The following is a 72,089-nucleotide window of genomic DNA, read 5'->3' as shown; positions in this document are numbered from 1 at the left end:
AGTAAAGCGGGTGGAATGGCGAACCCGGGCACAAGGAGATGAGAAATGAGGTGCGTTTTAGAAACCTTTCCCCATCACACGGTGTACCATCTTCTGGGTTTCTCATGCATGTTTTCGATGTAGGAAGATGCCCTTGAACCTGGAGATTTGGGACCCATGGGACGGGTACCACGCAGTATTACTTTAAAGGGTCTGCGTTTGCTCACCCAACCTCACCAAACCTCTCAGCCCCAAGAGTGTCCACCCTTATGTCTCATCCAGCTGTGGGTCTAGATATGGTCCATTTAGGTTGCATCACAGCCCCTGAACGCATTGTGTAAGAATTTCGCTCTCTTTCACTGTCTTTGTTTCATGGGTTTTTCAAAGTAATTTATTTTTATAATGGGGTTTAGCTGCTTTTCACTGCTGTGTTTATGCCGCTTTACACCCACTTGACACACTAACAGAGAGATATCAATACATAGGTTTTAAGATTATTCCTAGTCAGATATATTCTTGTGCGGTGAATAGGGAGTGTTGAGTCCAGTTCTCTGAGCAAGGAGTAGGTCTTGTCTATTACATATTGGGTTTATGGAACGGTATCTGAGCTAATTTGAAACCCTTGTTTTATGTATCACCCCACCTCACCTTTCCCGTTAAGCGGCCATAGTGTGTTTTCTGCATGTGAGACTCTGTTCTGTTTTGTAATTCAGTTCAAGTGTAACGGTTTTTACATTCCCTCTATAAGTGATACCTTATGAGAAGTGTCCTTTTCTGTGTGACTTATTTCACTTAGAATCGTCGTACCTAAATCCACTCATCATGCTGCTACTAGCCTTATGACATTGATTTCATGGCTGAGTGATATTCCATTGTACATAAGGACCACAACTTCTTTATCCATTTTTCTCTTTCCTGGGATATTTAAGGTGGAATGAAGTGGAGGTCCTTGTCAACAGAGCAGCCCTAAACTTTGGGGTGCTTGTGTCTTGCTGATTTTTCATTTTCCCAATTTATACCCCCATGAGTGGAAGTGCCCTATGCTGTCTAAGCTGTGTTTTTTAGATGTTTCAGGACTCACCGTACACTTCTCCAGAGTGACTGTTGGCAATTTACATCCCGCCCATCAGTGTAGCAAGGCTCCCATTTCTCCATGGCCTGTCCTGCATTTCTGGTTTTGACACGTTTTTCAGCATGGCCCTTTTGACCGATGGGTAGCGAGTCTTCTTTGTAGCCCTGATTTGCCTTTCCAGGTTGCTTGGTTGGCCAAAAAGGGCGTAAGCGTTTTTTCCTGAATATATTCAGGAAAAAACGCTTACGCCCTTTTTGGCCAAGGGCATCATTGTCAACGTTTTGCCGCTTTTCATGTGCTTTAAAGGCGATTCGAATCTACCTCCTGAAATCTGTTTCCTGCAATTCTGCCTTGATTTCAAATCCTCTTCTTTGCCTTCCCTCAATATATTTGTGGACGAGAGTTATCATTTGTAACTCTGCAGGTTTGTGAATTGCAGTGACCTGAAGCTCCATTTTACAACTTGCTTTTTTGGGAGCTGGCCGCAAAAGCGCTTGATGGTTTCACACCCTGTTCTGGTTCCGGGGGGCAGGCTGAGCCTGTGGTTAATTCTTCTTCCTGATGGGAAAAAAAAGTGACCTGTGCCTGTGTCCACACCAAGAGCTAGTCTCTCATTGGTTCCCCGTCTTCCCGTTCATCCTCAGGACAAATTGCAATCTGTACGGAACAGGAGGTTAAAGGTGCTGATGCTCCAAGTAGGGAGATTGCTAGTAAAGCGGGTGGAATGGCGAACCCGGGCACAAGGAGATGAGAAATGAGGTGCGTTTTAGAAACCTTTCCCCATCACACGGTGTACCATCTTCTGGGTTTCTCATGCATGTTTTCGATGTAGGAAGATGCCCTTGAACCTGGAGATTTGGGACCCATGGGACGGGTACCACGCAGTATTACTTTAAAGGGTCTGCGTTTGCTCACCCAACCTCACCAAACCTCTCAGCCCCAAGAGTGTCCACCCTTATGTCTCATCCAGCTGTGGGTCTAGATATGGTCCATTTAGGTTGCATCACAGCCCCTGAACGCATTGTGTAAGAATTTCGCTCTCTTTCACTGTCTTTGTTTCATGGGTTTTTCAAAGTAATTTATTTTTATAATGGGGTTTAGCTGCTTTTCACTGCTGTGTTTATGCCGCTTTACACCCACTTGACACACTAACAGAGAGATATCAATACATAGGTTTTAAGATTATTACAAGTCAGATATATTCTTGTGCGGTGAATAGGGCGTGTTGAGTCCAGTTCTCTGAGCAAGGGGTAGGTCTTGTCTATTACATATTGGGTTTATGGAACGGTATCTGAGCTAATTTGAAACCCTTGTTTTATGTATCACCCCACCTCACCTTTCCCGTTAAGCAGCCATACTGTGTTTTCTGCATGTGAGACTCTGTTCTGTTTTGTAATTCAGTTCAAGTGTAACGGTTTTTACATTCCCTGTATAAGTGAAACCTTATGAGAAGTGTCCTTTTCTGTGTGACTTATTTCACTTAGAATCATCGTACCTAAATCCACTCATCATGCTGCTACTAGCCTTATGACACTGATTTCATGGCTGAGTGATATTCCATTGTACATAAGGACCACAACTTCTTTATCCATTTTTCTCTTTCCTGGGATATTTAAGGTGGAATGAAGTGGAGGTCCTTGTCAACAGAGCAGCCCTAAACTTTGGGGTGCTTGTGTCTTGCTGATTTTTCATTTTCCCTATTTATACCCCCATGAGTGGAAGTGCCCTATGCTGTCTAAGCTGTGTATTTTAGATGTTACAGGACTCACCGTACACTTCTCCAGAGTGACTGTTGGCAATTTACATCCCGCCCATCAGTGTAGCAAGGCTCCCATTTCTCCATGGCCTGTCCTGCATTTCTGGTTTTGAGACTTTTTTCAGCATGGCCCTTTTGACCGATGGGTAGCGAGTCTTCTTTGTAGCCCTGATTTGCATTTCCAGGTTCCTTGGTTGTCCAAAAAGGGCGTATGCATTTTTTCCTGAATATATTCAGGAAAAAACGCATACGCCCTTTTTGGCCAAGGGCATCATTGTCAACGTTTTGCCGCTTTTCATGTGCTTTAAAGGCGATTCGAATCTACCTCCTGAAATCTGTTTCCTGCAATTCTGCCTTGATTTCAAATCCTCTTCTTTGCCTTCCCTCAATATATTTGTGGACGAGAGTTATCATTTATATCTCTGCAGGTTTGTGAATTGCAGTGACCTGAAGCTCCATTTTACAACTTGCTTTTTTGGGAGCTGGACGCAAAAGCGCTTGATGGTTTCACACCCTGTTCTGGTTCCGGGGGGAAGGCTGAACCTGTGGTTAATTCTTCTTCCTGATGGGAAAATAGAGTGACCTGTTCCTGTGTCCACACCAAGAGCTAGTCTCTCATTGGTTCCCCGTCTTCCCGTTCATCCTCAGGACAAATTGCAACCTGTACCGAACAGGAGGTTAAAGGTGCTGATGCTCCAAGTAGGGAGATTGCTAGTAAAGCGCCTGGAATGGCGAACCCAGGCACAAGGAGATGAGAAATGAGGTGCGTTTTAGAAACCTTTCCCCATCACACGGTGTACCATCTTCTGTGTTTCTCATGCATGTTTTCGATGTAGGAAGATGCCCTTGAACCTGGAGATTTGGGACCCATTGGACGGGTACCACGCAGTATTAATTTAAAGGGTCTGCGTTTGCTCACCCAACCTCACCAAACCTCTCAGCCCCTAGAGTGTCCACCCTTATGTCTCATCCAGCTGTGGGTCTAGATATGGTCAATCCAGGTTGCATCACAGCCCCTGAACGCATTGTGTAAGAATTTCGCTCTCTTTCACTGTCTTTGTTTCATGGGTTTTTCAAAGTAATTTATTTTTATAATGGGGTTTAGCTGCTTTTCACTGCTGTGTTTATGCCGCTTTACACCCACTTGACACACTAACAGAGAGATATCAATACATAGGTTTTAAGATTATTCCTAGTCAGATATATTCTTGTGCGGTGAATAGGGAGTGTTGAGTCCAGTTCTCTGAGCAAGGAGTAGGTCTTGTCTATTACATATTGGGTTTATGGAATGGTATCTGAGCTAATTTGAAACCCTTGTTTTATGTATCACCCCACCTCACCTTTCCCGTTAAGCGGCCATAGTGTGTTTTCTGCATGTGAGACTCTGTTCTGTTTTGTAATTCAGTTCAAGTGTAACGGTTTTTACATTCCCTCTATAAGTGATACCTTATGAGAAGTGTCCTTTTCTGTGTGACTTATTTCACTTAGAATCGTCGTACCTAAATCCACTCATCATGCTGCTACTAGCCTTATGACATTGATTTCATGGCTGAGTGATATTCCATTGTACATAAGGACCACAACTTCTTTATCCATTTTTCTCTTTCCTGGGATATTGAAGGTGGAATGAAGTGGAGGTCCTTGTCAACAGAGCAGCCCTCAACTTTGGGGTGCTTGTGTCTTGCTGATTTTTCATTTTCCCAATTTATAACCTCATGAGTGGAAGTGCCCTATGCTGTCTAAGCTGTGTTTTTTAGATGTTTCAGGACTCACCGTACACTTCTCCAGAGTGACTTTTGGCAATTTACATCCCGCCCATCAGTGTAGCAAGGCTCCCATTTCTCCATGGCCTGTCCTGCATTTCTGGTTTTGAGACTTTTTTCAGCATGGCCCTTTTGACCGATGGGTAGCGAGTCTTCTTTGTAGCCCTGATTTGCCTTTCCAGGTTGCTTGGTTGGCCAAAAAGGGCGTATGCGTTTTTTCCTGAATATATTCAGGAAAAAACGCATACGCCCTTTTTGGCCAAGGGCATCATTGTCAACGTTTTGCCGCTTTTCATGTGCTTTAAAGGCGATTCGAATCTACCTCCTGAAATCTGTTTCCTGCAATTCTGCCTTGATTTCAAATCCTCTTCTTTGCCTTCCCTCAATATATTTGTGGACGAGAGTTATCATTTATATCTCTGCAGGTTTGTGAATTGCAGTGACCTGAAGCTCCATTTTACAACTTGCTTTTTTGGGAGCTGGCCGCAAAAGCGCTTGATGGTTTCACACCCTGTTCTGGTTCCGGGGGGCAGGCTGAGCCTGTGGTTAATTCTTCTTCCTGATGGGAAAAAAAAGTGACCTGTGCCTGTGTCCACACCAAGAGCTAGTCTCTCATTGGTTCCCCGTCTTCCCGTTCATCCTCAGGACAAATTGCAATCTGTACGGAACAGGAGGTTAAAGGTGCTGATGCTCCAAGTAGGGAGATTGCTAGTAAAGCGGGTGGAATGGCGAACCCGGACACAAGGAGATGAGAAATGAGGTGCGTTTTAGAAACCTTTCCCCATCACACGCTGTACCATCCTCTGGGTTTCTCATGCATGTTTTCGATGTAGGAAGATGCCCTTGAACCTGGAGATTCGGATCCCATGGGACGGGTACTACGCAGTATTACTTTAAAGGGTCTGCGTTTGCTCACCCAACCTCACCAAACCTCTCAGCCCCAAGAGTGTCCACCCTTATGTCTCATCCAGCTGTGGGTCTAGATATGGTCAATCCAGGTTGCATCACAGCCCCTGAACGCATTGTGTAACAATTTCTCTCTCTTTCACTGTCTTTGTTTCTTGGGTTTTTCAAAGTAATTTATTTTTATAATGGGGTTTAGCTGCTTTTCACTGCTGTGTTTATGCCGCTTTACACCCACTTGACACACTAACAGAGAGATATCAATACATAGGTTTTAAGATTATTACTAGTCAGATATATTCTTGTGCGGTGAATAGGGCGTGTTGAGTCCAGTTCTCTGAGCAAGGAGTAGGTCTTGTCTATTACATATTGGGTTTATGGAACGGTATCTGAGCTAATTTGAAACCCTTGTTTTATGCATCACCCCACCTCACCTTTCCCGTTAAGCAGCCATAGTGTGTTTTCTGCATGTGTGACTCTGTTCTGTTTTGTAATTCACTTCAAGTGTAACGGTTTTTACATTCCCTCTATAAGTGATACCTTATGAGAAGTGTCCTTTTCTGTGTGACTTTTTTCACTTAGAATCGTCGTACCTAAATCCACTCATCATGCTGCTACTAGCCTTATGACATTGATTTCATGGCTGAGTGATATTCCATTGTACATAAGGACCACAACTTCTTTATCCTTTTTTCTCTTTCCTGGGATATTGAAGGTGGAATGAAGTGGATGTCCTTGTCAACAGAGCAGCCCTAAATTTGGGGTGCTTGTGTCTTGCTGATTTTTCATTTTCCCAATTTATACCCCCCTGAGTGGAAGTGCCCTATGCTCTCTAAGCTGTGTTTTTTAGATGTTTCAGGACTCACCGTACACTTCTCCAGAGTGGCTGTTGGCAATTTACATCCCGCCCATCAGTGTAGCAAGGCTCCCATTTCTCCATGGCCTGTCCTGCATTTCTGGTTTTGACAAGTTTTTCAGCATGGCCCTTTTGACCGATGGGTAGCGAGTCTTCTTTGTAGCCCTGATTTGCCTTTCCAGGTTGCTTGGTTGGGCAAAAAGGGCGTATGCGTTTTTTCCTGAATATATTCCGGATAAAACGCATACGCCCTTTTTGGCCAAGGGCATCATTGTCAACGTTTTGCCGCTTTTCATGTGCTTTAAAGGCGATTCGAATCTACCTCCTGAAATCTGTTTCCTGCAATTCTGCCTTGATTTCAAATCCTCTTCTTTGCCTTCCCTCAATATATTTGTGGACGAGAGTTATCATTTGTAACTCTGCAGGTTTGTGAATTGCAGTGACCTGAAGCTCCATTTTACAACTTGCTTTTTTGGGAGCTGGCCGCAAAAGCGCTTGATGGTTTCACACCCTGTTCTGGTTCCGGGGGGAAGGCTGAGCCTGTGGTTAATTCTTCTTCCTGATGGGAAAAAAAAGTGACCTGTGCCTGTGTCCACACCAAGAGCTAGTCTCTCATTGGTTCCCCGTCTTCCCGTTCATCCTCAGGACAAATTGCAAACTGTACGGAACAGGAGGTTAAAGGTGCTGATGCTCCAAGTAGGGAGATTGCTAGTAAAGCGGGTGGAATGGCGAACCCGGGCACAAGGAGATGAGAAATGAGGTGCGTTTTAGAAACCTTTCCCCATCACACGGTGTACCATCTTCTGGGTTTCTCATGCATGTTTTCGATGTAGGAAGATGCCCTTGAACCTGGAGATTTGGGACCCATGGGACGGGTACCACGCAGTATTACTTTAAAGGGTCTGCGTTTGCTCACCCAACCTCACCAAACCTCTCAGCCCCAAGAGTGTCCACCCTTATGTCTCATCCAGCTGTGGGTCTAGATATGGTCCATCTAGGTTGCATCACAGCCCCTGAACGCATTGTGTAAGAATATCTCTCTCTTTCACTGTCTTTGTTTCATGGGTTTTTCAAAGTAATTTATTTTTATAATGGGGTTTAGCTGCTTTTCACTGCTGTGTTTATGCCGCTTTACACCCACTTGACACACTAACAGAGAGATATCAATACATAGGTTTTAAGATTATTACTAGTCAGATATATTCTTGTGCGGTGAATAGGGCGTGTTGAGTCCAGTTCTCTGAGCAAGGAGTAGGTCTTGTCTATTACATATTGGGTTTATGGAACGGTATCTGAGCTAATTTGAAACCCTTGTTTTATGTATCACCCCACCTCACCTTTCCCGTTAAGCAGCCATACTGTGTTTTCTGCATGTGAGACTCTGTTCTGTTTTGTAATTCAGTTCAAGTGTAACGGTTTTTACATTTCCTCTATAAGTGAAACCTTATGAGAAGTGTCCTTTTCTGTGTGACTTATTTCACTTAGAATCATCGTACCTAAATCCACTCATCATGCTGCTACTAGCCTTATGACATTGATTTCATGGCTGAGTGATAGTCCATTGTACATAAGGACCACAACTTCTTTATCCATTTTTCTCTTTCCTGGGATATTGAAGGTGGAATGAAGTGGAGGTCCTTGTCAACAGAGCAGCCCTAAACTTTGGGGTGCTTGTGTCTTGCTGATTTTTCATTTTCCCAATTTATACCCCCATGAGTGGAAGTGCCCTATGCTGTCTAAGCTGTGTTTTTTAGATGTTTCAGGACTCACCGTACACTTCTCCAGAGTGGCTGTTGGCAATTTACATCCCGCCCATCAGTGTAGCAAGGCTCCCATTTCTCCATGGCCTGTCCTGCATTTCTGGTTTTGACACGTTTTTCAGCATGCCCCTTTTGACCGATGGGTAGCGAGTCTTCTTTGCAGCCCTGATTTGCCTTTCCAGGTTGCTTGGTTGGCCAAAAAGGGCGTATGCGTTTTTTCCTGAATATATTCAGGAAAAAACGCATACGCACTTTTTGGCCAAGTGCATCATTGTCAACGTTTTGCCGCTTTTCATGTGCTTTAAATGCGATTCGAATCTACCTCCTGAAATCTGTTTCCTGCAATTCTGCCTTGATTTCAAATCCTCTTCTTTGCCTTCCCTCAATATATTTGTGGAAAAGAGTTAACATTTATAACTCTGCAGGTTTGTGAATTGCAGTGACCTGAAGCTCCATTTTACAACTTGCTTTTTTGGGAGCTGGCCGCAAAAGCGCATGATGGTTTCACGCCCTGTTCTGGTTCCGGGGGGAAGGCTGAGAATGTGCTTAATTCTTCTTCCTGATGGGAAAATAGAGTGACCTGGGCCTGTATCTACAGCAAGAGCTAGTGTCTCATTGGTTCCCCATCTTCCCGTTCATCCTCAGGACAAATTGCAACCTGTACGGAACAGGAGGTTAAAGGTGCTGATGCTCCAAGTATGGAGATTGCTAGTAAAGCGGCTGGAATGGCGAACCCGGGCACAAGGAGATGAGAAATGAGGTGCGTTTTAGAAACCTTTCCCCATCACACGGTGTACCATATTCTGGGTTTCTCATGCATGTTTTCGATGTAGGAAGATGCCCTTGAACCTGGAGATTTGGGACCCATGGGATGGATACCACGCAGTATTACTTTAAAGGGTCTGTGTTTGCTCACCCTACCTCACCAAACCTCTCAGCCCCAAGAGTGTCCACCCTTATGTCTCATCCAGCTGTGGGTCTAGATATGGTCAATCCAGGTTGCATCACAGCCCCTGAACGCATTGTGTAAGAATTTCTCTCTCTTTCACTGTGTTTGTTTCATGGGTTTTTCAAAGTCATTTATTTTTATAATGGGGTTTAGCTGCTTTTCACTGCTGTGTTTATGCCGCTTTACACCCACTTGACACACTAACAGAGAGATATCAATACATAGATTTTAAGATTATTACTAGTCAGATATATTCTTGTGCGGTGAATAGGGCGTGTTGAGTCCAGTTCTCTGAGCAAGGAGTAGGTCTTGTCTATTACATATTGGGTTTATGGAACGGTATCTGAGCTAATTTGAAACCCTTGTTTTATGTATCACCCCACCTCACCTTTCCCGTTAAGCAGCCATAGTCTTTTTTCTGCATGTGTGACTCTGTTCTGTTTTGTAATTCAGTTTAAGTGTAACGATTTTTACATTCCCTCTATCAGTGATACCTTATGAGAAGTGTCCTTTTCTGTGTGACTTATTTCACTTAGAATCGTCGTACATAAATCCACTCATCATGCTGCTACTAACCTTATGACATTGATTTCATGGCTGAGTGATATTCCATTGTACATAAGGACCACAACTTCTTTATCCATTTTTCTCTTTCCTGGGATATTTAAGGTGGAATGAAGTGGAGGCCCTTGTCAACAGAGCAGCCCTCAACTTTGGGGTGCTTGTGTCTTGCTGATTTTTCATTTTCCCAATTTATACCCCCATGAGTGGAAGTGCCCTATGCTCTCTAAGCTGTGTTTTTTAGATGTTTCAGGACTCACCGTACACTCCTCCAGAGTGGCTGTTGGCAATTTACATCCCGCCCATCAGTGTAGCAAGGCTCCCATTTCTCCATGGCCTCTCCTGCATTTCTGGTTTTGACAAGTTTTTCAGCATGGCCCTTTTGACCAATGGGTAGCGAGTCTTCTTTGTAGCCCTGATTTGTCTTTCCAGGTTGCTTGGTTGGCCAAAAAGGGCGTGTGCGTTTTTTCCTGAATATATTCAGGAAAAAACGCATACGCCCTTTTTGGCCAAGGGCATCATTGTCAACCTTTTGCCGCTTTTCATGTGCTTTAAAGGCGATTCGAATCTACCTCCTGAAATCTGTTTCCTGCAATTCTGCCTTGATTTCAAATCCTCTTCTTTGCCTTCCCTCAATATATTTGTGGACGAGAGTTATCATTTATAACTCTGCAGGTTTGTGAATTGCAGTGACCTGAAGCTCCATTTTACAACTTGCTTTTTTGGGAGCTGGCCGCAAAAGCGCTTGATGGTTTTACACCCTGTTCTGGTTCCGGGGGGAAGGCTGAGCCTGTGTTTAATTCTTCTTCCTGATGGGAAAAAAAAGTGACCTGTGCCTGTGTCCACACCAAGAGCTAGTCTCTCATTGGTTCCCCGTCTTCCCGTTCATCCTCAGGACAAATTGCAAACTGTATGGAACAGGAGGTTAAAGGTGCTGATGCTCCAAGTAGGGAGATTGCTAGTAAAGCGGCTGGAATGGCGAACCCGGGCACAAGGAGATGAGAAATGAGGTGCGTTTTAGAAACCTTTCCCCATCACACGGTGTACCATCTTCTGGGTTTCTCATGCATGTTTTCGATGTAGGAAGATGCCCTTGAACCTGGAGATTTGGGACCCATGGGACGGGTACCACGCAGTATTACTTTAAAGGGTCTGCGTTTGCTCACCCAACCTCACCAAACCTCTCAGCCCCAAGAGTGTCCACCCTTATGTCTCATCCAGCTGTGGGTCTAGATATGGTCCATCTAGGTTGCATCACAGCCCCTGAACGCATTGTGTAAGAATATCTCTCTCTTTCACTGTCTTTGTTTCATGGGTTTTTTGAAGTAATTTATTTTTATAATGGGGTGTAGCTGCTTTTCACTGCTGTGTTTATGCCGCTTTACACCCACTTGACACACTAACAGAGAGATATCAATACATAGGTTTTAAGATTATTACTAGTCAGATATATTCTTGTGCGGTGAATAGGGCGTGTTGAGTCCAGTTCTCTGAGCAAGGAGTAGGTCTTGTCTATTACATATTGGGTTTATGGAACGGTATCTGAGCTAATTTGAAACCCTTGTTTTATGTATCACCCCACCTCACCTTTCCCGTTAAGCAGCCATACTGTGTTTTCTGCATGTGAGACTCTGTTCTGTTTTGTAATTCAGTTCAAGTGTAACGGTTTTTACATTTCCTCTATAAGTGAAACCTTATGAGAAGTGTCCTTTTCTGTGTGACTTATTTCACTTAGAATCATCGTACCTAAATCCACTCATCATGCTGCTACTAGCCTTATGACATTGATTTCATGGCTGAGTGATATTCCATTGTACATAAGGACCACAACTTCTTTATCCATTTTTCTCTTTCCTGGGATATTTAAGGTGGAATGAAGTGGAGGTCCTTGTCAACAGAGCAGCCCTAAACTTTGGGGTGCTTGTGTCTTGCTGATTTTTCATTTTCCCTATTTATACCCCCATGAGTGGAAGTGCCCTATGCTCTCTAAGCTGTGTTTTTTAGATGTTTCAGGACTCACCGTACACTTCTCAAGAGTGACTGTTGGCAATTTACATCCCGCCCATCAGTGTAGCAAGGCTCCCATTTCTCCATGGCCTGTCCTGCATTTCTGGTTTTGAGACTTTTTTCAGCATGGCCCTTTTGACCGATGGGTAGCGAGTCTTCTTTGTAGCCCTGATTTGCCTTTCCAGGTTCCTTGGTTGGCCAAAAAGGGCGTATGCATTTTTTCCTGAATATATTCAGGAAAAAACGCATACGCCCTTTTTGGCCAAGGGCATCATTGTCAACGTTTTGCCGCTTTTCATGTGCTTTAAAGGCGATTCGAATCTACCTCCTGAAATCTGTTTCCTGCAATTCTGCCTTGATTTCAAATCCTCTTCTTTGCCTTCCCTCAATATATTTGTGGACGAGAGTTATCATTTATATCTCTGCAGGTTTGTGAATTGCAGTGACCTGAAGCTCCATTTTACAACTTGCTTTTTTGGGAGCTGGCCGCAAAAGCGCTTGATGGTTTCACACCCTGTTCTGGTTCCGGGGGGAAGGCTGAGCCTGTGGTTAATTCTTCTTCCTGATGGGAAAATAGAGTGACCTGTGCCTGTGTCCACACCAAGAGCTAGTCTCTCATTGGTTCCCCGTCTTCCCGTTCATCCTCAGGAGAAATTGCAACCTGTACCGAACAGGAGGTTAAAGGTGCTGATGCTCCAAGTAGGGAGATTGCTAGTAAAGCGCCTGGAATGGCGAACCCAGGCACAAGGAGATGAGAAATGAGGTGCGTTTTAGAAACCTTTCCCCATCACACGGTGTACCATCTTCTGGGTTTCTCATGCATGTTTTCGATGTAGGAAGATGCCCTTGAACCTGGAGATTTGGGACCCATTGGACGGGTACCACGCAGTATTAATTTAAAGGGTCTGCGTTTGCTCACCCAACCTCACCAAACCTCTCAGCCCCAAGAGTGTCCACCCTTATGTCTCATCCAGCTGTGGGCCTAGATATGGTCAATCCAGGTTGCATCACAGCCCCTGAACGCATTGTGTAAGAATTTCTCTCTCTTTCACTGTCTTTGTTTCATGGGTTTTTTGAAGTAATTTATTTTTATAATGGGGTGTAGCTGCTTTTCACTGCTGTGTTTATGCCGCTTTACACCCACTTGACACACTAACAGAGAGATATCAATACAGAGGTTTTAAGATTATTACTAGTCAGATATATTCTTGTGCGGTGAATAGGGCGTGTTGAGTCCAGTTCTCTGAGCAAGGAGTAGGTCTTGTCTATTACATATTGGGTTTATGGAACGGTATCTGAGCTAATTTGAAACCCTTGTTTTATGTATCACCCCACCTCACCTTTCCCGTTAAGCAGCCATAGTCTTTTTTCTGCATGTGTGACTCTGTTCTGTTTTGTAATTCAGTTTAAGTGTAACGATTTTTACATTCCCTCTATCAGTGATACCTTATGAGAAGTGTCCTTTTCTGTGTGACTTATTTCACTTAGAATCGTCGTACATAAATCCACTCATCATGCTGCTACTAACCTTATGACATTGATTTCATGGCTGAGTGATATTCCATTGTACATAAGGACCACAACTTCTTTATCCATTTTTCTCTTTCCTGGGATATTGAAGGTGGAATGAAGTGGAGGCCCTTGTCAACAGAGCAGCCCTCAACTTTGGGGTGCTTGTGTCTTGCTGATTTTTCATTTTCCCAATTTATACCCCCATGAGTGGAAGTGCCCTATGCTGTCTAAGCTGTGTTTTTTAGATGATTCAGGACTCACCGTACACTTCTCCAGAGTGGCTGTTGGCAATTTACATCCAGCCCATCAGTGTAGCAAGGCTCCCATTTCTCCATGGCCTGTCCTGCATTTCTGGTTTTGACACGTTTTTCAGCATGGCCCTTTTGACCGATGGGTAGCGAGTCTTCTTTGCAGCCCTGATTTGCCTTTCCAGGTTGCTTGGTTGGCCAAAAAGGGCGTATGCGTTTTTTCCTGAATATATTCAGGAAAAAACGCATACGCACTTTTTGGCCAAGTGCATCATTGTCAACGTTTTGCCGCTTTTCATGTGCTTTAAATGCGATTCGAATCTACCTCCTGAAATCTGTTTCCTGCAATTCTGCCTTGATTTCAAATCCTCTTCTTTGCCTTCCCTCAATATATTTGTGGAAAAGAGTTAACATTTATAACTCTGCAGGTTTGTGAATTGCAGTGACCTGAAGCTCCATTTTACAACTTGCTTTTTTGGGAGCTGGCCGCAAAAGCGCATGATGGTTTCACGCCCTGTTCTGGTTCCGGGGGGAAGGCTGAGAATGTGCTTAATTCTTCTTCCTGATGGGAAAATAGAGTGACCTGGGCCTGTATCCACAACAAGAGCTAGTGTCTCATTGTTTCCCCATCTTCCCGTTCATCCTCAGGACAAATTGCAACCTGTACGGAACAGGAGGTTAAAGGTGCTGATGCTCCAAGTATGGAGATTGCTAGTAAAGCGGCTGGAATGGCGAACCCGGGCACAAGGAGATGAGAAATGAGGTGCGTTTTAGAAACCTTTCCCCATCACACGGTGTACCATATTCTGGGTTTCTCATGCATGTTTTCGATGTAGGAAGATGCCCTTGAACCTGGAGATTTGGGACCCATGGGATGGATACCACGCAGTATTACTTTAAAGGGTCTGTGTTTGCTCACCCTACCTCACCAAACCTCTCAGCCCCAAGAGTGTCCACCCTTATGTCTCATCCAGCTGTGGGTCTAGATATGGTCAATCCAGGTTGCATCACAGCCCCTGAACGCATTGTGTAAGAATTTCTCTCTCTTTCACTGTGTTTGTTTCATGGGTTTTTCAAAGTCATTTATTGTTATAATGGGGTTTAGCTGCTTTTCACTGCTGTGTTTATGCCGCTTTACACCCACTTGACACACTAACAGAGAGATATCAATACATAGATTTTAAGATTATTACTAGTCAGATATATTCTTGTGCGGTGAATAGGGCGTGTTGAGTCCAGTTCTCTGAGCAAGGAGTAGGTCTTGTCTATTACATATTGGGTTTATGGAACGGTATCTGAGCTAATTTGAAACCCTTGTTTTATGTATCACCCCACCTCACCTTTCCCGTTAAGCAGCCATAGTCTTTTTTCTGCATGTGTGACTCTGTTCTGTTTTGTAATTCAGTTTAAGTGTAACGATTTTTACATTCCCTCTATCAGTGATACCTTATGAGAAGTGTCCTTTTCTGTGTGACTTATTTCACTTAGAATCGTCGTACATAAATCCACTCATCATGCTGCTACTAACCTTATGACATTGATTTCATGGCTGAGTGATATTCCATTGTACATAAGGACCACAACTTCTTTATCCATTTTTCTCTTTCCTGGGATATTTAAGGTGGAATGAAGTGGAGGCCCTTGTCAACAGAGCAGCCCTCAACTTTGGGGTGCTTGTGTCTTGCTGATTTTTCATTTTCCCAATTTATACCCCCATGAGTGGAAGTGCCCTATGCTCTCTAAGCTGTGTTTTTTAGATGTTTCAGGACTCACCGTACACTCCTCCAGAGTGGCTGTTGGCAATTTACATCCCGCCCATCAGTGTAGCAAGGCTCCCATTTCTCCATGGCCTGTCCTGCATTTCTGGTTTTGACAAGTTTTTCAGCATGGCCCTTTTGACCGATGGGTAGCGAGTCTTCTTTGTAGCCCTGATGTGTCTTTCCAGGTTGCTTGGTTGGCCAAAAAGGGCGTGTGCGTTTTTTCCTGAATATATTCAGGAAAAAACGCATACGCCCTTTTTGACCAAGGGCATCATTGTCAACGTTTTGCCGCTTTTCATGTGCTTTAAAGGCGATTCGAATCTACCTCCTGAAATCTGTTTCCTGCAATTCTGCCTTGATTTCAAATCCTCTTCTTTGCCTTCCCTCAATATATTTGTGGACGAGAGTTATCATTTATATCTCTGCAGGTTTGTGAATTGCAGTGCCCTGAAGCTCCATTTTACAACTCGCTTTTTTGGGAGCTGACCGCAAAAGCGCAAGATGGCTTCAGGCCCTGTTCTGGTTCCGGGGGGCAGGCTGAGCCTGTGGTTAATTCTTCTTCCTGATGGGAAAATAGAGTGACCTGTGCCTGTCCCATCACCAAGAGCTAGTCTCTCATTGGTTCCCCGTATTCCCGTTCATCCTCAGGAAAAATTGCAACCTGTATGGAACAGGAGGTTAAAGGTGCTGATGCTCCAAGTAGGGAGATTGCTAGTAAAGCATCTGGAATGGCGAACCCAGGCACAAGGAGATGAGAAATGAGGTGCGTTTTAGAAACCTTTCCCCATCACACGGTGTACCATCTTCTGGGTTTCTCATGCATGTTTTCGATGTAGGAAGATTCCCTTGAACCTGGAGATTTGGGACCCATGGGACGGGTTCCACGCAGTATTACTTTAAAGGCTCTGCGTTTCCTCACCCTACCTCACCAAACCTCTCAACCCCAAGAGTGTCCACCGTTATGTCTCATCCTGCTGTGCGTCTGGATATGGTCAATCCAGGTTGCATCACAGCCCCTGAACGCATTGTGTAAGAATTTCTCTCTCTTTCACTGTCTTTGTTTCATGGGTTTGTAAAAGTAATTTATTTTTATAATGGGGTTTAGCTGCTTTTCACTGCTGTGTTTATGCCGCTTTACACCCACTTGACACACTAACAGAGAGATATCAATACATAGGTTTTAAGATTATTCCTAGTCAGATATATTCTTGTGCGGTGAATAGGGCGTGTTGAGTCCAGTTCTCTGAGCAAGGAGTAGGTCTTGTCTATTACATATTGGGTTTATGGAACGGTATCTGAGCTAATTTGAAACCCTTGTTTTATGTATCACCCCACCTCACCTTTCCCGATAAGCAGCCATACTGTGTTTTCTGCATGTGAGACTCTGTTCTGTTTTGTAATTCAGTTCAAGTGTAACGGTTTTTACATTCCCTCTATAAGTGAAACCTTATGAGAAGTGTCCTTTTCTGTGTGACTTATTTCACTTAGAATCATCGTACCTAAATCCACTCATCATGCTGCTACTAGCCTTATGACATTGATTTCATGGCTGAGTGATATTCCATTGTACATAAGGACCACAACTTCTTTATCCATTTTTTCTTTCCTGGGATATTTAAGGTGGAATGAAGTGGAGGTCCTTGTCAACAGAGCAGCCCTAAACTTTGGGGTGCTTGTGTCTTGCTGATTTTTCATTTTCCCTATTTATACCCCCATGAGTGGAAGTGCCCTATGCTGTCTAAGCTGTGTTTTTTAGATGTTTCAGGACTCACCGTACACTTCTCCAGAGTGACTGTTGGCAATTTACATCCCGCCCATCAGTGTAGCAAGGCTCCCATTTCTCCATGGCCTGTCCTGCATTTCTGGTTTTGAGACTTTTTTCAGCATGGCCCTTTTGACCGATGGGTAGCGAGTCTTCTTTGTAGCCCTGATTTGCCTTTCCAGGTTCCTTGGTTGGCCAAAAAGGGCGTATGCATTTTTTCCTGAATATATTCAGGAAAAAACGCATACGCCCTTTTTGGCCAAGGGCATCATTGTCAACGTTTTGCCGCTTTTCATGTGCTTTAAAGGCGATTCGAATCTACCTCCTGAAATCTGTTTCCTGCAATTCTGCCTTGGTTTCAAATCCTCTTCTTTGCCTTCCCTCAATATATTTGTGGACGAGAGTTATCATTTATATCTCTGCAGGTTTGTGAATTGCAGTGACCTGAAGCTCCATTTTACAACTTGCTTTTTTGGGAGCTGGACGCAAAAGCGCTTGATGGTTTCACACCCTGTTCTGGTTCCGGGGGGAAGGCTGAACCTGTGGTTAATTCTTCTTCCTGATGGGAAAATAGAGTGACCTGTGCCTGTGTCCACACCAAGAGCTAGTCTCTCATTGGTTCCCCGTCTTCCCGTTCATCCTCAGGACAAATTGCAACCTGTACCGAACAGGAGGTTAAAGGTGCTGATGCTCCAAGTAGGGAGATTGCTATTAAAGCGGCTGGAATGGCGAACCCGGGCACAAGGAGATGAGAAATGAGGTGCGTTTTAGAAACCTTTCCCCATCACACGGTGTACCATCTTCTGGGTTTCTCATGCATGTTTTCGATGTAGGAAGATGCCCTTGAACCTGGAGATTTGGGACCCATGGGACGGGTACCACGCAGTATTACTTTAAAGGGTCTGCGTTTGCTCACCCAACCTCACCAAACCTCTCAGCCCCAAGAGTGTCCACCCTTATGTCTCATCCAGCTGTGGGTCTAGATATGGTCCATCTAGGTTGCATCACAGCCCCTGAACGCATTGTGTAAGAATTTCTCTCTCTTTCACTGTGTTGGTTTCATGGGTTTTTCAAAGTAATTTATTTTTATAATGGGGTTTAGCTGCTTTTCACTGCTGTGTTTATGCCGCTTTACACCCACTTGACACACTAACAGAGAGATATCAATACATAGTTTTTAAGATTATTACTAGTCAGATATATTCTTGTGCGGTGAATAGGGCGTGTTGAATCCAGTTCTCTGAGCAAGGAGTAGGTCTTGTCTATTACATATTGGGTTTATGGAATGGTATCTGAGCTAATTTGAAACCCTTGTTTTATGTATCACCCCACCTCACCTTTCCCGTTAAGCAGCCATAGTGTGTTTTCTGCATGTGTGACTCTGTTCTGTTTTGTAATTCAGTTCAAGTGTAACGGTTTTTACATTCCCTCTATAAGTGATACCTTATGAGAAGTGTCCTTTTCTGTGTGATTTATTTCACTTAGAATCGTCGTACCTAAATCCACTCATCATGCTGCTACTAGCCTTATGACATTGATTTCATGGCTGAGTGATATTCCATTGTACATAAGGACCACAACTTCTTTATCCATTTTTCTCTTTCCTGGGATGTTTAAGGTGGAAGGAAGTGGAGGTCCTTGTCAACAGAGCAGCCCTAAACTTTGGGGTGCTTGTGTCTTGCTGATTTTTCATTTTCCCAATTTATACCCCCATGAGTGGAAGTGCCCTGTGCTGTCTAAACTGTGTTTTTTAGATGTTTCAGGACTCACCGTACACTTCTCCAGAGTGGCTGTTGGCAATTTACATCCCGCCCATCAGTGTAGCAAGGCTCCCATTTCTCCATGGCCTGTCCTGCATTTCTGGTTTTGACACGTTTTTCAGCATGGCCCTTTTGACCGATGGGTAGCGAGTCTTCTTTGTAGCCCTGATTTGCCTTTCCAGGTTGCTTGGTTGGCCAAAAAGGGCGTATGCGTTTTTTCCTGAATATATTCAGGAAAAAACGCATACGCCCTTTTTGGCCAAGGGCATCATTGTCAACGTTTTGCCGCTTTTCATGTGCTTTAAAGGCGATTCGAATCTACCTCCTGAAATCTGTTTCCTGCAATTCTGCCTTGATTTCAAATCCTCTTCTTTGCCTTCCCTCAATATATTTGTGGACGAGAGTTATCATTTATAACTCTGCAGGTTTGTGAATTGCAGTGCCCTGAAGCTCCATTTTACAACTCGCTTTTTTGGGAGCTGGCCGAAAAGCGCATGATGGATTCACGCCCTGTTTTGGTTCCGGGGGGCAGGCTGAGCCTGTGGTTAATTCTTTTTCCTGATGTCAAAATAGAGTGACCTGTGCCTGTGTCCACACCAAGAGCTAGTCTCTCATTGGTTCCCCGTCTTCCCGTTCATCCTCAGGACAAATTGCAACCTGTACGGAACAGGAGGTTAAAGGTGCTGATGCTCCAAGTAGGGAGATTGCTAGTAAAGCGGCTGGAATGGCGAACCCGGGCACAAGGAGATGAGAAATGAGGTGCGTTTTAGAAACCTTTCCCCATCACACGCTGTACCATCCTCTGGGTTTCTCATGCATGTTTTCGATGTAGGAAGATGCCCTTGAACCTGGAGATTTGGATCCCATGGGACTGGTACTACGCAGTATTACTTTAAAGGGTCTGCGTTTGCTCACCCAACCTCACCAAACCTCTCAGCCCCAAGAGTGTCCACCCTTATGTCTCATCCAGCTGTGGGTCTAGATATGGTCAATCCAGGTTGCATCACAGCCCCTGAACGCATTGTGTAAGAATATCTCTCTCTTTCACTGTCTTTGTTTCATGGGTTTTTCAAAGTAATTTATTTTTATAATGGGGTTTAGCTGCTTTTCACTGCTGTGTTTATGCCGCTTTATACCCACTTGACACACTAACAGAGAGATATCAATACATAGGTTTTAAGATTATTCCTAGTCAGATATATTCTAGTGCGGTGAATAGGGCGTGTTGAGTTCAGTTCTCTGAGCAAGGAGTAGGTCTTGTCTATTACATATTGGGTTTATGGAACGGTATCTGAGCTAATTTGAAACCCTTGTTTTATGTATCACCCCACCTCACCTTTCCCGTTAAGCAGCCATAGTGTGTTTTCTGCATGTGTGACTCTGTTCTGTTTTGTAATTCATTTCAAGTGTAACGGTTTTTACATTCCCTCTATAAGTGATACCTTATGAGAAGTGTCCTTTTCTCTGTGACTTATTTCACTTAGAATCGTCGTACCTAAATCCACTCATCATGCTGCTACTAGCCTTATGACATTGATTTCATGGCTGAGTGATATTCCATTGTACATAAGGACCACAACTTCTTTATCCATTTTTCTCTTTCCTGGGATATTGAAGGTGGAATGAAGTGGAGGTCCTTGTCAACAGAGCAGCCCTAAACTTTGGGGTGCTTGTGTCTTGCTGATTTTTCATTTTCCCAATTTATACCCCCATGAGTGGAAGTGCCCTATGCTGTCTAAACTGTGTTTTTTAGATGTTTCAGGACTCACCGTACACTTCTCCAGAGTGGCTGTTGGCAATTTACATCCCGCCCATCAGTGTAGCAAGGCTCCCATTTCTCCATGGCCTGTCCTGCATTTCTGGTTTTGACACGTTTTTCAGCATGGCCCTTTTGACCGATGGGTAGCGAGTCTTCTTTGTAGCCCTGATTTGCCTTTCCAGGTTGCTTGGTTGGCCAAAAAGGGCGTATGCATTTTTTCCTGAATATATTCAGGAAAAAACGCATACGCCCTTTTTGGCCAAGGGAATCATTGTCAACGTTTTGCCGCTTTTCATGTGCTTCAAAGGCGATTCGAATCTACCTCCTGAAATCTGTTTCCTGCAATTCTGCCTTGATTTCAAAACCTCTTCTTTGCCTTCCCTCAATATATTTGTGGACCAGAGTTATCATTTATAACTCTGCAGGTTTGTGAATTGCAGTGCCCTGAAGCTCCATTTTACAACTCGCTTTTTTGGGAGCTGGCCGCAAAAGCACATGATGGATTCACGCCCTGTTTTGGTTCCAGGGGGCAGGCTGAGCCTGTGGTTAATTCTTTTTCCTGATGGGAAAATAGAGTGACCTGTGCCTGTGTCCACACAAAGAGCTAGTCTCTCATTGGTTCCCCGTCTTCCCGTTCATCCTCAGGACAAATTGCAACCTGTACGGAACAGGAGGTTAAAGGTGCTGATGCTCCAAGTAGGGAGATTGCTAGTAAAGCGGCTGGAATGGCGAACCCGGGCACAAGGAGATGAGAAATGAGGTGCGTTTTAGAAACCTTTCCCCATCACACGCTGTACCATCCTCTGGGTTTCTCATGCATGTTTTCGATGTAGGAAGATGCCCTTGAACCTGGAGATTTGGATCCCATGGGACGGGTACTACGCAGTATTACTTTAAAGGGTCTGCGTTTGCTCACCCAACCTCACCAAACCTCTCAGCCCCAAGAGTGTCCACCCTTATGTCTCATCCAGCTGTGGGTCTAGATATGGTCAATCCAGGTTGCATCACAGCCCCTGAAAGCATTGTGTAAGAATTTCTCTCTCTTTCACTGTGTTTGTTTCATGGGTTTTTCAAAGTAATTTATTTTTATAATGGGGTTAAGCTGCTTTTCACTGCTGTGTTTATGCTGCTTTATACCCACTTGACACACTAACAGAGAGATATCAATACATAGGTTTTAAGATTATTCCTAGTCAGATATATTCTAGTGCGGTGAATAGGGCGTGTTGAGTCCAGTTCTCTGAGCAAGGAGTAGGTCTTGTCTATTACATATTGGGTTTATGGAACGGTATCTGAGCTAATTTGAAACCCTTGTTTTATGTATCACCCCACCTCACCTTTCCCGTTAAGCAGCCATAGTGTGTTTTCTGCATGTGTGACTCTGTTCTGTTTTGTAATTCAGTTCAAGTGTAACGGTTTTTACATTCCCTCTATAAGTGATACCTTATGAGAAGTGTCCTTTTCTGTGTGACTTATTTCACTTAGAACCGTCGTACCTAAATCCACTCATCATGCTGCTACTAGCCTTATGACATTGATTTCATGGCTGAGTGATATTCCATTGTACATAAGGACCACAACTTCTTTATCCATTTTTCTGTTTCCTGGGATATTTAAGGTGGAAGGAAGTGGAGGTCCTTGTCAACAGAGCAGCCCTAAACTTTGGGGTGCTTGTGTCTTGCTGATTTTTCATTTTCCCAATTTATACCCCCATGAGTGGAAGTGCCCTGTGCTGTCTAAACTGTGTTTTTTAGATGTTTCAGGACTCACCGTACACTTCTCCAGAGTGGCTGTTGGCAATTTACATCCCGCCCATCAGTGTAGCAAGGCTCCCATTTCTCCATGGCCTGTCCTGCATTTCTGGTTTTGACACGTTTTTCAGCATGGCCCTTTTGACCGATGGGTAGCGAGTCTTCTTTGTAGCCCTGATTTGCCTTTCCAGGTTGCTTGGTTGGCCAAAAAGAGCGTATGCGTTTTTTCCTGAATATATTCAGGAAAAAACGCATACGCCCTTTTTGGCCAAGGGCATCATTGTCAACGTTTTGCCGCTTTTCATGTGCTTTAAAGGCGATTCGAATCTACCTCATGAAATCTGTTTCCTGCAATTCTGCCTTGATTTCAAAACCTCTTCTTTGCCTTCCCTCAATATATTTGTGGACGAGAGTTATCATTTATAACTCTGCAGGTTTGTGAATTGCAGTGCCCTGAAGCTCCATTTTACAACTCGCTTTTTTGGGAGCTGGCCGCAAAAGCGCATGATGGATTCACGCCCTGTTCTGGTTCCAGGGGGCAGGCTGAGCCTGTGGTTAATTCTTTTTCCTGATGGGAAAATAGAGTGACCTGTGCCTGTCCAAACACCAAGAGCTAGTCTCTCATTGGTTCCCCGTCTTCCCGTTCATCCTCAGGACAAATTGCAACCTGTACGGAACAGGAGGTTAAAGGTGCTGATGCTCCAAGTAGGGAGATTGCTAGTAAAGCGGCTGGAATGGCGAACCCGGGCACAAGGAGATGAGAAATGAGGTGCGTTTTAGAAACCTTTCCCCATCACACGGTGTACCATCTTCTGGGTTTCTCATGCATGTTTTCGATGTAGGAAGATGCCCTTGAACCTGGAGATTTGGGACCCATGGGACTGGTACCACGCAGTATTACTTTAAAGGGTCTGCGTTTGCTCACCCAACCTCACCAAACCTCTCAGCCCCAAGAGTGTCCACCCTTATGTCTCATCCAGCTGTGAGTCTAGATATGGTCCATCTAGGTTGCATCACAGCCCCTGAACGCATTGTGTAAGAATTTCTCTCTCTTTCACTGTCTTTGTTTCATGGGTTTTTCAAAGTAATTTATTTTTATAATGGGGTTTAGCTGCTTTTCACTGCTGTGTTTATGCCGCTTTACACCCACTTGACACACTAACAGAGAGATATCAATACATAGGTTTTAAGATTATTACTAGTCAGATATATTCTTGTGCGGTGAATAGGGCGTGTTGAGTCCAGTTCTCTGAGCAAGGAGTAGGTCTTGTCTATTACATATTGGGTTTATGGAACGGTATCTGAGCTAATTTGAAACCCTTGTTTTATGTATCACCCCACCTCACCTTTCCCGTTAAGCAGCCATACTGTGTTTTCTGCATGTGAGACTCTGTTCTGTTTTGTAATTCAGTTCAAGTGTAACGGTTTTTACATTCCCTCTATAAGTGAAACCTTATGAGAAGTGTCCTTTTCTGTGTGACTTATTTCACTTAGAATCATCGTACCTAAATCCACTCATCATGCTGCTACTAGCCTTATGACATTGATTTCATGGCTGAGTGATATTCCATTGTACATAAGGACCACAACTTCTTTATCCATTTTTCTCTTTCCTGGGATATTTAAGGTGGAAGGAAGTGGAGGTCCTTGTCAACAGAGCAGCCCTCAACTTTGGGGTGCTTGTGTCTTGCTGATTTTTCATTTTCCCAATTTATACCCCCATGAGTGGAAGTGCCCTGTGCTGTCTAAACTGTGTTTTTTAGATGTTTCAGGACTCACCGTACACTTCTCCAGAGTGGCTGTTGGCAATTTACATCCCGCCCATCAGTGTAGCAAGGCTCCCATTTCTCCATGGCCTGTCCTGCATTTCTGGTTTTGACACGTTTTTCAGCATGGCCCTTTTGACCGATGGGTAGCGAGTCTTCTTTGTAGCCCTGATTTGCCTTTCCAGGTTGCTTGGTTGGCCAAAAAGGGCGTATGCGTTTTTTCCTGAATATATTCAGGAAAAAACGCATACGCCCTTTTTGACCAAGGGCATCATTGTCAACGTTTTGCCGCTTTTCATGTGCTTTAAAGGCGATTCGAATCTACCTCCTGAAATCTGTTTCCTGCAATTCTGCCTTGATTTCAAAACTTCTTCTTTGCCTTCCCTCAATATATTTGTGGACGAGAGTTATCATTTATAACTCTGCAGGTTTGTGAATTGCAGTGCCCTGAAGCTCCATTTTACAACTCGCTTTTTTGGGAGCTGGCCGCAAAAGCGCATGATGGATTCACGCCCTGTTCTGGTTCCAGGGGGCAGGCTGAGCCTGTGGTTAATTCTTTTTCCTGATGGGAAAATAGAGTGACCTGTGCCTGTCCAAACACCAAGAGCTAGTCTCTCATTGGTTCCCCGTCTTCCCGTTCATCCTCAGGACAAATTGCAACCTGTACGGAACAGGAGGTTAAAGGTGCTGATGCTCCAAGTAGGGAGATTGCTAGTAAAGCGGCTGGAATGGCGAACCCGGGCACAAGGAGATGAGAAATGAGGTGCGTTTTAGAAACCTTTCCCCATCACACGGTGTACCATCTTCTGGGTTTCTCATGCATGTTTTCGATGTAGGAAGATGCCCTTGAACCTGGAGATTTGGGACCCATGGGACTGGTACCACGCAGTATTACTTTAAAGGGTCTGCGTTTGCTCACCCAACCTCACCAAACCTCTCAGCCCCAAGAGTGTCCACCCTTATGTCTCATCCAGCTGTGAGTCTAGATATGGTCCATCTAGGTTGCATCACAGCCCCTGAACGCATTGTGTAAGAATTTCTCTCTCTTTCACTGTCTTTGTTTCATGGGTTTTTCAAAGTAATTTATTTTTATAATGGGGTTTAGCTGCTTTTCACTGCTGTGTTTATGCCGCTTTACACCCACTTGACACACTAACAGAGAGATATCAATACATAGGTTTTAAGATTATTACTAGTCAGATATATTCTTGTGCGGTGAATAGGGCGTGTTGAGTCCAGTTCTCTGAGCAAGGAGTAGGTCTTGTCTATTACATATTGGGTTTATGGAACGGTATCTGAGCTAATTTGAAACCCTTGTTTTATGTATCACCCCACCTCACCTTTCCCGTTAAGCAGCCATACTGTGTTTTCTGCATGTGAGACTCTGTTCTGTTTTGTAATTCAGTTCAAGTGTAACGGTTTTTACATTCCCTCTATAAGTGAAACCTTATGAGAAGTGTCCTTTTCTGTGTGACTTATTTCACTTAGAATCATCGTACCTAAATCCACTCATCATGCTGCTACTAGCCTTATGACATTGATTTCATGGCTGAGTGATATTCCATTGTACATAAGGACCACAACTTCTTTATCCATTTTTCTCTTTCCTGGGATATTTAAGGTGGAAGGAAGTGGAGGTCCTTGTCAACAGAGCAGCCCTCAACTTTGGGGTGCTTGTGTCTTGCTGATTTTTCATTTTCCCAATTTATACCCCCATGAGTGGAAGTGCCCTGTGCTGTCTAAACTGTGTTTTTTAGATGTTTCAGGACTCACCGTACACTTCTCCAGAGTGGCTGTTGGCAATTTACATCCCGCCCATCAGTGTAGCAAGGCTCCCATTTCTCCATGGCCTGTCCTGCATTTCTGGTTTTGACACGTTTTTCAGCATGGCCCTTTTGACCGATGGGTAGCGAGTCTTCTTTGTAGCCCTGATTTGCCTTTCCAGGTTGCTTGGTTGGCCAAAAAGGGCGTATGCGTTTTTTCCTGAATATATTCAGGAAAAAACGCATACGCCCTTTTTGACCAAGGGCATCATTGTCAACGTTTTGCCGCTTTTCATGTGCTTTAAAGGCGATTCGAATCTACCTCCTGAAATCTGTTTCCTGCAATTCTGCCTTGATTTCAAAACCTCTTCTTTGCCTTCCCTCAATATATTTGTGGACGAGAGTTATCATTTATAACTCTGCAGGTTTGTGAATTGCAGTGCCCTGAAGCTCCATTTTACAACTCGCTTTTTTGGGAGCTGGCCGCAAAAGCGCATGATGGATTCACGCCCTGTTTTGGTTCCAGGGGGCAGGCTGAGCCTGTGGTTAATTCTTTTTCCTGATGGGAAAATAGAGTGACCTGTGCCTGTGTCCACACCAAGAGCTAGTCTCTCATTGGTTCCCCGTCTTCCCGTTCATCCTCAGGACAAATTGCAACCTGTACGGAACAGGAGGTTAAAGGTGCTGATGCTCCAAGTAGGGAGATTGCTAGTAAAGCGGCTGGAATGGCGAACCCGGGCACAAGGAGATGAGAAATGAGGTGCGTTCTAGAAACCTTTCCCCATCACACGCTGTACCATCCTCTGGGTTTCTCATGCATGTTTTCGATGTAGGAAGATGCCCTTGAACCTGGAGATTTGGATTCCATGGGACGGGTACTACGCACTATTACTTTAAAGGGTCTGCGTTTGCTCACCCAACCTCACCAAACCTCTCAGCCCCAAGAGTGTCCACCCTTATGTCTCATCCAGCTGTGGGTCTAGATATGGTCAATCCAGGTTGCATCACAGCCCCTGAACGCATTGTGTAAGAATATCTCTCTCTTTCACTGTCTTTGTTTCATGGGTTTTTCAAAGTAATTTATTTTTATAATGGGGTTTAGCTGCTTTTCACTGCTGTGTTTATGCCGCTTTATACCCACTTGACACACTAACAGAGAGATATCAATACATAGGTTTTAAGATTATTCCTAGTCAGATATATTCTAGTGCGGTGAATAGGGCGTGTTGAGTCCAGTTCTCTGAGCAAGGAGTAGGTCTTGTCTATTACATATTGGGTTTATGGAACGGTATCTGAGCTAATTTGAAACCCTTGTTTTATGTATCACCCCACCTCACCTTTCCCGTTAAGCAGCCATAGTGTGTTTTCTGCATGTGTGACTCTGTTCTGTTTTGTAATTCAGTTCAAGTGTAACGGTTTTTACATTCCCTCTATAAGTGATACCTTATGAGAAGTGTCCTTTTCTCTGTGACTTATTTCACTTAGAATCGTCGTACCTAAATCCACTCATCATGCTGCTACTAGCCTTATGACATTGATTTCATGGCTGAGTGATATTCCATTGTACATAAGGACCACAACTTCTTTATCCATTTTTCTCTTTCCTGGGATATTTAAGGTGGAAGGAAGTGGAGGTCCTTGTCAACAGAGCAGCCCTAAACTTTGGGGTGCTTGTGTCTTGCTGATTTTTCATTTTCCCAATTTATACCCCCATGAGTGGAAGTGCCCTATGCTGTCTAAACTGTGTTTTTTAGATGTTTCAGGACTCACCGTACACTTCTCCAGAGTGGCTGTTGGCAATTTACATCCCGCCCATCAGTGTAGCAAGGCTCCCATTTCTCCATGGCCTGTCCTGCATTTCTGGTTTTGACACGTTTTTCAGCATGGCCCTTTTGACCAATGGGTAGCGAGTCTTCTTTGTAGCCCTGATTTGCCTTTCCAGGTTGCTTGGTTGGCCAAAAAGGGCGTATGCGTTTTTTCCTGAATATATTCAGGAAAAAACGCATACGCCCTTTTTGGCCAAGGGCATCATTGTCAACGTTTTGCCGCTTTTCATGTGCTTTAAAGGCGATTCGAATCTACCTCCTGAAATCTGTTTCCTGCAATTCTGCCTTGATTTCAAATCCTCTTCTTTGCCTTCCCTCAATATATTTGTGGACGAGAGTTATCATTTATAACTCTGCAGGTTTGTGAATTGCAGTGCCCTGAAGCTCCATTTTACAACTCGCTTTTTTGGGACCTGACCGCAAAAGCGCAGGATGGCTTCAGGCCCTGTTCTGGTTCCGGGGGGCAGGCTGAGCCTGTGGTTAATTCTTCTTCCTGATGGGAAAATAGAGTGACCTGTGCCTGTCCCAACACCAAGAGCTAGTCTCTCATTGGTTCCCCGTCTTCCCGTTCATTTTCAGGACAAATTGCAACTTGTACGGAACAGGAGGTTAAAGGTGCTGATGCTCCAAGTAGGGAGATTGCTAGTAAAGTGGCTGCAATGGCGAACCCAGGCACAAGGAGATGAGAAATGAGGTTCGTTTTAGAAACCTTTCCCCATCACACGGTGTACCATCTTCTGGGTTTCTCATGCATGTTTTCGATGTAGGAAGATGCCCTTGAACCTGGAGATTTGGGACCCATTGGACTGGTACCACGCAGTATTAATTTAAAGGGTCTGCGTTTGCTCACCCAACCTCACCAAACCTCTCAGCCCCAAGAGTGTCCACCCTTATGTCTCATCCAGCTGTGGGTCTAGATATGGTGAATCCAGGTTGCATCACAGCCCCTGAACGCATTGTGTAAGAATTTCGCTCTCTTTCACTGTCTTTGTTTCATGGGTTTTTCAAAGTAATTTATTTTTTTAATGGGTTTAGCTGCTTTTCACTGCTGTGTTTATGCTGCTTTACACCCACTTGACACACTAATAGAGAGATATCAATATATAGGTTTTAAGATTATTCCTAGTCAGATATATTCTAGTGCGGTGAATAGGGCGTGTTGAGTCCAGTTCTCTGAGCAAGGAGTAGGTCTTGTCTATTACATATTGGGTTTATGGAACGGTATCTGAGCTAATTTGAAACCCTTGTTTTATGTATCACCCCACCTCACCTTTCCCGTTAAGCAGCCATAGTGTGTTTTCTGCATGTGTGACTCTGTTCTGTTTTGTAATTCAGTTCAAGTGTAACGGTTTTTACATTCCCTCTATAAGTGATACCTTATGAGAAGTGTCCTTTTCTGTGTGACTTATTTCACTTAGAATCGTCGTACCTAAATCCACTCATCATGCTGCTACTAGCCTTATGACATTGATTTCATGGCTGAGTGATATTCCATTGTACATAAGGACCACAACTTCTTTATCCATTTTTCTCTTTCCTGGGATATTTAAGGTGGAATGAAGTGGAGGTCCTTGTCAACAGAGCAGCCCTCAACTTTGGGGTGCTTGTGTCTTGCTGATTTTTCATTTTCCCAATTTATACCCCCATGAGTGGAAGTGCCCTATGCTCTCTAAGCTGTGTTTTTTAGATGTTTCAGGACTCACCGTACACTCCTCCAGAGTGGCTGTTGGCAATTTACATCCCGCCCATCAGTGTAGCAAGGCTCCCATTTCTCCATGGCCTGTCCTGCATTTCTGGTTTTGACAAGTTTTTCAGCATGGCCCTTTTGACCGATGGGTAGCGAGTCTTCTTTGTAGCCCAGATTTGCCTTTCCAGATTGCTTGGTTTGCCAAAAAGGGCGTATGCGTTTTTTCCTGAATATATTCAGGAAAAAACGCATACGCCCTTTTTGGCCAAGGGCATCATTGTCAACGTTTTGCCGCTTTTCATGTGCTTAAAGGAGATTCGAATCTACCTCCTGAAATCTGTTTCCTGCAATTCTGCCTTGATTTCAAATCCTCTTCTTTGCCTTCCCTCAATATATTTGTGGACGAGAGTTATCATTTATAACTCTGCAGGTTTGTGAATTGCAGTGCCCTGAAGCTCGATTTTACAACTCGCTTTTTTGGGAGCTGACCGCAAAAGCGCAGGATGGCTTCAGGCCCTGTTATGGTTCCGGGGGGCAGGCTGAGCCTGTGGTTAATTCTTCTTCCTGATGGGAAAATAGAGTGACCTGTGCCTGTCCCAAAACCAACAGCTAGTCTCTCATTGGTTCCCCGTCTTCCCGTTCATCCTCAGGACAAATTGCAACCTGTACGGAACAGGAGGTTAAAGGTGCTGATGCTCCAAGTAGGGAGATTGCTAGTAAAGCATCTGGAATGGCAAACCCAGGCACAAGGAGATGAGAAATGAGGTGCGTTTTAGAAACCTTTCCCAATCACACGGTGTACCATCTTCTGGGTTTCTCATGCATGTTTTCGATGTAGGAAGATGTCCTTGAACCTGGAGATTTGGGACCCATGGGACGGGTACCACGCAGTATTACTTTAAAGGCTCTGCGTTTCCTCACCCTACCTCACCAAACCTCTCAGCCCCAAGAGTGTCCACCGTTATGTCTCATCCTGCTGTGCGTCTAGATATGGTCAATCCAGGTTGCATCACAGCCCCTGAACGCATTGTGTAAGAATTTCTCTCTCTTTCACTGTCTTTGTTTCATGGGTTTTTCAAAGTAATTTATTTTTATAATGGGGTTTAGCTGCTTTTCACTGCTGTGTTTATGCCGCTTTACACCCACTTGACACACTAACAGAGAGATATCAATACATAGGTTTTAAGATTATTCCTAGTCAGATATATTCTAGTGCGGTGAATAGGGCGTGTTGAGTCCAGTTCTCTGAGCAAGGAGTAGGTCTTGTCTATTACATATTGGGTTTATGGAACGGTATCTGAGCTAATTTGAAACCCTTGTTTTATGTATCACCCCACCTCACCTTTCCCGTTAAGCAGCCATAGTGTGTTTTCTGCATGTGTGACTCTGTTCTGTTTTGTAATTCAGTTCAAGTGTAACGGTTTTTACATTCCCTCTATAAGTGATACCTTATGAGAAGTGTCCTTTTCTGTGTGACTTATTTCACTTAGAATCGTCGTACCTAAATCCACTCATCATGCTGCTACTAGCCTTATGACATTGATTTCATGGCTGAGTGATATTCCATTGTACATAAGGACCACAACTTCTTTATCCATTTTTCTCTTTCCTGGGATATTTAAGGTGGAATGAAGTGGAGGTCCTTGTCAACAGAGCAGCCCTAAACTTTGGGGTGCTTGTGTCTTGCTGATTTTTCATTTTCCCAATTTATATCCCCATGAGTGGAAGTGCCCTATGCTCTCTAAGCTGTGTTTTTTAGATGTTTCAGGACTCACCGTACATTCCTCCAGAGTGGCTGTTGGCAATTTACATCCCGCCCATCAGTGTAGCAAGGCTCCCATTTCTCCATGGCCTGTCCTGCATTTCTGGTTTTAACAAGTTTTTCAGCATGGCCCTTTTGACCGATGGGTAGCGAGTCTTCTTTGTAGCGCTGATTTGCCTTTCCAGATTGCTTGGTTGGCCAAAAAGGGCGTATGCGTTTTTTCCTGAATATATTCAGGAAAAAACGCATACGCCCTTTTTGGCCAAGGGCATCATTGTCAACGTTTTGCCGCTTTTCATGTGCTTTAAAGGCCATTCGAATCTACCTCCTGAAATCTGTTTCCTGCAATTCTGCCTTGATTTCAAATCCTCTTCTTTGCCTTCCCTCAATATATTTGTGGACGAGAGTTATCATTTATAACTCTGCAGGTTTGTGAATTGCAGTGCCCTGAACCTCCATTTTACAACTCGCTTTTTTGGGAGCTGGCCCCAAAAGCGCAGGATGGCTTCAGGCCCCGTTCTGGTTCCGGGGGGTAGGATGAGCCTGTGGTTAATTCTTCTTCCTGATGGGAAAATAGAGTGACCTGTGCCTGTCCAAACACCAAGAGCTAGTCTCTCATTTTTTCCCCATCTTCCCGTTCATCCTCAGGACAAATTGCAACCTGTACGGAACAGGAGGTTAAAGGTGCTGATGCTCCAAGTAGGGAGATTGCTAGTAAAGTGGCTGGAATGGGGAACCCAGGCACAAGGAGATGAGAAATGAGGTTCGTTTTAGAAACCTTTCCCCCTCACACGGTGTACCATCTTCTGGGTTTCTCATGCAAGTTTTCGATGTAGGAAGATGCCCTTGAACCTGGAGATTTGGGACCCATTGGATGGGTACCACGCAGTATTAATTTAAAGGGTCTGCGTTTGCTCACCCAACCTCACCAAACCTCTCAGCCCCAAGAGTGTCCACCCTTATGTCTCATCCAGCTGTGGGTCTAGATATGGTCAATCCAGGTTGCATCACAGCCCATGAACGCATTGTGTAAGAATTTCTCCCTCTTTCACTGTCTTTGTTTCATGGGTTTTTCAAAGTAATTTATTTTTATAATGGGGTTTAGCTGCTTTTCACTGCTGTGTTTATGCCGCTTTACACCCACTTGACACACTAACAGAGAGATATCAATACATAGGTTTTAAGATTATTACTAGTCAGATATATTCTTGTGCGGTGAATAGGGCGTGTTGAGTCCAGTTCTCTGAGCAAGGAGTAGGTCTTGTCTATTACATATTGGGTTTATGGAACGGTATCTGAGCTAATTTGAAACCCTTGTATTATGCATCACCCCACCTCACCTTTCCCGTTAAGCAGCCATAGTGTGTTTTCTGCATGTGTGACTCTGTTCTGTTTTGTAATTCAGTTCAAGTGTAACGGTTTTTACATTCCCTCTATAAATGATACCTTATGAGAAGTGTCCTTTTCTGTGTGACTTATTTCACTTAGAATCGTCGTACCTAAATCCACTCATCATGCTGCTACTAGCCTTATGACATTGATTTCATGGCTGAGTGATATTTCATTGTACATAAGGACCACAACTTCTTTATCCATTTTTCTATTTCCTGGGATATTTAAGGTGGAATGAAGTGGAGGTCCTTGTCCAACAGAGCAGCCCTAAACTTAGGGGTGCTTGTGTCTTGCTGATTTTTCATTTTCCCAATTTATACCTCCATGAGTGGAAGTGCCCTATGCTCTCTAAGCTGTGTTTTTTAGGTGTTTCAGGACACACCGTAGACTTCTCCAGAGTGGCTGTTGGCAATTTACATCCTGCCCATCAGTGTAGCAAGACTCCCATTTCTCCATGGCCTGTCCTGCGTTTCTGGGTTTTACACGTTTTTCAGCATGGCCCTTTTGACCGATGGGTAGCGAGTCTTCTTTGTAGCGCTGATTTGCCTTTCCAGGTTGCTTGGTTGGCCAAAAAGGGCATATGTGTTTTTTCCTGAATATATTCAGGAAAAAACGCATACGCCCTTTTTGGCCAAGGGCATCATTGTCAACGTTTTGCCGCTTTTCATGTGCTTTAAAGGCGATTCGACTCTACCTCCTGAAATCTGTTTCCTGCAATTCTGCCTTGATTTCAAATCCTCTTCTTTGCCTTCCCTCAATATATTTGTGGACGAGAGTTATCATTTATAACTCTGCAGGTTTGTGAATTGCAGTGCCCTGAACTTCCATTTTACAACTCGCTTTTTTGTGAGCTGGCCGCAAAAGTGCATGATGGTTTCACGCCCTGTTCTGGTTCAGGGTGGCAGGCTGAGCTTGTGGTTAATTCTTCTTCCTGATGGGAAAATAGAGTGACCTGTGCCTGTCCCAAAACCAAGAGCGAGTCTCTCATTGGTTCGCCGTCTTCCCGTTCATCCTCAGGACAAATTGCAACCTGTACGGAACAGGAGGTTAAAGGTGCTGATGCTCCAAGTAGGGAGATGGCTAGTAAAGTGGCTGGAATGGCGAACCCGGGCACAAGGAGATGAGAAATGAGGTGCGTTTTAGAAACATTTCCCCATCACACGCTGTACCATCCTCTGGGTTTCTCATGCATGTTTTCGATGTAGGAAGATGCCCTTGAACCTGGAGATTTGGGACCCATGGATTGGGTTCCACGCAGTATTACTTTAAAGGGTCTGCGTTTGCACACCCAACCTCACCAAACCTCTCAGCCCCAAGAGTGTCCACCCTTATGACTCATCCACCTGTGGGTCTACATATGGTCAATCCAGGTTGCATCACAGCCCCTGAACGCATTGTGTAAGAATTTCTCTCTCTTTCACTGTCTTTGTTTCATGGGTTTTTCAAAGTAATTTATTTTTATAATGGGGTTTAGCTGCTTTTCACTGCTGTGTTTATGCCGCTTTACACCCACTTGACACACTAACAGAGAGATATCAATACATATGTTTTAAGCTTATTACTAGTCAGATAGATTCTTGTGCGGTTAATAGGGCGTGTTGAGTCCAGTTCTCTGAGCAAGGAGTAGGTCTTGTCTATTACATATTGGGTTTATGGAACGGTATCTGAGCTAATTTGAAACCCTTGTTTTATGTATCACCCCACCTCACCTTTCCCGTTAAGCAGCCATAGTGTGTTTTCTGCATGTGTGACTCTGTTCTGTTTTGTAATTCAGTTCAAGTGTAACGGTTTTTACATTCCCTCTATAAGTGATACCTTATGAGAAGTGTCCTTTTCTCTGTGACTTATTTCACTTAGAATCGTCGTACCTAAATCCACTCATCATGCTGCTACTAGCTTTATGACATTGATTTCATGGCTGAGTGATATTCCATTGTACATAAGGACCACAACTTCTTTATCCATTTTTCTCTTTCCTGGGATATTTAAGGTGGAATGAAGTGGAGGTCCTTGTCAACAGAGCAGCCCTCAACTTTGGGGTGCTTGTGTCTTGCTGATTTTTCATTTTCCCAATTTATACCCCCATGAGTGGAAGTGCCCTATGCTGTCTAAACTGTGTTTTTTAGATGTTTCAGGACTCACCGTACACTCCTCCAGAGTGGCTGTTGGCAATTTACATCCCACCCATCAGTGTAGCAAGGCTCCCATTTCTCCATGGCCTGTCCTGCATTTCTGGTTTTGACAAGTTTTTCAGCATGGCCCTTTTGACCGATGGGTAGCGAGTCTTCTTTGTAGCCCTGATTTGCCTTTCCAGATTGCTTGGTTGGCCAAAAAGGGCGTATGCTTTTTTTCCTGAATATATTCAGGAAAAAACGCATGCGCCCTTTTTGGCCAAGGGCATCATTGTCAACGTTTTGCCGCTTTTCATGTGCTTTAAAGGCGATTCGAATCTACCTCCTGAAATCTGTTTCCTGCAATTCTGCCTTGATTTCAAATCCTCTGCTTTGCCTTCCCTCAATATATTTGTGGACGAGAGTTATTATTTATAACTCTGCAGGTTTGTGAATTGCAGTGCCCTGAAGCTCCATTTTACAACTCGCTTTTTTGGGAGCTGGCCGCAAAAGCGCATGATGGATTCACGCCCTGTTCTGGTTCCGGGGGGCAGGCTGAGCCTGTGGTTAATTCTTCTTCCTGACGGGAAAATAGAGTGACCTCTGCCTGTGTCCACACCAAGAGCTAGTCTCTCATTGGTTCCCCGTCTTCCCGTTCATCCTCAGGACAAATTGCAACCTGTACGGAACAGGAGGTTAAAGGTGCTGATGCTCTAAGTAGGTAGATTGCTAGTAAAGTGGCTGGAATGGCGAACACAGGCCCAAAGAGATGAGAAATGAGGTGCGTTTTAGAAACCTTTCCCCATCACACGGTGTACCATCGTCTGGGTTGCTCATGCATGTTTTCGATGTAGGAAGATGCCCTTGAACCTGGAGATTTGGGACCCATGGGACGGGTACCACGCAATATTACTTTAAAGGGTCTGTGTTTGCTCACCCAATCTCACCAAACCTCTCAGCCCCAAGAGTGTCCACCCTTATGTCTCATCCAGCTGTGGGTCTAGATATGGTCAATCCAGGTTGCATCACAGCCCCTGAACGCATTGTGTAAGAATTTCTCTCTCTTTCACTGTCTTTGTTTCATGGGTTTTTCAAAGTAATTTATTTTTATAATGGGGTTTAGCTGCTTTTCACGGCTGTGTTTATGCCGCTTTACACCCACTTGACACACTAACAGAGAGATATCAATACATAGGTTTTAAGATTATTACTAGTCAGATATATTCTTGTGCGGTGAATAGGGCGTGTTGAGTCCAGTTCTCTGAGCAAGGAGTAGGTCTTGTCTACTACATATTGGGTTTATGGAACGGTATCTGAGCTAATTTGAAACCCATGTTTTATGTATCACCCCACCTCACCTTTCCAGTTAAGCAGCCATAGTGTGTTTTCTGCATGTGTGACTCTGTTCTGTTTTGTAATTCAGTTCAAGTGTAACGGTTTTTACATTCCCTCTATAAGTGATACCTTATGAGAAGTGTCCTTTTCTGTGTGACTTATTTCACTTAGAATCGTCGTACCTAAATCCACTCATCATGCTGCTACTACCCTTATGACATTGATTTCATGGCTGAGTGATAGTCAATTGTACATAAGGACCACAACTTCTTTATCCATTTTTCTCTTTCCTGGGATATTGAAGGTGGAATGAAGTGGAGGTCCTTGTCAACAGAGCAGCCCTAAACTTTGGGGTGCTTGTGTCTTGCTGATTTTTAATTTTCCCAATTTATACCCCCATGAGTGGAATTGCCCTATGCTCTCTAAGCTGTGTTTTTTAGATGTTTCAGGACACACCGTACACTTCTCCAGAGTGGCTGTTGGCAATTTACATCCCGCCCATCAGTGTAGCAAGGCTCCCATTTCTCCATGGCCTGTCCTGCATTTCTGGTTTTGAGACTTTTTTCAGCATGGCCCTTTTGACCGATGGGAAGCGAGACTTCTTTGTAGCGCTGATTTGCCTTTCCAGGTTGCTTGGTTGGCCAAAAAGGGAGTATGCGTTTTTTACTGAAGAAACGCATACGCCCTTTTTGGCCAAGGGCATCATTGTCGACGTTTTGCCGCTTTTCATGTGCTTTAAAGGCGATTCGAATCTACCTCCTGAAATCTGTTTCCTGCAATTCTGCCTTGCTTTTAAATCCTCTTCGTTGCCTTCCCTCAATATATTTGTGGACGAGAGTTATCATTTATAACTCTGCAGGTTTGTGAATTGCATTGCCCCTGAGCTCCATTTTTCAACTCGCTTTTTTGGGAGCTGGCAGCAATTCGCAGGATGGCCTCAGGCCCTATTCTTGTTCCGGGCGGCAGGCTGAGCCTGTGGTTAATTCTTCTTCCTGATGGAAAAATAGAGTGACCTTTGCCTGTCCCAACACCAAGAGCTAGTCTCTCATTGACTCCCCCTCTTTCCGTTCATCCTCAGGACAAATTGCAACCTGTACGGAACAGGAGGTTAAAGGTGCTGATTCTCCATGGAGGGAGATTGCTACTAAAGCGGCTGGTATGGTGAACCCGAGCACAAGTATATGAGAAATGAGGTGCGTTTTAGAAACCTTTCCCGATCACACGGTGTACCACCTTCTGGGTTTCTCATGCATGTTTTCGATGTAGGAAGATGCCCTTGAACCTGGAGATTTGGAACCCATGAGTTGGGTAACAGGCAGTATTACTTTAAAGGCTCTGCGTTTGCTCCCCCAACCTCACCAAGCCTCTCAGCCCCGAGAGTGTCCACCCTTATGTCTCATCCAGCTGTGGGTCTAGATATGGTCAATCCAGGTGGCATCATAGCCCCTGAACGAATTTTGTAAGAATTTCTCTCTCTTTCACTGTCTTTGTTTCACGGGTTTTTAAAAGTAATTTATTTTTATAATGGGGTTTAGCTGCTTTTCACGGCTGTGTTTATGCCGCTTTACACCCACTTGACTCACTTCCAGAGAGATATCAATACATAAGTTTTACAATTCTGACTAGTCAGATATGTTCTCTTGTGGTGAATAGGGGTTGTTGAGTCCAGTTCACTGAGCAAGGAGTAGGTCTTGTCTATTACATATTGGATTTATGGAACGTTATCTGAGCTAATTTGAAATCCTTGTTTTATGCATCACCCCACCTCACCGTTCCCGTTAAGCAACCATAGTGTGTTTTCTAAATGTGTGACTCTGTTCTGTTTTGTAATTCCGTTCAAGTGTAGCAGTTTTTACATTCCCTCTGTTAGTGATATCTTATGATAAGTGTCGTTTTCTGTGTGACTTATTTCACTTAGAATCGTCGTACCTAAATCCACTCATCATGCTGCTACTACCCTTATGATATTGATTTCACGCCCGAGTGATATACAATTGTACATATGGACCACAACTTCTTTATCCATTTTTCTCTTTCCTTGCATATTGAAGGTGGAATTAAGTGGAGGTTCTTGTCAACAGAGCAGCCCTAAAGTTTGGGGTGCCTGTGTCTTGCTGATTTTTAGTTTTCCCAATTTATACGCCCATGAGTGGATGTGCCCCTTTCTCTCTAGCTGTGTTTTTTAGATGTTTTTGGAAACACCATACCCTTCTCCAGAGTCATCATTGGCAATTTACACCCCACCCATCAGTGTAACAAGGCTCCCTTTCCTCCATGGCCTCTCCTGCATTTCTTGTTTTTACACTTTTTTAGGAAGGCCATTTTGACTGATGGGAAGTCAGAGTTCTTTGTAGTGCTGAATTGAATTTCCGGCTTGCTTGGTTGGCCAAAAAGGGCCTATGGGTTTTTTCCTGAATTCATTCAGAAAAAAACGCATATGCTCTTTTTGGCCAAGTGCATCATTGTCGACGTTTTGCCGCTTTTCATGTGCTTTAGGGGTGATTCAAATCTAACTCCTGAAATCTGTTTCCTGCAATTCTGCCTTGATTTCAAATCCTCTTCTTTGCCTTCCCTCAATATATTTGTGGATGAGAGTTATCATTTATAACTCTGCAGATTTGTGAATTGCAGTGCCCCTGAGCTCCATTTTTCAACTCGCTTTTTTGGGAGCTTTCCGCAGATCCGCTCGTTTGCTTCTGGCCCTACTCTGGTTCCCGGTGGCAGGCTAAGCCTTTGCTTAATTCTTCTTCCTGACTGGAAAGTAGAGTGACATGTGCCTCTCCGAACACCTAGGGCTTGGCTCTCCTTGTTTCTCCTCCTTCCCCTTCTTCCTTTGGACAAATTCCAATTTCTGTGCAACTGGATGTTGAAGGTGCTGACATCCTCAAGTGGGGAGATTTTAAGGAAAAAGGCTGGAGGGGTGAACCCAACAACCAGGAAATTAGGAGTTTTGGTGCCTTTTCCAAAATCTTCCTGATCCAACCGTGTTCCATCTTCTGGGTGTCACAGGCATGTTTTAGCTGTAGGAAAGGTCCCGTGTATGTAAGGAGAACACAAGGGTTTTTTCCAAATCAGTGTCTCCCCGAACTCCAATCTGGGGAATTTTTAAGCTACTGGTACATGTGTGTTCATTAAGGGACTTGGACCGTAGGCAGAGTCCGAACTTTAGATGATTGAAGTCTTCAGGTTCAGAAACGCTCACCATCGGCCTCCTTTAGTTTCCATTTTATCTGTAGTTGATAGATGATGTCGATATAGATATCTATTGTTTTTCAGATTATTTCCCCTCAGGGGTCATTACAAAATATTGAGTATAGTTCCTTGTGCTATACAGTAGTTCCTTGTTGATGATATATTTTATACATAGCAGTGTGTATATGTTAATCTGAAACTGTTAATTTATCCCTCCTCCCACCTTTCCCCTTTGGTAATAAAAAATATAAGATTTTATACTTCTCAGAAATCTAGGAGCTGAAAGAGAGGTATCATTTTCAATGGAAAATCATTCCAAACAAGGTTGAAACTTCAACCAAGATTATTAGATGTACATCCTTGGAAAGAAATCACTGCATTTCTCTCCTCTTGACCTGACAAATAAGACAAACCCCTCCACTGAACTTGCTTATAATAAAGTGATGGAAATATCAAATGGAAGTGTTAGAAACATCTTATTTTACACGAGCCTTATACACTGCTCTATGTTAATTACAGTTTGGCTCACACATCTGTTCATTGAAGTTACAATGTTCTCAAATTCTGTTACTGATCCTGCAGAGTGGGCCCCAACAAGGGTCTCCCTGCCCAGTGTCATTGGAGCCAACAGATCGAGACTGACTTTGGTTCAGAAGCAAAGGAAAACTTTATATTTTGATCAGAGAATGGAGAGGTGAGAGTGTGTGCTCCCCTGCGGGTTGTGGGCCGGGCTGCTGTGTAGGGATCCTGTCAGCATCAGAGGGAGGGAGGGGGCGGAGCTCTCGAGGGCCAGGTTGGCTGGAGCTCAGGCTCTATGTCGCAGAGTCTGTACGGGGCCCCACGAGCTGAGGTGTCGGCCCAGCCATTTTGCACTAGAAAATCGGGTCTGAAGTGTCGGGTGTGGGACCTCTGCATGTGGAAACCTAGGAGCAAGTGAAATTAGACAAAGCACAAAGGAAAAAATGGTTAGACTTTATTTTATTGCCCAGATTCTATTTTTATCTCCCAGGAATTTTTAATGGGCTTTGCCAGTGACAAAGCCCTCCTCTGCCTTTTGTCCCATTCCTCATTCTTGAGGCGCTGAGGGTGCAGACACGTCTTCTGTAAATGCTTCATGCTGAGTTGGGTGTCCTCATACCCGGGGGGAGGGGCAGGACTTCTCCCCAGCAGCCTCCAGGTGAGGTTGATTGTCCGCAGGCCTCCTCCCTCACTGCTCGTCTGCCTGGGCACCAGCATTGGAAGTTTTATAGATTCTAATGACCTTTAAGGGTCCAGGAAAGAGATGTGCAGAGACGCTGGGGGGGTGGGCGGTTTTACCCTGCTCCACATTGGTTCGGCCCCCTTAGGCTGACGGTTTCTGCCAGCCTAGATGCTCTGACCAGTAGTCTGTGCTTTCTTCAGTTAGGCCACTGAATTAACGTACAAACAGCACCAGGTGTCAGAGCCCTGCTTGCTCAACTCCCAGACAGTCCAGGGCCGGTGGTGATCCAGGACCATGACGGCCACTCAGTCAACGGCCTTTTGAAGTAGCCAGGAGTAGAGCCGGTCTCATTGGCCGCCGTCACTGCGGTGTCTGTAGGCTTTTCTATGGTGGCAGCGTTATTTACGGTTCCCCTGCCAAGTTTATTAGCTCCGCTCTGGGTGCAGTAAGTCCTGTAAGCAATAGTCTGCTCTTTTGGGGCACACTCTTGTTGTTTTCTGAGAGAAGCTCCAGGTCAAGTGATGGTCACACGAGTCGTCATGGGGGCCCATTGCCCCAGGTTGTCTCTCTGGAGGTTGGTGTTGGAGGGCCTCCTCACTCGAGGTCATTGTGCCCACGGAGCAATCCCTGCAACTTCAGGGCATGGTGGGTGGTTAGGATCACCAAGTGGCGTCCTTTTCCCTTAGGAGGGAGCTGGCCTTGCGGGCTGCTGATTTCCAGGTTTTTAGATACCCCCAGTATCCTGGTCGGATGGGGTGGCTGGCCAATGCCTGGAGGGCATTCTTGCATTGTTCCATTTCAAGTGGTCCCAGTTTTTGCACTAATACTCCAAGGGCGATTCGCCTTGGACCAGGAATGTAAAGGTCAAAGGGTTTAGCTAACTTAGGGAGGTCCAGGGCCAGGGTCTGAATTGACTGCTCTTTCCATTCTTGAAAGGCCGCTTCTGGATTCTATTCAAAAGGATCATCATCTTTTCCTTTCAGTGATTCATATAGAGGCCCAGCTATTAGACTGTAGTTAGGGATCCAGATGCAGCAAACCCCGGTCTCCCCAGGAACCCCTAAGCTGTCTTCTAGTTTCAGGAAAGGTGAGGCTGCAAATGGCTTCTTCCCTTTCCTGGGGTGGGCTTCTCCGACCTTCTGTGCGAATGAAGCCCAGGAAGGCCACCTTAGTTTGTGATATTTGAGCCTTTTCCTTGGACACCTTCTATCTTTTATTGGCTAGGTAGTTCAGAGGCCTCCTTAGTCGGGCTGGTGATCAGAATGTCATCTGCATATTGAAGGAGGGTTCCCTTCTCCAGAGGTAGATCTTTTAGGTCTTTAGCTAACGTTTCCCCAAAGATGGTGTGGGAATTTTTGAACCCCTGGGGCAGGACGGCCCAGCAGTATTGTTTTTGTTGTAGGTTGAGTCCTGCCACTCACAGGCAAAATTTCTTGTGACTCTGGGACTAATGGAATACAGAAGAAGGCATCATTGAAGTCTAATACAGAATGCCATGTCCTGGTGGATGGTAGAATGACCAGCAGGGTGTAGGAATTAGGAACTACTAGATGTATATCCTCTGTGGCTTCACTGACTGTCCTGGCGTCCTCTACCAGGTCCCCAGCAGCCCACGGGGCTCTTGTGGTCAGGCCCCTCCCAGGATATGGAGCTCACCTGGGCAGGTACCCAGCGGCCCACGGGGCTCTGGTGGTTAGGCCGCTCCCAGGATATTGAGCTCACCTGGGCAGGTACCCAGCAGCCCATGGGGCCCTCATGGTCAGGCCCCTCCCAGGATATGGAGCTCACCTGGGCAGGTATGCAGCAGCCCACGGGGCTCTCGTGGGCAGGCCCCTCCCTGGATATGGAGCTCCCGTGGACAGGTACCCCGGCAGGGCTGGGCACACAGGAACCGTGCACATAGCCCTCATTGCAGAGCACCCCCAGCACCCCTGTCACTCAGAGCTGACACAGAGCACCTCAGAGCAGAGCTTGAACTAACAAACAGCAGCTCCAACAGGTCTGTGGCCCTAGGCTTCACTCTGTGCGGCCTCCCTCTGCCTGGTCTTCCAGGGGCTTCCACTGCAGCTGGGGTACCAGGCCTCTGTCTCCACCCACCACCCCTCCTCTCCCTGACTCCTGGGTTCCTCTCATTAGCAGAGGGTCTTCTTGAAGTTGTCTCCCACTCATGGACCAGATAAAATGATTAGAAAACAAGCCAGGGCTGCAGCCCCTTATCTATCCTGACTCTCGGGACCCTACACCTGTTCCTTGGATCTGGCCGGTGCAGCAAGGCCCATTTTCTGCAACTCTGAGTCCCTGAGGGGCGAGGATTGGCTGACCTGGGCAGCCTGACCCGGCCGGCCAGCCCTTCCCAGGTGTGCCTGGGTTGAGGTCAATATAAACACCCCTCCAGGCAGCAAAAGCCTCTGCAGCTGTGCCTGACGCCATATTCTCTGCCCCGTCAGCAGTCTCGGGGTTGGGCTGGTGGGAGGGAGTAGGGCCCATGGCTCTATGAGTGGCCCAGTGTGACTGGGGCTCTGCTGGACTTTCTGCAGGAGTTGCCGGGCTGCCACCTGCTAAAGAAGAGGATGTGTCACCCATACTTGCTGCTGGAATTTCTCCCCGGGCAGAGGTGAGGAAGGAAAAAAGCAGTGGGGGCCGGGACAGGAGGGGTACCTCAGGCAGGGAAATGGAAAGCTTCCAGACGAGCGCCCGGGGCCAGGACCATCCTGGCTGGCCTGCAGGCACCAAGTCGGCCTGCGTGCTGTCGCTGGTGTGACTCCAAGCCCCTTCCTCTAGTTTTTAAAGTCTTTGCACACATTCAGGTGTTTTACCTGGGAAGGGTGGGGAAAGTTCAGCAGCAGCTGGCCTGGGGCTCAGCTCACGTTTACTCAGAGACGCGTCCTCACGGTCCCCCAGCTTTGCAATGAGGACGCTCCTCGTGTGGGGGCTGCTGGCTGCATGGGAGATGATTCCCCACCTGTGACCAACTTCAGAATTGTTTACCACTGGAGCAAGTGCCCTGATAGGGTTTTCCTCTGTATGACCAGTGGGTTCTGTTTTTTTTTTTTTTTTTCTTTTTTGGTTCAAGGTAAGTTTTATTCCTCTTTTTGTATTTATGGATATAAGCATGGAAATAATTCATTCATATAAATACGTCTATGGGAAGGACAGAACTTTTTTTCTGTTTTATTTTTTTAAGTATTATTTATTTTTTAATTTTTGAATTTATTTTATTCATTTTTTTATACAGCAGGCTCTTATTGGTAACCTATTTTATACATATAAGTGTGTATATGTCAATCCCAGGCTCGCAATTCATCCCACCACCACCACCCTGCCACTTTCCCCCCTTGGTGTCCATACATTTGTTCTCTACATCTGTGTCTCTATTTCTGCCTTGCAAACCGGTTCATCTTTACCATTTTTCTAGGTTCCACATGTATGCGTTAATATACGATATTTGTTTTTCTCTTTCTGACTTACTTCACTCTGTATGACAGTCTCTAGATCTATCCACGTCTCTACAAATGACCCAATTTCATTCCTTTTTATGGCTGAGTAATATTCCATTTTATATATGTAGCACATCTTTTCTGTTCGTCTGTCTATGGGCATTTAGGTTGCTTCCATGACCTGGCTATTGTAAATAGTGCTGCAATGAATATTGTGGTGAATATGTCTTTTTGAATTATGGTTTTCTCTGGGTATATGGCCAGTAGTGGGATTGCTGGGTCATATGGTAATTCTATTTTTAGTTTTTTAAGGAACCTCCATACTGTTCTCCATAGTGACTGTATCAATTTACATTCCCACAAATAGTGTAAGAGGGTTCCCTTTTCTCCACACCCTCTCCAGCATTTGTTGCTTGTAGATTTTCTGATGATGCCCATTCTAACTCGTGTGAGGCGATACCTCATTGTAGTTTTGGTTTATATTTCTCTAATAATTAGTGATGTTGAGCAGCTTTTCATGTGCTTCTTGGTCATCTGTATGTCTTCTTGGGACAAATGTCTATTTACGTCATCTGCCCATTTTTGGATTGGGTTGTTTGTTTTTTTACTGTTGAGCTGCATGAGCTGTTTATATACATTGGAGATTAATCCTTTGTCCATTGATTCGTTTGCAAATATTTTCTCCCATTGTGAGGGTTGTCTTTTCGTCTTGTTTGTAGTTTCCTTTGCTTTGCAAAAGCTTTTAGGTTTCATTTGCTCCCATATGTTTATTTTTTTTATTCCATTACTCTAGGAGGTGGATCAAAAAAGATCTTGCTGTGATTTATGTCAAAGAGTATTCTTCCTATGTTTTCCTCTAAGAGTTTTATAGTGTCCGGTCTTACATTTCGGTCTCTAATCCATTTTGAGTTTATTTTTTGTGTATGGTGTTAGGGAGTGTTCTAATTTCATTCTTTTACATGTAGCTGTCCATTTTTCCCAGCACCACTTATTGAAGAGACTGTCTTTTCTCCTTTGTATACCCTTGCCTCCTTTGTCATAGATTAGTGGGCCATAGGTGTGTAGGTTTATCTCTGGGCTTTTTTTTTTCTTTTACATCTTTATTGGAGTATAATTGCTTTACACTTGTGTGTTAGTTTCTGCTGTATAAAAAAGTGAATCAGCTGTGCGTATACATATAACACCATATCCCCTCCCTCTTGCACCTCCCTCTCACTCCCTTATCCCACCCTTTTAGGTGGTCACAAAGCACAGAGCTGATCTCCCTGTGCTATGTGGCTGCTTCCCAGTAGCTATCAATTTTACATTTGGTAGTGTATATATGTCCATACCACTCTCTCACTTTGTCCCAGCTTACCCTTCCCTCTCCCCATGTCCTCAAGTCCTTTCTCTACGTCTGTGTCCTTAATCCTTTCCTGCCCCTAGGTTCTTCATAAACTTTTTTTTTAAGATTCCATATATATGTGTTAGCATACGGTATTTGTTTTTCTCTTTCTGACTTACTTCACTCTGTAGGACAGACTCTAGATCCATCCACCTCACTAAAAGTAACTCAATTTCGTTTCTTTTTATGGCTGAATAATGTTCCATTGTATATATGTGCCACATCTTCTTTATCCATTTATCTGTTGATGGACACTTAGGTTGCTTCCATGTCCTGGCTATTGTAAATAGAGCTACAGTGAACGTTGTGGTACATGACTCTTTTTGAATTATGGTTTTCTCAGGGTAAATGTCCAGGAGTGGGTTTGCTGGGTTGTATGGTAGTTCTATTTTTAGTTTTTAAGGAACCCCCATACCGTTCTCCCTAGTGGCTATATCAATTTACATTCCCACCAACAGTGCAAGAGGGTTCCCTTTTCTCCAATAAATGCCTCTCCAGCATTTATTGTTGGTAGATTTTTTGATGATGGCCATTCTGACTGGTGTGAGGTGATACCTCACTGTAGTTTTGATTTGCATTTCTCTAATGATTAGTGATGTTCAGCATCCTTTCATGTGTTTGTTGGCAACCTGTATATCTTCTTTGGAGAAATGTCTATTTAGGTCTTCTGCCCATTTTTGGATTGGGTTGTTTGGTTTTGTGATATTGAGCTACATGAGCTGCTTTTTGGAGATTAATCCTTTGCCATTTGCTTCATTTGAAAATATTTTCTCCCATTCTGATGGTTGTCTTTTCATCTTGCTTATGTTTTCCTTTGCTGTGCAAAAGAATTTATGTTTCATTCGGTCCCATTTTTTAATTTTTGTTTTTATTTCCATTTCTCTAGGAGGTGGGTCAAAAAGGATCTTGCTGTGATTTATGTCATAGACTGTTCTGCTTATGTTTTCCTCTAAGAGTTTTATAGTGGCTGGTCTTATATTTAGGTCTCTAATCCATTTTGAGTTTATTTTTGTGTATGGTGTTAGGGAGTGTACTAATTTCATTCTTTTACATGTAACTGTCCAGTTTTCCCAGCACCACTTGCTGAAGACACTGTCTTTTCTCCATTGTATACCCTTGCCTCCTTTGTCATAGATTAGTGAACCATAGGTACGTGGGTTTATCTCTGTGCTTTCTATCCTGTTCTATTGACCTATATTTCTGTTTTTGTGTCAGTACCATATTATCTTGATTACTGTAGCTTTGCAATATAGTCTGAAGTCTGGAAGTCTGATTCCTCCAGCTCTTTTTTTTCCCCCTCAAGACTGCTTTGGCTATCCAGGGTCTTTTGTGTCTCCCTACAAATTTTAAGATTTTTTTTTCTTGTTCTGTAGAAAATGCCAAAGGTATTTTGATCGGGATTGCATTGAATCTGTAGATTGCTTTGGGTAGTATAGTCATTTTCACAATATTGATTCTTCTAATCCGAGAACATGGTATATGTCTCCATCTGTTTATATCATCTTTGATTTCTTTCATCAGTGTCTTATAGTTTTCTGAGTACAGGTCTTTTACTTCCTTAGGTAGGTTTATTCCTAGGTATTTTATTCTTTTTGTTGCAGTGGTAATGGGGTTGTTTCCTTAATTTCTCTTTCTGATCTTTCATTGTTAGTGTATAGGAATGCAAGCAATTTCTGTGCATTAATTTTGTATCCTGCAACTTTACCAAATTCATTGATTAGCTCCAGTGGTTTTCTGGTGGCATCTTTAGGATTCTCTATCTATGATATCATGTCATCTGCGAACAGTGACAATTTTACTTCTTCTTTTCCTTTTTGTATTCCTTTTATTTCTTTTTCTTCTCTGATTGCCATGGCTAGGACTTCCAAAACTATGTTGAATAGCAGTGGTGAGAGTGGACATCCTCGTCTTGTTCCTGATCTTAGAGGAAACGCTTTCAGTTTTTCACCATTGAGAATGCTGTTTGCTGTGGGTTTGTCATATATGGCCTTTATTATGTTGAGGTAGTTTCCCTCTAGGCCCACACTCTGCAGAGTTTTTATCGTAAATGAGTGTTGAATTTTCTCAAAATCTTTTCCTTCATCTATTGAGATGATCATATGCTTTTATTCTACAATTTGTTAATATGGTGTATCACATTGATTTGTGTATATTGAAGAATCCTTGCATCCCTGGGATAAACCCCACTTGATCATGGTGTATGATCCTTTTAATGTGTTGTTCGATTCTGTTTGCTAGTATTTTGTTGAGGATTTTTACATCTATATTCATCAGTGATATTGGTCTATAATTTTCTTTCCTTGTAGTATCTCTGTCTGATTTTGGTATCAGGGTGATGGTGGTCTCATAGAATGAGTTTGGGAGTGTTCCTTCCCCTGCAATTGTTTTGAAGAATTTGAGAAGGTTGGGTGTTAGCTCTTCTCTAAATGTTTGATAGAATTCACCTGTGATGCCATCTGGTTCTGGACTTTTGTTTGTTGGAAGATTTTTAATCACAGTTTCAATTTCATTGCTTGTGATAGGTTTGTTCATATTTTCTATTTCTTCCTGGTTCAGTCTTAGAAGGTTATCCCTTTCTAAGAATTTGTCCATTTCTTCCAGATTGTCCATTTTATTGGCCTAGAGTTGCTTGTAGTAGTCTCTTAGGATGCTTTGTATTCCTGTGGTGTCTGTTGTAACTTCTGCTTTTTCACTTCTAATTTTGTTGATTTGCGTCCTCTCCCTCTTTTTCTGGAGTCTGGCTAAAGGTTGATCATTTTTGCTTATCTTCTCAAAGAACCAGCTTTTAGTTTTATTGATCTTTGCTTTCGTTTTCTTTGTTTCTATTTCATTTATTTCTGCTCTGATCTTTATGATTTCTTTCCTTCTACTAACTTTGGGTTTTGTTCTTCTTTCTCTAGTTCCTCTAGGTGTAAGGTTAGATTGTTTATTTGAGATTTTTCTTGTTTCTTGAGGTAGGCTTGTATTGCTATAAACTTCCCTCTTAGAACTCCTTTTGCTGCATCCCATAGGTTTTGGATCATCGTGTTTTTGTTGTCATTTGTCTCTAGGTAGTTTTTGATTTCCTCTTTGATTTCTTCAGTGATCTCTTGGTTATTTAGTAACGTATTGTTTAGCCTCCATGTGTGTGTGTTTTTTACGGTTTTTTCCGTGTAATTGATTTCTAATCTCATAGCATTGTGGTCGGAACAGCTGCTTGATATGATTTCAGTTTTCTTAAATTTACTGAGGCTTTATCTGTGACCCAAGATGTGATCTATCCTGGAGAATGTTCTGTGTGCAGTTGAGAAGAACGTGTAATCTGCTGTTTTTGGATGGAATGTCCTATAAATATCAACTAACTCTATCTGGTCTATTGTGTCATTTAAAGCTTGTGTTTCCTTATTAATTTTCTGTCTGGCTGATCTCCACTGGTGTAAGTGAGCTGTTAAAGTCCCCCGCTATTATTGTGTTACTGTCGATTTCCTCTTTTATAGCTGTTAGCAGTTGCCTTATACATTGAGCTGCTCCTATTTTGGGTACATATATATTTATAATTGTTATATCTTCTTCTTGGATTGGTCCCCTGACCATTATGTAGTGTCTTTCCTTGTCTCTTGTAACATTCTTTATTTTAAAGTCTATTTTATCTGATATGAGTATTGCTACTCCAGCTTTCTTTTGATTTTCATTTGCATAGAATATATTTTTCCATCGCCTCACTTTGAGTCTGTATGTGTCCCTAGGTCTGAAATGGATCTCTTGTAGACAGCATATATATGGGTCTTGTTTTTGTATCCATTCAGCGAGCCTGTGTCTTTTGGTTGGAACATGTAGTGCATTCACGTTTAAGGTAATTATCGATATGTATGTTCCTACTACTATTTTCTTAATTGTTATGGGTTTGTCTTGGTGGGTCCTTTTCTTCTCTTGTGTTTCCCACTTAGAGAAGTTCCTTTAGCATTTGGTGTAGAGCTGGTTTCATGGTGCTGAATTCTCTTAGCTTTTGCTTGTCTGTAAGGCTTTTGATTTCTCCATCAAATCTGAATGAGCTCTTTGCAGGGTGGAGTACTCTTGGTTGTAGGTTCTTCCCTTTCATCACTTTAAATTTATCATGCCACTTCCTTCTGGCTTGTAGATTTTCTGCTGAGAAATCAGTTGTTATCCTTATGGGAGTTCCCTTGTATGTTATTTGTCATTTTTCCCTTGCTGCTTTCAATCATTTTTCTTTGTCGTTAATTTTTGTCAATTTGATTACTATGTGTCTTGTCATTTTTCTCCTTTGGTTTATCCTGCCTGGGACACTCTGTGCTTCTGGACTTGGGTGGCTATTTCTTTTCCCATGCTAGGGAAGTTTTTGACCATAATCTCTTCAAATATATTCTCGGGTCCTTTCTCTCTCTCTTCTCCTTCTGGGACCCCTATAATGCGAATGTTGTTGCGTTTAATGTTGTCCCAGAGGACTCTTGGGGTGTCTTCGTTTGTTTTCATTCTTTTTCTTTATTCTGTTCCATGGCAGTGATTTCCACCTTTCTGTCTTCCAGGTCACTTATCCGTTCTTCTGCCACAGTTATTCTGCTACTGATTCCTTCTAGTGTATTTTTCATTTCAGTTATTCCATTGTTCACCTCTGTTTGTTTGTTCTTTAATTCTTCTAGGTGTTTGTTCCTTAATTCTTCTAGGTCTTTGTTAAACATTTCTTGCATCTTCTCGATCTTTGCCTCCTTTCTTTTTCCAAGGTCTTGGCTCAACTTCACTATCATTATTCTGAATTCTTTTTCTGGAAGGTTCCCTATCTCCACCTCATTTCGTTTTTTTTCTGGGGTTTTATCTTGTTCCTTGATCTGGTATAAAGTCCTCTGCCTTTTCATTTTGTCTATCTTTCTGTGAATGTGGTTTTCCTTCCACAGGCTGCAGAATTGTAGTTCTTCTTGCTTCTGCTGTCTGCTCTCCGGTGGATGAGTCTATCTTAGAGGCTTGTGCAAGCTTCCTGATGGGAGGGACTGGTGGTGGGTAGAGTTGGGTGTTGCTTTGGTGGGCAGAGCTTTAATCCGCTTGTCTACGGATTAAATAAAACTTTAATAAAAAGTTTAATCCGCTTGTCTGCTGATGCATGGGGCTGGGTTCCCTCCCTGTTGGTTGTTTGGCCTGAGGCGACCCAGCCCTGGAGCCTACCTTGCTCTTGGTGGGGCTAATGGCGGACTCTGGGAGGGCTCACACCAAGGAGTATTTCCCAGAACTTCTGCTGCCAGTGTCGTTGTCCTCACGGTGAGCCACAGCCACAGCCACCACCTGCCTCTGCAGGAGACCCTCTAAAAGTAGCAGGTAGTTCTGGTCATTCTCCTACAGGGTCACTGCTCCTTCCCCTGGGTCCTGATGTGCACACTACTTTGTGTGTGCCCTCCAAGAGTGGAGTATCTGAGTGGAGTTGAGACTCTGAGACTCTGGGTGGAGTTGCACAGACTCTGGGTCCTGTGAAGCTTCGATGTTTTGTGATTCTAGAAATCCTATAGGAGACGGTCCACAGCAGGTGACGCTAATGTTGTCAGTAGAGGTGTTGAAGCCAAAGATCTGCAGTTCCAACTAGAGGTGCCAATGTACATACAGGACAAAATCATCTCGTGTGAATGTAGTTCAGGCATGTTTAAGATGAATGCAGTCATGTTAATGTCTACCATATTCTATCTTGAGCCTCTCCTCAGGGACCCCCTCCTCAGTTCCTGAGGCTCCTGTAAGTCATGTACAGGGGACTGGAGAGTGGGCTCTGTCCAGTCTGAGCCCTGAGTTACCCTGTGTGTATCTTAGGATACTTTGTATTTCTGTGGTGTCCGTTGTAACATCATCTCTTTCATTTCAGATTTATTTGGGCCCTCTCTTTTTAAAAAAACATACTACTGTTGTCTTTTATTCTTTACAGAAGTTTAATAAGTGTTTGATCTACTATCCTTACCCTATGTATACTTTTTGCAGTGAGATTTTTACTTTTCTTTGTTTCCTTGTTACTATCAATAATTAGTGAGACTTCTTTTAAGCTACCTTCAACATTGCTTATAAAGCTGCTTTATTAGTGATGACAGAGCCTTAATGGAAGTCATGTTCTGGTTGTAAATTAGAATGCAATGTGCCAGCAAATAGCCCCTTAAGTTTATGTCTCATTACTTCTTGTTCTTTTTTTAATTTAATTTTTATTTTTTGTCAGAGCAAATTTAATTAAAATGTTTTGTTTCTTCTAGGTGTGAAAGATGTGGTTCTTTTAAACATATACATATATCTATTCTTCTTTGGATCATTTTCCCATGTAGGTTATGACACGATGTTGAGTAGTCTTGTCTTGGTATTACATAGGTCTTTGGTGATTACATATTTCACATGTGTTTCTATATCTATCTTAACCCCAATATCCTAATGTATCCAATCCTCACACCTTTCCATTTGGTGAACCATAAGTTTGTTTAATGAATCTGTGATTGCATTTCTCTGTGGAAATATCTTCATTGGTATCAATGTTTAGCTAAGACCTATAAGTGATATTATAGGATATGTGTCTTTTGCTTTCTGACTTAGTACAATTTGCCTGATTACCTCAAGAATCATACATGGTGCTGCAAATGGCACTGTTTCATTTTTTTCCCTGGCTAATATTCCATCTGTACGTGTACCAGTTCTTCTTTGGGCACGCACCTCTTGATGGACTTTCTGGTTGCCTCCATGTCTTGGCTATTGTAATACTGCTGCAATGCACATTTGCTTGCCTGTGTCTTTCCAGTTATGTCTTCTTATGTTATAGGCCAAGGAGTGGGCTTGCTGTATCATATGGTAGCTCAGTGTGTATGTTTTAAAGGCACCACCATTCAGTTCTCATTAGTGGCTCTTTCCAGGTTACGTCCCACTTAAAATTGAGGGTATGCATTTCTCCAAAACACCTTCAATATTTATTGTTTGTAGTTTTCTTGCTGATGGTTATTCTAACAGGTGCGAGCTGATACCTATCTGTGATTGAATTTGCATGTGTCCCATAATCTGTTAAAACTGAGCTTTAAAGCATGCCCTTTTTATTTATCAAACTGTGATTACAGCTTAGTTCTTCAAAGTGTTTTCTTAAAGTAAGTGTCACATTTTGAAAATTTTTGGCCATTACCTCCCTCAAGACATTTTGAGGGCACGTTTCATTTATGGCCCTGAAGTACTTGTTCATATGAAGTGACCATTAGCACAGGTTTTAAAGCTGCTTTTGCAGGTAACGGCCAGAGGGTGGCAGTCTTTCTACGTTCCCAATCTGGTAAATAGGGAAAGAGACCTTCAGCCCCAAGACTGTCCAGCTTTATTTCTCATCCAGCTGTGGGTCTAGATATGGTCACACCAGGTTGCATCACAGCCCCGGAACGAATTATATAAAAATTTCTCCCTCTATCACTGTCTTTGTTTTTTGGGATTTTAAAGTAATTTATTTTTATAATGGGGTTTACCTGATTTTCACTGCTGTGTTTATGCCCCTTTACACCCACTTGATTCACTTACAGAGAGACATCAATACATAGGTTTTAAGATTATTACTAGTCAGATATATACTTGTTCGTTGAATAGGGGATGTTGCATCCACTTCACTGAGCAAGGAATAGGTCTTGTCTATTACATATTGGTTTTATGGATCGGTATTTGAGCTAATATGAAACCCTTGATTTATGCATCACCCCACCTCACCTTTCCCGTTAAGCAGCCATAGTGTGTTTTCTAAATGTGTGACTCTGTTCTGTTTTGTAATTCAGTTCAAGTGTAACGGTTTTTACATTCCCTCTATAAGTGATACCTTATGAGAAGTGTCCTTTTCTGTGTGACTTATTTCACTTAGAATCGTCGTACCTAAATCCACTCATCATGCTGCTACTAGCCTTATGACATTGATTTCATGGCTGAGTGATATTCCATTGTACATAAGGACCACAACTTCTTTATCCATTTTTCTCTTTCCTGGGATATTTAAGTTGGAATGAAGTGGAGGTCCTTGTCAACAGAGCAGCCCTAAACTTTGGGGTGCTTGTGTCTTGCTGATTTTTCATTTTCCCAATTTATACCCCCATGAGTGGAAGTGCCCTATGCTCTCTAAGCTGTGTTTTTTAGATGTTTCAGGACACACCGTACACTTCTCCAGAGTGGCTGTTGGCAATTTACATCCCGCCCATCAGTGTAGCAAGGCTCCCATTTCTCCATGGCCTGTTATGCATTTCTGGTTTTGACAAGTTTTTCAGCATGGCCCTTTTGACCGATGGGAAGCGAGACTTCTTTGTAGCGCTGATTTGCTTTTCCAGGTTGCTTGGTTGGCCAAAAAGGGCGTATGCGTTTTTTTCTGAATATATTCAGGAAAAAACGCATACGCCCTTTTTGGCCAAGGGCATCATTGTCAACGTTTTGCCGCTTTTCATGTGCTTTAAAGGCGATTCGAATCTACCTCCTGAAATCTGTTTCCTGCAATTCTGCCTTGATTTCAAATCCTCTTCTTTGCCTTCCCTCAATATATTTGTGGACGAGAGTTCTCATTTATAACTCGGCAGGTTTGTGAATTGCAGTGCCCTGAAGCTCCATTTTACAACTCGCTTTTTTGGGAGCTGGCCGCAAAAGCGCAGGATGGTTTCACGCCCTGTTCTGGTTCCGGGGGGCAGGCTGAGCCTGTGGTTAATTCTTCGTCCTGATGGGAAAATAGAGTGACCTGTGCCTGTCCCAACACCAAGAGATAGTCTCTCATTGGTTCCCCGTCTTCCCGTTCATCCTCAGGACAAATTGCAAACTGTACGGAACAGGAGGTTAAAGGTGCTGATGCTCCAACTAGGGAGATTGCTAGTAAGGCAGGTGGAATGGCGAACCCGGGCACAAGGAGATGAGAAATGAGGTGCGTTTTAGAAACCTTTCCCCATCACACGGTGTACCATCTTCTGGGTTTCTCATGCATGTTTTCGATGTAGGAAGATGCCCTTGAACCTGGACATTTGGGACCCATGCGATGGGTACCACGCAGTATTACTTTAAAGGGTCTGCGTTTGCTCACCCAACCTCACCAAACCTCTCAGCCCCAAGAGTGTCCACCCTTATGTCTCATCCAGCTGTGGGTCTAGATATGGTCAATCCAGGTTGCATCACATCCCCTGATCGCATTGTTAAAGAATTTCGCTCTCTTTCACTGTCTTTGTTTCATGGGTTTTTCAAAGTAATTTATTTTTATAATGGGGTTTAGCTGCTTTTCACTGCTGTGTTTATGCCGCTTTACACCCACTTGACACACTAACAGAGAGATATCAATACATAGGTTTTAAGATTATTACTAGTCAGATATATTCTTGTGCGGTGAATAGGGCGTGTTGAGTCCAGTTCTCTGAGCAAGGAGTAGGTCTTGTCTATTACATATTGGGTTTATGGAACGATATCTGAGCTAATTTGAAACCCTTGTTTTATGTATCACCCCACCTCACCTTTCCCGTTAAGCAGCCATAGTGTGTTTTCTGCATGTGTGACTCTGTTCTGTTTTGTAATTCAGTTCAAGTGTAACGGTTTTTACTTTCCCTGTATAAGTGATACCTTATGAGAAGTGTCCTTTTCTGTGTGACGTATTTCACTTAGAATCGTCGTACCTAAATCCACTCATCATGCTACTACTGGCCTTATGACATTGATTTCATGGCTGAGTGATATTCCATTGTACATAAGGGCCACAATTTCTTTATTCATTTTTCTCTTTCCTGGGATATTGAAGGTGGAATGAAGTGGAAGTCCTTGTCACCAGAGCAGCCCTAAACTTTGGGGTGCTTGTGTCTTGCTGATTTTTCATTTTCCCAATTTATACCCCCATGAGTGGAAGTGCCCTATGCTCTCTAAGCTGTGCTTTTTAGATGTTTCAGGACTCACCGTACACTTCTCCAGTGTGTCTGTTGGCAATTTACATCCCGCCCATCAGTGTAGCAAGGCTCCCATTTCTCCATGGCCTGTCCTGCATTTCTGGTTTTGACACATTTTTCAGCATGGCCCTTTTGACCGATGGGTAGCGAGTCTTCTTTGTAGCCCTGATTTGCCTTTCCAGGTTGCTTGGTTGGCCAAAAAGGGCGTATGCGTTTTTTCCTGAATATATTCAGGAAAAAACGCATACGCCCTATTTGGCCAAGGGCATCATTGTCAACGTTTTGCCGCTTTTCATGTGCTTTAAAGGCGATTCGAATCTACCTCCTGAAATCTGTTTCCTGCAATTCTGCCTTGATTTCAAATCCTCTTCTTTGCCTTCCCTCAATATATTTGTGGACGAGAGTTATCATTTATAACTCTGCAGGTTTGTGAATTGCAGTGCCCTGAACCTCCATTTTACAACTCGCTTTTTTGGGAGCTGGCCGCAAAAGCGCAGGATGGCTTCAGGCCCTGTTCTGGTTCCGGGGGGCAGGCTGAGCCTGTGGTTAATTCTTCTTCCTGATGGGAAAATAGAGTGACCTGTGCCTGTGTCCACACCAAGAGCTAGTCTCTCATTGGTTCCCCGTCTTCCCGTTCATCCTCAGGACAAATTGCAACCTGTACGGAACAGGAGGTTAAAGGTGCTGATGCTCCAAGTAGGGAGATTGCTAGTAAAGTGGCTGGAATGGGGAACCCGGGCACAAGGAGATGAGAAATGAGGTGCGTTTTAGAAACCTTTCCCCATCACACGGTGTACCATAATCTAGGATTCTCATGCATGTTTTCGATGTAGGAAGATGCCCTTGAACCTGAAGATTTGGGACCCATGGGACGGGTACCACGCAGTATTACTTTAAAGGGTCGGCGTTTGGTCACCCAACCTCACCAAACCTCTCAGCCCCAAGAGTGTCCACCCTTATGTCTCATCCAGCTATGGGTCTAGATATGGTCAATCCAAGTTGCATCACAGCCCCTGAAAGCATTGTATAAGAATTTCTCTCTCTTTCACTGTCTTTGTTTCATGGGTGTTTCAAAGTAATTTATTTTTATAATGGGGTTTAGCTGCTTTTCACTGCTGTGTTTATGCCGCTTTACACCCACTTGACACACTAACAGAGAGATATCAATACATAGGTTTTAAGATTATTACTAGTCAGATATATTCTTGTGCGGTGAATAGGGCGTGTTGAGTCCAGTTCTCTGAGCAAGGAGTAGGTCTTATCTACTACATATTGGGTTTATGGAACGGTATCTGAGCTAATTTGAAACCCTTGTTTTATGTATCACCCCACCTCACCTTTCCCGTTAAGCAGCCATAGTGTGTTTTCTGCATGTGTGACTCTGTTCTGTTTTGTAATTCAGTTCAAGTGTAACGGATTTTACATTCCCTCTATAAGTGATACCTTATGGGAAGTGTCCTTTGCTGTGTGACTTATTTCACTTAGAATTGTCGTACCTAAATCCACTCATCATGCTGCTACTAGCCTTATGACATTGATTTCATGGCTGAGTGATATTCCATTGTACATAAGGACCACAACTTCTTTATCCATTTTTCTCTTTCCTGGGATATTGAAGGTGGAATGAAGTGGAGGTCCTTGTCAACAGAGCAGCCCTCAACTTTGGGGTGCTTGTGTCTTGCTGATTTTTAATTTTCCCAATTTATACCCCCATGAGTGGAAGTGCCCTATGCTCTCTAAGCTGTGTTTTTTAGATGTTTCAGGACTCACCGTACACTTCTCCAGAGTGGCTGTTGCCAATTTACATCCCGCCCATCAGAGTAGCAAGGCTCCCATTTCTCCATGGCCTGTCCTGCATTTCTGGTTTTGACACGTTTTTCAGCATGGCCCTTTTGACCGATGGGTAGCGCGCCTTCTTTGTAGCCCTGATTTGCCTTTCCAGGTTGCTTGGTTGGCCAAAAAGGGCGTATGCGTTTTTTCCTGAATATATTCAGGCAAAAACGCATACGCCCTTTTTGGCCAAGGGCATCTTTTTCAACGTTTTGCCGCTTTTCATGTGCTTTAAAGGAGATTCGAATCTACCTCCTGAAATCTGTTTCCTGCAATTCTGCCTTGATTTCAAATCCTCTTCTTTGCCTTCCCTCAATATATCTGTGGACGAGAGTTTTCATTTATAACTCTGCAGGTTTGTGAATTGCAATGCCCTGAACCTCCATTTTACAACTCGCGTTTTTGGGAGCTGGCCGCAAATGCGCAGGATGGCTTCAGGCCCTGTTCTGGTTCCGGGGGGCAGGCTGAGCCTGTGGTTAATTCTTCTTCCTGATGGGAAAATAGAGTGACCTGTGCCTGTCCCAACACCAAGAGCTAGTCTCTCATTGGTTCCCCGTCTTCCCGTTCATCCTCAGGACCAATTGCAACCTGTATGGAACAGGAGGTTAAAGGTGCTGATGCTCCAAAGAGGGAGATTGCTAGTAAGGCGGCTGGAATGGCGAACCCGGGCACAAGGAGATGAGAAATGAGGTGCGTTTTAGAAACCTTTCCCCATCACATGGTGTACCATCTTCTGGGTTTCTCATGCATGTTTTCGATGTAGGAAGATGCCCTTGAAGCTGGAGATTTGGGACCCATGCGATGGGTACCACGCAGTATTACTTTAAAGGGTCTGCGTTTGCTCACCCAACCTCACCAAACCTCTCAGCCCCAAGAGTGTCCACCCTTATGTCTCATCCAGCTGTGGGTCTAGATATGGTCAATCCAGGTTGCATCACAGCCCCTGATCGCATTGTGTAAGAATTTCTCTCTCTTTCACTGTCTTTGTTTCATGGGTTTTTCAAAGTAATTTATTTTTATAATGGGGTTTAGCTGCTTTTCACTGCTGTGTTTATGCCGCTTTACACCCACTTGACACACTAACAGAGAGATATCAATACATAGGTTTTAAGATTATTACTAGTCAGATATATTCTTGTGCGGTGAATAGGGCGTGTTGAGTCCAGTTCTCTGAGCAAGGAGTAGGTCTTGTCTATTACATATTGGGTTTATGGAACGGTATCTGAGCTAATTTGAAACCCTTGTTTTATGTATCACCCCACCTCACCTTTCCCGTTAAGCAGCCATAGTGTGTTTTCTGCATGTGTGACTCTGTTCTGTTTTGTAATTCAGTTCAAGTGTAACGGTTTTTACATTCCCTCTATAAGTGATACCTTATGAGAAGTGTCCTTTTCTGTGTGACTTATTTCACTTAGAATCGTCATACCTAAATCCACTCATCATGCTGCTACTAGCCTTATGACATTGATTTCATGGCTGAGTGATATTCCATTGTACATAAGGACCACAACTTCTTTATCCATTTTTCTCTTTCCTGGGATATTGAAGGTGGAATGAAGTGGATGTCCTTGTCAACAGAGCAGCCCTAAATTTGGGGTGCTTGTGTCTTGCTGATTTTTCATTTTCCCAATTTATACCCCCCTGAGTGGAAGTGCCCTATGCTCTCTAAGCTGTGTTTTTTAGATGTTTCAGGACTCACCGTACACTTCTCCAGAGTGGCTGTTGGCAATTTACATCCCGCCCATCAGTGTAGCAAGGCTCCCATTTCTCCATGGCCTGTCCTGCATTTCTGGTTTTGACAAGTTTTTCAGCATGGCCCTTTTGACCGATGGGTAGCGAGTCTTCTTTGTAGCCCTGATTTGCCTTTCCAGGTTGCTTGGTTGGCCAAAAAGGGCGTATGCGTTTTTTCCTGAATATATTCCGGATAAAACGCATACGCCCTTTTTGGCCAAGGGCATCATTGTCAACGTTTTGCCTCTTTTCATGTGTTTTAAAGGCGATTCGAATCTACCTCCTGAAATCTGTTTCCTGCAATTCTGCCTTGATTTCAAATCCTCTTCTTTGCCTTCCCTCAATATATTTGTGGACGAGAGTTATCATTTATAACTCGGCAGGTTTGTGAATTGCAGTGCCCTGAAGCTCCATTTTACAACTCGCTTTTTTGGGGGCTGGCCACAAAAGCGCATGATGTATTCACGCCCTGTTCTTGTTCCGGGGGGCAGGCTGAGCCTGTGGTTAATTCTTCTTCCTGATGGGAAAATAGAGTGACCTGTGCCTGTGACCACACCAAGAGCTAGTCTCTCATTGGTTCCCCGTCTTCCCGTTCATCCTCAGGACAAATTGCAACCTGTACGGAACAGGAGGTTAAAGGTGCTGATGCTCCAAGTAGGGAGATTGCTCGTAAAGTGGCTGGAATGGCGAACCCGGGCACAAGGAGATGAGAAATGAGGTTCGTTTTAGAAACCTTTCCCCATCACACGGTGTACCATCTTCTGGGTTTCTCTTGCATGTTTTCGATGTAGGAAGATGCCCTTGAACCTGGAGATTTGGGACCCATGGGACGGGTACCACGCAGTATTACTTTAAAGGGTCTGCGTTTGCTCACCCAACCTCACCAAACCTCTCAGCCCCAAGAGTGTCCACCCTTATGTCTCATCCAGCTGTGGGTCTAGATATGGTCAATCCAGGTTGCATCACAGCCCCTGAACGCATTGTGTAAGAATTTCTCTCTCTTTCACTGTCTTTGTTTCATGGGTTTTTCGAAGTAATTTATTTTTATAATGGGGTTTAGCTGCTTTTCACTGCTGTGTTTATGCCGCTTTACACCCACTTGACACACTAACAGAGAGATATCAATACATAGGTTTTAAGATTATTACTAGTCAGATATATTCTTGTGCGGTGAATAGGGCGTGTTGAGTCCAGTTCTCTGAGCAAGGAGTAGGTCTTGTCTATTACATATTGGGTTTATGGAACGGTATCTGAGCTAATTTGAAACCCTTGTTTTATGTATCACCCCACCTCACCTTTCCCGTTAAGCAGCCATAGTGTGTTTTCTGCATGTGTGACTCTGTTCTGTTTTGTAATTCAGTTCAAGTGTAACGGTTTTTACATTCCCTCTATAAGTGATACCTTATGAGAAGTGTCCTTTTCTGTGTGACTTATTTCACTTAGAATCGTCGTACCTAAATCCACTCATCATGCTGCTACTAGCCTTATGACATTGATTTCATGGCTGAGTGATATTCCATTGTACATAAGGACCACAACTTCTTTATCCATTTTTCTCTTTCCTGGGATATTGAAGGTGGAATGAAGTGGATGTCCTTGTCAACAGAGCAGCCCTAAATTTGGGGTGCTTGTGTCTTGCTGATTTTTCATTTTCCCAATTTATACCCCCCTGAGTGGAAGTGCCCTATGCTCTCTAAGCTGTGTTTTTTAGATGTTTCAGGACTCACCGTACACTTCCCCAGAGTGGCTGTTGGCAATTTACATCCCGCCCATCAGTGTAGCAAGGCTCCCATTTCTCCATCGCCTGTCCTGCATTTCTGGTTTTGACAAGTTTTTCAGCATGGCCCTTTTGACCGATGGGTAGCGAGTCTTCTTTGTAGCCCTGATTTGCCTTTCCAGGTTGCTTGGTTGGCCAAAAAGGGCGTATGCGTTTTTTCCTGAATATATTCCGGATAAAACGCATACGCCCTTTTTGGCCAAGGGCATCATTGTCAACGTTTTGCCGCTTTTCATGTGCTTTAAAGGCGATTCGAATCTACCTCCTGAAATCTGTTTCCTGCAATTCTGCCTTGATTTCAAATCCTCTTCTTTGCCTTCCCTCAATATATTTGTGGACGAGAGTTATCATTTATAACTCGGCAGGTTTGTGAACTGCAGTGCCCTGAAGCTCCATTTTACAACTCGCTTTTTTGGGGGCTGGCCGCAAAAGCGCATGATGTATTCATGCCCTGTTCTTGTTCCGGGGGGCAGGCTGAGCCTGTGGTTAATTCTTCTTCCTGATGGGAAAATAGAGTGACCTGTGCCTGTGACCACACCAAGAGCTAGTCTCTCATTGGTTCCCCGTCTTCCCGTTCATCCTCAGGACAAATTGCAACCTGTACGGAACAGGAGGTTAAAGGTGCTGATGCTCCAAGTAGGGAGGTTGCTAGTAAAGTGGCTGGAATGGCGAACCCGGGCACAAGGAGATGAGAAATGAGGTTCGTTTTAGAAACCTTTCCCCATCACACGGTGTACCATCTTCTGGGTTTCTCTTGCATGTTTTCGATGTAGGAAGATGCCCTTGAACCTGGAGATTTGGGACCCATGGGACGGATACCACGCAGTATTACTTTAAAGGGTCTGCGTTTGCTCACCCAACCTCACCAAACCTCTCAGCCCCAAGAGTGTCCACCCTTATGTCTCATCCAGCTGTGGGTCTAGATATGGTCAATCCAGGTTGCATCACATCCCCTGATCGCATTGTTAAAGAATTTCGCTCTCTTTCACTGTCTTTGTTTCATGGGTTTTTCAAAGTAATTTATTTTTATAATGGGGTTTAGCTGCTTTTCACTGCTGTGTTTATGCCGCTTTACACCCACTTGACACACTAACAGAGAGATATCAATACATAGGTTTTAAGATTATTACTAGTCAGATATATTCTTGTGCGGTGAATAGGGCGTGTTGAGTCCAGTTCTCTGAGCAAGGAGTAGGTCTTGTCTATTACATATTGGGTTTATGGAACGATATCTGAGCTAATTTGAAACCCTTGTTTTATGTATCACCCCACCTCACCTTTCCCGTTAAGCAGCCATAGTGTGTTTTCTGCATGTGTGACTCTGTTCTGTTTTGTAATTCAGTTCAAGTGTAACGGTTTTTACTTTCCCTGTATAAGTGATACCTTATGAGAAGTGTCCTTTTCTGTGTGACGTATTTCACTTAGAATCGTCGTACCTAAATCCACTCATCATGCTACTACTGACCTTATGACATTGATTTCATGGCTGAGTTATATTCCATTGTACATAAGGGCCACAATTTCTTTATTCATTTTTCTCTTTCCTGGGATATTGAAGGTGGAATGAAGTGGAAGTCCTTGTCACCAGAGCAGCCCTAAACTTTGGGGTGCTTGTGTCTTGCTGATTTTTCATTTTCCCAATTTATACCCCCATGAGTGGAAGTGCCCTATGCTCTCTAAGCTGTGATTTTTAGATGTTTCAGGACTCACCGTACACTTCTCCAGTGTGTCTGTTGGCAATTTACATCCCGCCCATCAGTGTAGCAAGGCTCCCATTTCTCCATGGCCTGTCCTGCATTTCTGGTTTTGACACATTTTTCAGCATGGCCCTTTTGACCGATGGGTAGCGAGTCTTCTTTGTAGCCCTGATTTGCCTTTCCAGGTTGCTTGGTTGGCCAAAAAGGGCGTATGCGTTTTTTCCTGAATATATTCAGGAAAAAACGCATACGCCCTATTTGGCCAAGGGCATCATTGTCAACGTTTTGCCGCTTTTCATGTGCTTTAAAGGCGATTCGAATCTACCTCCTGAAATCTGTTTCCTGCAATTCTGCCTTGATTTCAAATCCTCTTCTTTGCCTTCCCTCAATATATTTGTGGACGAGAGTTATCATTTATAACTCTGCAGGTTTGTGAATTGCAGTGCCCTGAACCTCCATTTTACAACTCGCATTTTTGGGAGCTGGCCGCAAAAGCGAAGGATGTCTTCAGGCCCTGTTCTGGTTCCGGGGGGCAGGCTGAGCCTGTGGTTAATTCTTCTTCCTGATGGGAAAATAGAGTGACCTGTGCCTGTGTCCACACCAAGAGCTAGTCTCTCATTGGTTCCCCGTCTTCCCGTTCATCCTCAGGACAAATTGCAACCTGTACGGAACAGGAGGTTAAAGGTGCTGATGCTCCAAGTAGGGAGATTGCTAGTAAAGTGGCTGGAATGGGGAACCCGGGCACAAGGAGATGAGAAATGAGGTGCGTTTTAGAAACCTTTCCCCATCACACGCTGTACCATAATCTAGGATTCTCATGCATGTTTTCGATGTAGGAAGATGCCCTTGAACCTGAAGATTTGGGACCCATGGGACGGGTACCACGCAGTATTACTTTAAAGGGTCGGCGTTTGGTCACCCAACCTCACCAAACCTCTCAGCCCCAAGAGTGTCCACCCTTATGTCTCATCCAGCTATGGGTCTAGATATGGTCAATCCAAGTTGCATCACAGCCCCTGAAAGCATTGTATAAGAATTTCTCTCTCTTTCACTGTCTTTGTTTCATGGGTGTTTCAAAGTAATTTATTTTTATAATGGGGTTTAGCTGCTTTTCACTGCTGTGTTTATGCCGCTTTACACCCACTTGACACACTAACAGAGAGATATCAATACATAGGTTTTAAGATTATTACTAGTCAGATATATTCTTGTGCGGTGAATAGGGCGTGTTGAGTCCAGTTCTCTGAGCAAGGAGTAGGTCTTATCTACTACATATTGGGTTTATGGAACGGTATCTGAGCTAATTTGAAACCCTTGTTTTATGTATCACCCCACCTCACCTTTCCCGTTAAGCAGCCATAGTGTGTTTTCTGCATGTGTGACTCTGTTCTGTTTTGTAATTCAGTTCAAGTGTAACGGATTTTACATTCCCTCTATAAGTGATACCTTATGGGAAGTGTCCTTTGCTGTGTGACTTATTTCACTTAGAATTGTCGTACCTAAATCCACTCATCATGCTGCTACTAGCCTTATGACATTGATTTCATGGCTGAGTGATATTCCATTGTACATAAGGACCACAACTTCTTTATCCATTTTTCTCTTTCCTGGGATATTTAAGGTGGAATTAAGTGGAGGTCCTTGTCAACAGAGCATCCCTAAACTTTGGGGTGCTTGTGTCTTGCTGATTTTTAATTTTCCCAATTTATACCCCCATGAGTGGAAGTGCCCTATGCTCTCTAAGCTGTGTTTTTTAGATGTTTCAGGACTCACCGTACACTTCTCCAGAGTGGCTGTTGCCAATTTACATCCCGCCCATCAGAGTAGCAAGGCTCACATTTCTCCATGGCCTGTCCTGCATTTCTGGTTTTGACACGTTTTTCAGCATGGCCCTTTTGACCGATGGGTAGCGAGCCTTCTTTGTAGCCCTGATTTGCCTTTCCAGGTTGCTTGGTTGGCCAAAAAGGGCGTATGCGTTTTTTCCTGAATATATTCAGGCAAAAACGCATACGCCCTTTTTGGCCAAGGGCATCTTTTTCAACGTTTTGCCGCTTTTCATGTGCTTTAAAGGAGATTCGAATCTACCTCCTGAAATCTGTTTCCTGCAATTCTGCCTTGATTTCAAATCCTCTTCTTTGCCTTCCCTCAATATATCTGTGGACGAGAGTTTTCATTTATAACTCTGCAGGTTTGTGAATTGCAATGCCCTGAACCTCCATTTTACAACTCGCGTTTTTGGGAGCTGGCCGCAAATGCGCAGGATGGCTTCAGGCCCTGTTCTGGTTCCGGGGGGCAGGCTGAGCCTGTGGTTAATTCTTCTTCCTGATGGGAAAATAGAGTGACCTGTGCCTGTCCCAACACCAAGAGCTAGTCTGTCATTGGTTCCCCGTCTTCCCGTTCATCCTCAGGACAAATTGCAACCTGTACGGAACAGGAGGTTAAAGGTGCTGATGCTCCAAGTAGGGAGATTGCTAGTAAGGCGGCTGGAATGGCAAACCCGGGCACAAGGAGGTGAGAAATGAGGTGCGATTTAGAAACCTTTCCCCATCACATGGTGTACCATCTTCTGGGTTTCCATGCATGTTTTCGATGTAGGAAGATGCCCTTGAACCTGGAGATTTGGGACCCATGCGATGGGTACCACGCAGTATTACTTTAAAGGGTCTGCGTTTGCTCACCCAACCTCACCAAACCTCTCAGCCCCAAGAGTGTCCACCCTTATGTCTCATCCAGCTGTGGGTCTAGATATGGTCAATCCAGGTTGCATCACAGCCCCTGATCGCATTGTGTAAGAATTTCTCTCTCTTTCACTGTCTTTGTTTCATGGGTTTTTCAAAGTAATTTATTTTTATAATGGGGTTTAGCTGCTTTTCACTGCTGTGTTTATGCCGCTTTACACCCACTTGACACACTAACAGAGAGATATCAATACATAGGTTTTAAGATTATTACTAGTCAGATATATTCTTGTGCGGTGAATAGGGCGTGTTGAGTCCAGTTCTCTGAGCAAGGAGTAGGTCTTGTCTATTACATATTGGGTTTCTGGAACGGTATCTGAGCTAATTTGAAACCCTTGTTTTATGTATCACCCCACCTCACCTTTCCCGTTAAGCAGCCATAGTGTGTTTTCTGCATGTGTGACTCTGTTCTGTTTTGTAATTCAGTTCAAGTGTAACGGATTTTACATTCCCTCTATAAGTGATACCTTATGAGAAGTGTCCTTTGCTGTGTGACTTATTTCACTTAGAATTGTCGTACCTAAATCCACTCATCATGCTGCTACTAGCCTTATGACATTGATTTCATGGCTGAGTGATATTCCATTGTACATAAGGACCACAACTTCTTTATCCATTTTTCTCTTTCCTGGGATATTGAAGGTGGAATGAAGTGGAGGTCCTTGTCAACAGAGCAGCCCTAAACTTTGGGGTGCTTGTGTCTTGCTGATTTTTAATTTTCCCAATTTATACCCCCATGAGTGGAAGTGCCCTATGCTCTCTAAGCTGTGTTTTTTAGATGTTTCAGGACTCACCGTACACTTCTCCAGAGTGGCTGCTGCCAATTTACATCCCGCCCATCAGAGTAGCAAGGCTCCCATTTCTCCATGGCCTGTCCTGCATTTCTGATTTTGACACGTTTTTCAGCATGGCCCTTTTGACCGATGAGTAGCGAGTCTTCTTTGTAGCCCTGATTTGCCTTTCCAGGTTGCTTGGTTGGCCAAAAAGGGCGTATGCGTTTTTTCCTGAATATATTCAGGAAAAAACGCATACGCCCTTTTTGGCCAAGGGCATCTTTTTCAACGTTTTGCCGCTTTTCATGTGCTTTAAAGGCGATTCGAATCTACCTCCTGAAATCTGTTTCCTGCAATTCTGCCTTGATTTCAAATCCTCTTCTTTGCCTTCCCTCAATATATCTGTGGACGAGAGTTATCATTTATAACTCTGCAGGTTTGTGAATTGCAGTGCCCTGAACCTCCATTTTACAACTCGCGTTTTTGGGAGCTGGCCGCAAATGCGCAGGATGGCTTCAGGCCCTGTTCTGGTTCCGGGGGGCAGGCTGAGCCTGTGGTTAATTCTTCTTCCTGATGGGAAAATAGAGTGACCTGTGCCTGTCCCAACACCAAGAGCTAGTCTCTCATTGGTTCCCCGTCTTCCCGTTCATCCTCAGGACCAATTGCAACCTGTATGGAACAGGAGGTTAAAGGTGCTGATGCTCCAAAGAGGGAGATTGCTAGTAAGGCGGCTGGAATGGCGAACCCGGGCACAAGGAGATGAGAAATGACGTGCGTTTTAGAAACCTTTCCCCATCACATGGTGTACCATCTTCTGGGTTTCTCATGCATGTTTTCGATGTAGGAAGATGCCCTTGAAGCTGGAGAATTGGGACCCATGCGATGGGTACCACGCAGTATTACTTTAAAGGGTCTGCGTTTGCTCACCCAACCTCACCAAACCTCTCAGCCCCAAGAGTGTCCACCCTTATGTCTCATCCAGCTGTGGGTCTAGATATGGTCAATCCAGGTTGCATCACAGCCCCTGATCGCATTGTGTAAGAATTTCTCTCTCTTTCACTGTCTTTGTTTCATGGGTTTTTCAAAGTAATTTATTTTTATAATGGGGTTTAGCTGCTTTTCACTGCTGTGTTTATGCCGCTTTACACCCACTTGACACACTAACAGAGAGATATCAATACATAGGTTTTAAGATTATTACTAGTCAGATATATTCTTGTGCGGTGAATAGGGCGTGTTGAGTCCAGTTCTCTGAGCAAGGAGTAGGTCTTGTCTATTACATATTGGGTTTATGGAACGGTATCTGAGCTAATTTGAAACCCTTGTTTTATGTATCACCCCACCTCACCTTTCCCGTTAAGCAGCCATAGTGTGTTTTCTGCATGTGTGACTCTGTTCTGTTTTGTAATTCAGTTCAAGTGTAACGGTTTTTACATTCCCTCTATAAGTGATACCTTATGAGAAGTGTCCTTTTCTGTGTGACTTATTTCACTTAGAATCGTCGTACCTAAATCCACTCATCATGCTGCTACTAGCCTTATGACATTGATTTCATGGCTGAGTGATATTCCATTGTACATAAGGACCACAACTTCTTTATCCATTTTTCTCTTTCCTGGGATATTGAAGGTGGAATGAAGTGGATGTCCTTGTCAACAGAGCAGCCCTAAATTTGGGGTGCTTGTGTCTTGCTGATTTTTCATTTTCCCAATTTATACCCCCCTGAGTGGAAGTGCCCTATGCTCTCTAAGCTGTGTTTTTTAGATGTTTCAGGACTCACCGTACACTTCTCCAGAGTGGCTGTTGGCAATTTACATCCCGCCCATCAGTGTAGCAAGGCTCCCATTTCTCCATCGCCTGTCCTGCATTTCTGGTTTTGACAAGTTTTTCAGCATGGCCCTTTTGACCGATGGGTAGCGAGTCTTCTTTGTAGCCCTGATTTGCCTTTCCAGGTTGCTTGGTTGGCCAAAAAGGGCGTATGCGTTTTTTCCTGAATATATTCCGGATAAAACGCATACGCCCTTTTTGGCCAAGGGCATCATTGTCAACGTTTTGCCGCTTTTCATGTGCTTTAAAGGCGATTCGAATCTACCTCCTGAAATCTGTTTCCTGCAATTCTGCCTTGATTTCAAATCCTCTTCTTTGCCTTCCCTCAATATATTTGTGGACGAGAGTTATCATTTATAACTCGGCAGGTTTGTGAATTGCAGTGCCCTGAAGCTCCATTTTACAACTCGCTTTTTTGGGGGCTGGCCACAAAAGCGCATGATGTATTCACGCCCTGTTCTTGTTCCGGGGGGCAGGCTGAGCCTGTGGTTAATTCTTCTTCCTGATGGGAAAATAGAGTGACCTGTGCCTGTGACCACACCAAGAGCTAGTCTCTCATTGGTTCCCCGTCTTCCCGTTCATCCTCAGGACAAATTGCAACCTGTACGGAACAGGAGGTTAAAGGTGCTGATGCTCCAAGTAGGGAGATTGCTAGTAAAGTGGCTGGAATGGCGAACCCGGGCACAAGGAGATGAGAAATGAGGTTCGTTTTAGAAACCTTTCCCCATCACACGGTGTACCATCTTCTGGGTTTCTCTTGCATGTTTTCGATGTAGGAAGATGCCCTTGAACCTGGAGATTTGGGACCCATGGGACGGGTACCACGCAGTATTACTTTAAAGGGTCTGCGTTTGCTCACCCAACCTCACCAAACCTCTCAGCCCCAAGAGTGTCCACCCTTATGTCTCATCCAGCTGTGGGTCTAGATATGGTCAATCCAGGTTGCATCACAGCCCCTGAACGCATTGTGTAAGAATTTCTCTCTCTTTCACTGTCTTTGTTTCATGGGTTTGTAAAAGTAATTTATTTTTATAATGGGGTTTAGCTGCTTTTCACTGCTGTGTTTATGCCGCTTTACACCCACTTGACACACTAACAGAGAGATATCAATACATAGGTTTTAAGATTATTACTAGTCAGATATATTCTTGTGCGGTGAATAGGGCGTGTTGAGTCCAGTTCTCTGAGCAAGGAGTAGGTCTTGTCTATTACATATTGGGTTTATGGAACGGTATCTGAGCTAATTTGAAACCCTTGTTTTATGTATCACCCCACCTCACCTTTCCCGTTAAGCAGCCATAGTGTGTTTTCTGCATGTGTGACTCTGTTCTGTTTTGTAATTCAGTTCAAGTGTAACGGTTTTTACATTCCCTCTATAAGTGATACCTTATGAGAAGTGTCCTTTTCTGTGTGACTTATTTCACTTAGAATCGTCGTACCTAAATCCACTCATCATGCTGCTACTAGCCTTATGACATTGATTTCATGGCTGAGTGATATTCCATTGTACATAAGGACCACAACTTCTTTATCCATTTTTCTCTTTCCTGGGATATTGAAGGTGGAATGAAGTGGAGGTCCTTGTCAACAGAGCATCCCTAAACTTTGGGGTGCTTGTGTCTTGCTGATTTTTCATTTTCCCAATTTATACCCCCATGAGTGGAAGTGCCCTATGCTCTCTAAGCTGTGTTTTTTAGATGTTTCAGGACTCACCGTACACTTCTCCAGAGTGGCTGTTGCCAATTTACATCCCGCCCATCAGAGTAGCAAGGCTCCCATTTCTCCATGGCCTGTCCTGCATTTCTGGTTTTGACACGTTTTTCAGCATGGCCCTTTTGACCGATGGGTAGCGAGTCTTCTTTGTAGCCCTGATTTGCCTTTCCAGGTTGCTTGGTTGGCCAAAAAGGGCGTATGCGTTTTTTCCTGAATATATTCCGGATAAAACGCATACGCCCTTTTTGGCCAAGGGCATCATTGTCAACGTTTTGCCGCTTTTCATGTGCTTTAAAGGCGATTCGAATCTACCTCCTGAAATCTGTTTCCTGCAATTCTGCCTTGATTTCAAATCCTCTTCTTTGCCTTCCCTCAATATATTTGTGGACGAGAGTTATCATTTATAACTCGGCAGGTTTGTGAATTGCAGTGCCCTGAAGCTCCATTTTACAACTCGCTTTTTTGGGGGCTGGCCACAAAAGCGCATGATGTATTCACGCCCTGTTCTTGTTCCGGGGGGCAGGCTGAGCCTGTGGTTAATTCTTCTTCCTGATGGGAAAATAGAGTGACCTGTGCCTGTGACCACACCAAGAGCTAGTCTCTCATTGGTTCCCCGTCTTCCCGTTCATCCTCAGGACAAATTGCAACCTGTACGGAACAGGAGGTTAAAGGTGCTGATGCTCCAAGTAGGGAGATTGCTAGTAAAGTGGCTGGAATGGCGAACCCGGGCACAAGGAGATGAGAAATGAGGTTCGTTTTAGAAACCTTTCCCCATCACACGGTGTACCATCTTCTGGGTTTCTCTTGCATGTTTTCGATGTAGGAAGATGCCCTTGAACCTGGAGATTTGGGACCCATGGGACGGGTACCACGCAGTATTACTTTAAAGGGTCTGCGTTTGCTCACCCAACCTCACCAAACCTCTCAGCCCCAAGAGTGTCCACCCTTATGTCTCATCCAGCTGTGGGTCTAGATATGGTCAATCCAGGTTGCATCACAGCCCCTGAACGCATTGTGTAAGAATTTCTCTCTCTTTCACTGTCTTTGTTTCATGGGTTTGTAAAAGTAATTTATTTTTATAATGGGGTTTAGCTGCTTTTCACTGCTGTGTTTATGCCGCTTTACACCCACTTGACACACTAACAGAGAGATATCAATACATAGGTTTTAAGATTATTACTAGTCAGATATATTCTTGTGCGGTGAATAGGGCGTGTTGAGTCCAGTTCTCTGAGCAAGGAGTAGGTCTTGTCTATTACATATTGGGTTTATGGAACGGTATCTGAGCTAATTTGAAACCCTTGTTTTATGTATCACCCCACCTCACCTTTCCCGTTAAGCAGCCATAGTGTGTTTTCTGCATGTGTGACTCTGTTCTGTTTTGTAATTCAGTTCAAGTGTAACGGTTTTTACATTCCCTCTATAAGTGATACCTTATGAGAAGTGTCCTTTTCTGTGTGACTTATTTCACTTAGAATCGTCGTACCTAAATCCACTCATCATGCTGCTACTAGCCTTATGACATTGATTTCATGGCTGAGTGATATTCCATTGTACATAAGGACCACAACTTCTTTATCCATTTTTCTCTTTCCTGGGATATTGAAGGTGGAATGAAGTGGAGGTCCTTGTCAACAGAGCATCCCTAAACTTTGGGGTGCTTGTGTCTTGCTGATTTTTCATTTTCCCAATTTATACCCCCATGAGTGGAAGTGCCCTATGCTCTCTAAGCTGTGTTTTTTAGATGTTTCAGGACTCACCGTACACTTCTCCAGAGTGGCTGTTGCCAATTTACATCCCGCCCATCAGAGTAGCAAGGCTCCCATTTCTCCATGGCCTGTCCTGCATTTCTGGTTTTGACACGTTTTTCAGCATGGCCCTTTTGACCGATGGGTAGCGAGTCTTCTTTGTAGCCCTGATTTGCCTTTCCAGGTTGCTTGGTTGGCCAAAAAGGGCGTATGCGTTTTTTCCTGAATATATTCAGGAAAATACGAATACGCCCTTTTTGGCCAAGGGCATCTTTTTCAACGTTTTGCCGCTTTACATGTGCATTAAAGGCGATTCGAATCTACCTCCTGAAATCTGTTTCCTGCAATTCTGCCTTGATTTCAAATCCTCTTCTTTGCCTTCCCTCAATATATCTGTGGACGAGAGTTATCATTTATAACTCTGCAGGTTTGTGAGTTGCAGTGCCCTGAACCTCCATTTTACAACTCGCGTTTTTGGGAGCTGGCCGCAAAAGCGCAGGATGGCTTCAGGCCCTGTTCTGGTTCCGGGGGGCAGGCTGAGCCTGTGGTTAATTCTTCTTCCTGATGGGAAAATAGAGTGACCTGTGCCTGTGTCCACACCAAGAGCTAGTCTCTCATTGGTTCCCCGTCTTCCCGTTCATCCTCAGGACAAATAGCAACCTGTACGGAACAGGAGGTTAAAGGTGCTGATGCTCCAAGTAGGGAGATTGCTAGTAAAGTGGCTGGAATGGTGAACCCGGGCACAAGGAGATGAGAAATGAGGTGCGTTTTAGAAACCTTTCCCCATCACACGGTGTACCATCTTCTGGGTTTCTCATGCATGTTTTCGATGTAGGAAGATGCCCTTGAACCTGGAGATTTGGGACCCATGGGACGGGTACCACGCAGTATTACTTTAAAGGGTCTGCGTTTGCTCACCCAACCTCACCAAACCTCTCAGCCCCAAGAGTGTCCACCCTTATGTCTCATCCAGCTGTGGGTCTAGATATGGTCAATCCAGGTTGCATCACAGTCCCTGAACGCATTGTGTAAGAATTTCTCTCTCTTTCACTGTCTTTGTTTCATGGGTTTTTCAAAGTAATTTATTTTTATAATGGGGTTTAGCTGCTTTTCACTGCTGTGTTTATGCCGCTTTACACCCACTTGACACACTAACAGAGAGATATCAATACATAGGTTTTAAGATTATTACTAGTTAGATATATTCTTGTGCGGTGAATAGGGCGTGTTGAGTCCAGTTCTCTGAGAAAGGAGTAGGTCTTGTCTATTACATATTGGGTTTATGGAACGGTATCTGAGCTAATTTGAAACCCTTGTTTTATGTATCACCCCACCTCACCTTTCCCGTTAAGCAGCCATAGTGTGTTTTCTGCATGTG

Source organism: Balaenoptera borealis (assembly GCF_965194805.1).
Source record: "Balaenoptera borealis genome assembly, chromosome: 11".
Taxonomy (NCBI): domain Eukaryota; kingdom Metazoa; phylum Chordata; class Mammalia; order Artiodactyla; family Balaenopteridae; genus Balaenoptera; species Balaenoptera borealis.
This window is presented reverse-complemented; position numbering follows the sequence as displayed.